Raw genomic sequence first — 72,089 nt, forward strand, 5'->3', positions numbered from 1 at the left:
CACAGCACACCAGCTGTTGCGGCAGATGACAGTTGAGGAAAAGTTGGACATCGCGCTAGTGGCAGACCCATATCGCAGAGCTGCGAATGGCATTAATTGGGCGACTGATGATGCCAAACTGGCCGCGATATGGGTTACAGGTAGTTTCCCCATACAAGAAGTTGTGGCGACGGAATACGAAGGCATGGTGGTGGCCAAAGTTAACGGGATCTACTTCTGTAGCTGCTATGCTCCCCCAAGGTGGTCCTTGGAGAGGTTTGGCACTATGGTTGACAAGATGGTGGATGTGCTAATGGGGAAAAGCCCCATCGTTATTGCTGGCGACTTTAACGCGTGGGCCGTTGAATGGGGTAGCCGCCTCACAAACCCCAGAGGTCAAACTCTTTTAGAAGCCCTGGCGAGGCTTAATGTGGATCTGGCCAACGTAGGGAATACCAGTACCTACCAAAGTTGGAACGGGAGCGAGTCAACCATAGATGTCACCTTCGGTAGCCCGGGGTTGGTAAGCGATTGGATGGTGAGCGAGGCCTACACGAATAGCGATCACTTCGCGATTCGCTATCGGCTAGGCTCAAGTGCGCGGACAGGTAGACGCGAGTCTCGTACAGGAGAACGCCTCTGGAAGACAACGCAGTTCGACCAGAACGTCTTTGTCGAAGCGTTGCACTGGGAGAGGAACCTGGACAACCTGTCCGCGGAAGAACTGACGAGGGTTCTAGCTCGCGCTTGCGATGCTGCGATGCCGAGAAGGGCCAAGCATAAAAGCACTAGGCCACCCGTCTACTGGTGGACGGAGGAAATTGCGGGTCTGCGCGCCGACTGCCATAGGGCAAGGCGCAGGATGCAGAACGCAAGGACCCAAGAAGAGCGAACGGAGCGTAGGCCACTCTTCACAAGCGCGAGATCGGCCCTCCGCAGGGCCATCAACGCAAGCAAGAGGGCACGTTTCAAACAGTTATGCCGTGACGCCAACGACTGTCCATGGGGTGATGCCTATCGGATAGTCATGGGCAGAACTAAAAGTGGGGGCGCACCACCTGAAACGTGCCCCGATAAACTGAGAGTCATCATCAATGAGCTGTTCCCACAGCACGATGTTACCCGCTGGCCTACAGTCCCGTATGACTGGGACACCAGCGCCGAAGAGAGGATAACGGTGGAAGAACTTCGCGAGATCGCCAAGTCTCTCCAACCGAGGAAGGCCCCCGGACCGGACGGCATTCCGAACGTCGCGGTGAAGGCCGCGATTAGGGAATTCCCCGATATGTTCCGAACATCGTTGCAACGATACGTGACGGAACGGGTGTTTCCTGACACGTGGAAACGGCAGAAACTTGTTCTTCTGCCAAAGCCGGGTAAGCGTCCAGGAGACCCATCGGCATATCGGCCGATCTGTCTACTGGATACAGCGGGTAAGGTCCTGGAGAAGGTGATTCAGAACCGACTTCAGAGATACACGGAAAGTGAGGGCGGACTCTCGGGGAAACAGTTTGGTTTCCGTCGAGGTCGCAGCACCGTAGATGCCATCCGCTCGGTCATCGAGGTAGCGGACAGAGCCAGGCTGACCAAGAGGAGAGGGCTCCGCTTTTGTGCGGTTGTCACTCTGGATGTGAAGAACGCCTTCAACAGTGTCAGTTGGACAGCGATTGCGTCGTCGCTCATCCAAATGAGGATCCCGGCATATCTGTATAGGCTTGTGGAAAGTTACTTCCACAATCGCCAACTGCAGTATATGACCGGCGAGGGTTTGCGAACACAAGAGGTTTCGGCGGGTGTTCCACAGGGGTCAATTCTCGGCCCGGTTCTGTGGAACATCACCTACGACGAACTCCTACGAACGAGCCTCCCATCGGGAGCCGAACTCGTAGGATTTGCAGATGATGTAGTCCTCTTGGCGAGGGGCTCCTCAACAGCGGAGGTTGAGCTACTGGCCACGGTAGCTATCCAGGAAGTGGAACGCTGGATGCACTCCAAGTGCCTCCGTCTAGCCCACCACAAAACCGAGATGGTGCTTATCACCAACCTGAAATCACCCCAAACAGGTACCATTGCCGTTGGACCGTGCAACATCGTGTCTAAACGCGCAATTAAGTACCTAGGGGTGATGATTGACGACAGGCTCAGCTTCACGAGCCATGTCGAACACGTGTGCAAGAGAGCGGCAATGGCCACGGCCGCACTCACACGAATGATGCCGAACTCCTCGGCTATCCAAAGCAGCAAAAGGCGGATCATTGCAAGTGTGACCACTTCGATCTTGCGGTACGGAGCAGCGGCCTGGAGGCAGGCCCTGGGAGGAAGCTGTAACCTGCAGCGACTTAGCAGCGTTCAGCGGCTGATGAACCTGCGGGTTATCAGCGGATACCGGACCATGTCGTCCGAAGCCGCCTGTGTAGTAGCGGGTGTTATGCCCATCTCGGTTTTGCTAGAGGAGGATGTCTATTGCTACGACAACAGAGACACGCCCAACGTTCGAGATCTCGCCAATGAGGACTCGATGTCCAACTGGCAGCAGCTGTGGGACAGCTCAACGAGAGGAAGGTGGACCCATCGTCTGATCCCGCACATCGGGAGCTGGATCGGAAGAAGGCACGGTGAAGTGGACTTCTATATGACGCAATTCCTGACTGGTCATGGATGCTTCATGAAGTACCACTACCGGTTTGGACATGTGGCTTCGCCATATTGCCCAGATTGTGGTGACGTAGAGGAAACACCCGAACATGTGGTGTTTGTCTGTCCGAGGTTTGCGGCGGTACGTACTTCCATATTTGCCGCCTGCGGGCCTGACACGACAGCAGACAACGTTGTACAGAGGATGTGTGCGGATTCCAACACTTGGCACGCGGTCAGCGATGGGTTCACCCGGATCATGACTGCCCTGCAGAGGAGCTGGAACCAACGGCAGTCCGCGAACGGTGTAGGATGACTCCATCGGCGGGGAGCATCTGAGTAGTGTGCGTCCGATCCCTTGATCGAAGCTACAAAGATAAGGCATCATCTTCTGCGTAGCGGAGGTCAGGGGTGCGCCGCGAACGTGTGTAGGATACCCCAATGTCGGGGGGTATCCGAGTAGTTCCGCTTCCTAAGAGGGAAACTGCGGGGATAAGACTTTACCTTCCTCGTAGCGGATCTCGAAGGAAGAGGGTTAACCACTGTCGGGGGATACCCACGGGTAGAGAGGCTCTCGACGCCGGGCGAGCCTCTCGAGTCGGTGTAGGATGTCGTCACCGTCGGGAAACATCCGAGTCGTAGCGTTCCAAGTCCCGAATGTGTGCCGTGACAGGCGCGAGTCTAGGATAAGCTGCTCTCGATTTGGCACACAACGGGCAGGAAAATCCGCGGGCCAAAAATCCTAGGGTTGCCAACCAAGGGGGATAAAGAAGACCGGACAACGGTCGGAGTAGACTGACCCCATCGACGGGGGGCTGTCGAGTAGAGTGCGTCCGACCCCACGGTTTGAAGTTACAAAGATAAGACAATACCTTCTGCGTAGCGGATGCCGTGGGTGCGCCGCGTTCGTGTGTAGGATGCTCCACCTTCGGGGAGTATCCGAGTAGAGCGGTTCTCAACGACAGAAGCTGCGGGGATAAGACTTGACCTTCTTCGCAGTGGAAATCGTTGGGAAAGGGTTATTCCACGTTCGGGGAATACCCACGGGTAGAGTGGCTCTCGACGCCGGGCGAGCCATTCGAGTCGGTGTAGGATGACGTCTTCGTCGGGAATCATCCGAGTAGTTGCGTTAAGTCCCGCGCGTGTGCCGTGACAGGCGCGAGTCCAGGATAAGCTGCTCTCGATCTGGCACACGACGGGCAAGGTGGCAAACTTCGAACCCTGAAGATAAGAGGTCGGGCTTCGAGTCGTTAGAGGAGAGGTCAGGCCTCAAACCTTCAGGCGGAGAGGTTTGTGTGGTCAACCCCGAGTCTTTATGATAGGAGGTCGGGTCCCGAGTCGTAAGAGGAGGGATCTGGCCCCTTACCAACAAGAGGAGGGGTACAAGTGGTCACCTCGAGTCATTACGAGGAGAGGTCAGATTTCAAGTCGTTAGAGGAGAGATCGGGCCTTGAATCGTGCAGAGGAGAGGTAAACCTCGAGTCGATGCGAGGAGGGGTCGGATCTCAAGTCGTCAGAGGAGAGATCAGGCCTCAAGTCGCGAAGAGGAGAGGTTTTATGTGGGAATCTCGAGTCATTGCGAGGAGATGTCGGTTCTCAAGTCGTTAGAGGAGAGTTCAGGCGTCGAGTCGTAAGGATGAGAGGTTTTGCTGAAAGTGGTCTCGTTAATGAGTATTGCCTTTGAGCGCATTAGCGCGAATAGACCTCCCACTATTGAAGCATAGTGTACTAAACAGTTCGAGGTGGGAACCAGGTCTGCGGCCCCAGGTGGAGTTTAGGGAGTAGGGGGTATACACGGAGTATATCATGAGTCTGCCCATTGTACCCATGGACCCAGAGTAGCAAACTGGGGGGACGCGGTGGCTCGCCGTGCCTTGGAATACAATCCGTAAACCGGGATTTACCACCTGTGGTTACCAACTAAAAAAAAAAAAGTCATCGCCCTTCGCCTTGCAGATTCGAGTTTGGCCTGACTGTTAGGCAAACTGAACTAACGCCGATTGAAACTTTTGTTCAATGTAATGATACGCCGGAAGGAAACATCATAATCTCTACTGGGTTGACTACACCGGGACGCAACGAATCAGGCATTTTGGAGTCCCCTGAACCCATCGACTCAGTCGCGCTGATTCCAGCCATCGTCAGCAGTCGTCCCGGCCCTGAGATCGATTGCGGCGACGGGGTTCTCCAGCCTGCACGTGTACCACCCTCCGTTGGAATTTGAAATTTCATTTCCGAGTCCTATCGTTTTTGTCGAGGATTTCGATGTGTCAGCTCGTGACTTTAACCGTGCGGATTTTGACACCATGAATCGTGTTCTGTCTGAAGTTGACTGGTCGGACATACAAAGTTGTACTGACGTAGATGTGGCTGTTAGTACATTTGGCGCAATTTTGGATGGCGTTTTCGATGAGTCCGTACCCCTGGTGCGACCTCCTCTTCGACCCCCTTGGTCTGATTCTCACCTGAAGCGGTTGAAACAGACGCGTTCGAAATTGCTACGGAAGTTTAGTAACTCCAGGTGCCCATTCGTGAAAATCAAATTGAACGCTGCTACTAATCGGTACCGGATATACAATCGACTTTGCTATCGCCGTTATGTGGATCGTACCCAGAGTGAGCTTCGTCGCAATCCAAAAAAGTTCTGGAAATTTGTGGACTCGAAACGGAAAGAGTCCGGGCTTCCAGCTATACTTCAATTAAACAACCGTATTGCTATGTCACCTTCTGAAAAATGCCATCTTTTTGCGGCGCACTTCGCCAGTGTTTTTTCAGACGCATCGCCAACTACCGAGCAATTAAACTCCGCCTTATCACGATTACCCCCAGCAAACATTTCAGAAGGTATATCGCAGGAACAACAAAATTATTCAAACAATTATACCAGATGAAAAGATTGTATTAAACTTACCAAAATAGCATAAAGCTACAAAAGTGGAGGCGATATATCTACAATGGCAAGATTCCAACGATTCGATTTTCCACAAAAAATCAAAAAGAAAAAATAATTTCCGCAACCGAGATTTGAACTCCAGTCCTCCGAGTTCGCAGCCCGGTATCTTACCACGATGCCAACTCATCACTTGAAATGATCCACGCTATAGCTCTATAGGTGAGATTTTTTTTTACGACCGCCCCTTTATCGTAAATTAGTTCACTCAAATCGTAATTGTTGTAACAGCATATTCCCTACCTTTTCGAGACATATTTACGAATTTCCTCAACTGCTATCCGACTCAGCTATTTTTGGGCAAAGCTTGTCATAAATGAATGATAGAAAATCCATCCATACCAACTTGTTTACGATGGTTATTGAAAATGTCTCAATATCGGATTTGGATTATCATTTCTATTACGATTTCATGTTAGCTGGGCCCATCGATGTGTTGGATCTGGATGTTTTCATTGTTAGCGAGGAAATGGTTTTAGAGGCCATAATTAATTTGAAGAACTCCACTTCAGCCGGGCAGGATGGAATACCGGCGTGTGTATTGAAAAAGTGTCGCACTTTACTGGTGGAACCTCTTATGCGTATTTTTAATCAGTCTTTAGAGCAGCAAAAATTTCCAACCATCTGGAAAAAATCGTTTATGAGCCCAGTGCACAAAAAAGGTGACAAACAAGATGTTGTTAACTACCGAGGTGTCACATCGCTAGCTGCCTGTTCGAAGGTATTTGAGAGGATTGTCAACGATGTCATCAATACTGATGTTATGAAATCGCTTGGTACATCTTTGTACCTGAAAATGATCACATTTTCATATGTGATGAAAGGAATTAGAGAAACATGAACTATCAAAGAACGAAAGAACATAAGCCGTAAATATCATGAAAATTTCGAAAAAGATACAACGGCTCACCGACAGGACTTGAACCTGCAATCTCCGCTTCGGTACAACGGCGCGTTAGCCAATTCCACCACGGTGAACGTGATGGAACCGGCGAACACGAGCAATCGAGCTCTGCCGATCAACTGCTGGACCTTCTATCGAAACACCATGTATATCCCGCATGTGAACTTTCCCTCTATTGATCTCTCTTGTTTCTCTAACCCCACCCATCGACTCGGGATTTTAGCCGAGCGAGCACATGGTCGATTGCTTCGGGTTTGCCGCAACTTACGGTCAGATGAAGAAGCAATCAGTGCCGCTCAAGGTTCCGAGCAGACCAGTTACACAGGGAGGTGTTGCTCTGTTGAAATCAATACTGATGTTATGAAATCGCTTGGTACATCTTTGTACCTGAAAATGATCACATTTTCATATGTGATGAAAGGAATTAGAGAAACATGAACTATCCAAGAACGAAAGAACATAAGCCGTAAATATCATGAAAATTTCGAAAAAGATACAACGGCTCACCGACAGGACTTGAACCTGCAATCTCCGCTTCGGTACAACGGCGCGTTAGCCAATTCCACCACGGTGAACGTGATGGAACCGGCGAACACGAGCAATCGAGCTCTGCCGATCAACTGGTCTGCTCGGAACCTTGAGCGGCACTGATTGCTTCTTCATCTGACCGTAAGTTGCGGCAAACCCGAAGCAATCGACCATGTGCTCGCTCGGCTAAAATCCCGAGTCGATGGGTGGGGTTAGAGAAACAAGAGAGATCAATAGAGGGAAAGTTCACATGCGGGATATACATGGTGTTTCGATAGAAGGTCCAGCAGTTGATCGGCAGAGCTCGATTGCTCGTGTTCGCCGGTTCCATCACGTTCACCGTGGTGGAATTGGCTAACGCGCCGTTGTACCGAAGCGGAGATTGCAGGTTCAAGTCCTGTCGGTGAGCCGTTGTATCTTTTTCGAAATTTTCATGATATTTACGGCTTATGTTCTTTCGTTCTTTGATAGTTCATGTTTCTCTAATTCCTTTCATCACATATGAAAAAAAAAAAACGATGTCATGTTTTCGGCCTGCCGGAACTGGATTTCTGAGAACCAGCATGGATTTTTTCCTAAACGTTCGGTAACTTCAAACCTGATGCTTTTTACATCCTTATGCATATCAAACATGGATGGCGGCAAGCAAATTGACGCGATTTATACCGATATTTCGGCGGCATTTGATTCTGTAAACCATGACATTCTACTGAAAAAATTGGTTAGATTGGGATTTTCCGAACGATTGTGTGCGTGGATCAGAAGCTACCTAACGGATCGGCGATTGGCTGTAAAAATAGGTTCTGCTGAATCCTCGGACTTTATTCCGAAGTCTGGGGTACCCCAAGGCAGCAATCTGGGTCCTTTATTGTTTACGCTCTTTTGTAACGACATCAACTTGGTGCTGATTGGATGTGGAGTTCTCCTGTACGCGGACGACCTGAAAATATTTTTAGTCATAAACAGCCAAGCTGATTGTTATGAATTGCAACGCTTCTTGGACGCAGTCGTGAATTGGTGCCGTAATAACTTACTTGTTTTGAGCGTTGCGAAGTGCTGTATTATCACGTTTGGGCGTAGGAAAAATCTTTTCATGCATAATTACAATATTCTGGGCGAGCAGTTGCAACGTGTTGAGGAGATAAAGGATCTTGGCGTTTTGTTGGACAGTCATATGACTTTTAAGCGTCATTACTCTGTGGTACTCGAAAAGGCAAACCGAATGCTGGGATTTATCATACGTTTGAGCAAAGAATTTACTGATCCAGTGTGCTTGCGAGCTCTGTATTGCTGCCTGGTGCGATCGATTTTGGAATCTGCGAACCTAGTATGGTGGCCTTTTGAAGCTTCATGGAAAGCGCGTTTTGAAGCCATCCAACGTAGGTTCGTGCGTTACGCTCTTCGTGAGCTACCTTGGGAGAATCCTTTGAATTTACCGCCATACGCTCATCGTTGTGCCCTGCTTGGACTTCATACGCTGTCGGATCGTCGTTCCATCGGTCAATCGCTGTTTGTGGCTAAGATACTTCGTAACGAAATTGACTGCTCCTGGCTACTTTCTCGCTGTAATATTTATGCTCCAGAAAGAACCTTGCGTAATAGAAACTGGCTCTCTCTGGAACCCAGAAACACGAGCTATGGCAGCAACGACCCTCTTCGTTCCGCAAAAATGTGCTTTTTACGTTATTATAATGTCTTCGACTTCAATGTTTCTACTCCAACTTTCAAACGCCGTATTGAATCTTATTTAAGTGACCAATTAAGAAATTAAGAAAAGTATCATGTAATGTGCTAATAATATTAAGTAGATCATTAAGACACCTATGTCAGATGATTTTAATTCAAATAAACAAATAAACAAATAAGCGTGCGCGGCCTTTGGTACACCAACACTTTTTACAAATTCGCGGTTTTTGTGACGTTACAATGAAAAATCTCTCACTTTTAAATTTTTCCCTTAAAGTAAGTTTTACTACGTGTGAGTGCCTTTCTTTTCAGAATCGCACAAAAAACGATTTTTGTACGGCACAGAGAACATTCATCATAGCTTAAATGCGCGGCCATTGGTGCCTTCACGGTAACTATTAAACTTAATTTTATCATTTTACTCGTATTTTATTTACAGTCCATACGCAAATTCCCGCAACTTGGCCTTAACCGCGGCCATAAGACTCTGCACAACCCGTGAATCAACCGTTTTTTGCATGTAAACCCATACTTTCTTCAGTTCCTCGACTGTCTTCACTACCTTAGGTCGTTTAAGAAGGTGCTGCTTCATAATTTCCCAGTACTTCTCGATGGGCAGACTCCAGAATTTTGGGAGGGTTGAAAATTTTTACCACGAAATTGACGTTACTGTCCGCATACCACTTCAGTACGTCCTTGGAGTAGTGGCATGAGGCCAAATCCGGCCAGAAGATTATTGTGACGTTGTGGGCCTTCAGAAGATGAAGCAACCGCTTCTGGAGGCACTCTTTCTTGTACACCTGTCCGTTCATCGTGTCCTGGGTCACGAAAGGTGCACTCCGCTTCCCGTACGTGCAGATGGCTTGCCAAATCTGGAATTTATTCGCAAATTTGGACATCTTCCGAGTGCAGACATGCTCCAGAATGCTGAACTTATCCTTCGCCGTGAAAATCAGGTTGCTGGGGATCTGTTAGAAGTCGGCCTTCACATATGATTCGTCGTCCACGAAGCAGCATTCAACTTTCGTCAGCATGTCGAGGTACAACTTCCTGGCACGGATTTTGGCGGACTTGTTCTGCTTCTCGTCGCGATTAGGGGTCGTTTGTACCTTGAACTTTAGAAGCCCAGCTTTAGTTTTGGCCTTGTGGACAAAACTTAGGCTTAGGTGCAGCTTCTTAGCCACATGCCGAACAGAGGCGTTCGAGTTTCGGTTGAAGGCCCCAACTATACGGTTGTGATTTTTGGTGTTGTACGGAATATTTTTTCCTTCACTTCTGGGCTTCCGATCGGTGGTCAATCGCTTCTCGAACTGCTTAATCATTCGCGAAACCGTGCAATTCGCGATTCTCAACGTTTTAGCGATGGAACGATGCAAGAGATCCTTGTTCTCGTGATGAATGCGTAAGAGCTGTTCTTTTGACTCCATTTCCGCGAGTTTTGATCACAGGACTTCAAACTTTCAGGATGTAAACAATGCACTATGAACTAAATTCACCCAAATTTTGTTTTAATTTTACCCAACGGATAAAAAGTTAGAGCAATATCATGGTTTGGCAATTTAATCGTAAACACCCTTGATTTTAGGATGTATTTCCAAACGTTTCTTATCAATAAACTTTGTTATTAAACATTATTTAGTATTAAAAGTAACTCTTTTTAGTTTTTTATTCATGCATCGCATCGTTGAGCAATAATATCATAGAAAAGCGGACCCCAAACGCCCCTCCCCCTCCATTAGACGGTTTTTCCTACGGCCCTAAGTCAAGTCGCATATTCACCTGAGGGTGTCTTTGTTATCTTTTCAACACTTCCGTTTGATTTTGTCAGACACAGATTTGAAATGAATTCAAGGCCCGAATTTGTAGGTCATATTTAGCTGATAATATTTGATAGCAGGTCAAAAAATATCGGTTGTATTCAGCCTTCAAAATTATTTTGTTTGGTATCTGAATTTGACTTATTCAAAACCGTTCATTCTTTTTTTTGTCACACAAGTGCTAGGTAAAATTCATCAAATAAGTGGATAATTATATGTAATCCAAACATGTTTTTGCAATCTGATTTAATTGGGGTAGGATTTTTTAATCTAATTTTCGAGAAAACGAACAAGAATTTACAGCCCTTTTGATATTGTTTTTTCTGTGAAAACAGAAATAAACCTTAAATTGGGGATCATGAAGGCGATGAATACGCCCGGTCAAGGTGAGTAACGATTATTGCACCCCCACATCAGTACCGAAGACATTCACTTTCTCTAACATTTGCGCGTATCTATGATGATCAACTGTCGTCGCTATTTATTTGCTTAGCGATTAAAAGTAAATATGTACGCTCTTGATATTCCTACGCTAGGGCTGAGCGAAAATAGGAAAAAATATGGTTCGAACTGATAAGCCAGGTGAATTAGAGCTCCCCTTTGAAGTGATTCATTCAGATTACGATGGAATGCTTGATAATTGTTCCTACAAGACAATTTTCACTAATAAGTATTCTTGAGGAGTTTAGTATTCTCGTCCATTTCCTTACGATAAGTTCCGCGGAGCAGTGTGTATTCTTTGGAAAGTTTTGAAACAGGATCTTTCACCAAATTGCGAAAATGTTTCCTATGTGTTGCTGTGGGAAGAATAGCTACGACATGGAAAGTCCTCCGGATCGATTTGCCGGATCAGCGAGGGTAAAAGCTTGGACAGTGAATTTCATAAAGACAGTTTTAACTGATTCTTTTTTCAGCAATCGAATACCAACAAAATTTCTACAGTTTCTACGCAACCTGGGTTCAAAACTACAAATTCGGAAAGTCCAACTGCAGCTGCAACTACCAATGGGAATCAACCATCGAATGAAGTTCAAGTGATCTGAAGAAAATACCATATTGATTTCTGTAGAGAATCTAACCTAACGTGTATCATTGAAAATGTTTAATTCCAAATTTAATCGTTATATTGTTAAGTTTTATCAAATTAGTATTTATTGTAATGCTGAAGTTTACAGCGAGCAAAACTAGTCCTTAGAATGTGAACGACATAATCGGCACGGAACGTATTATATGTTTGCTTGCTCCAATGTTTAAAGAGATGATCAAAAAAGGAATCATAAATCGTATAAATGTTTTTTCAATTCTTGAGACAATTTGTTGGGAGAAATTCCATAAAATATTTTTATATTCCCCACAGATGAGTTTGCCACGTTATTCGGATGCCTTAGAAGAAGCTAACCTAACACCCGTTTCAAATGGCTCGACACGATAACAAACCTCTCGAAGAGATACGGGAACAAATATAGGAATAACGATGAAATAATCTTTCTTGATAGTTTTTTTTTATTAGGTTGGGGACTGGCTTTGTCGAACCGTACTTTCTAATGACAACGCCAGCCGCCATTTTGCACTTGAAGGTTATTTCATTTAGAAATGGGACACTTTCTTTTGCCGATTACTTATTTCCTGTTATCGAACATACAACATTTTGTCAGCATTTTGTTTCCTGTAAAAAGCACTATTCGTTCTATTTTTTTTTTAAATTTTAAAATTCACGCATTTCTGAGATAATTACGATGCAAGAGAATAAGAAAAAAACCCGATTTAATACACTTAACAGTGTATTTGGATGCACATGACACAAAGTAATAAATAAATGATAGATTTATGAATTCTGAGTAATGATTGAAGTATTTCTAACGTAGTAAATCCTAATAAATTTAAGAAATAATGATTCAAAATTTTTTATAGGATAAAAGTATTTTGAAATAATTATAATTTTTACATAAATAATAACATAATTGTAAACTAATTGAAAATTTTTGAATGATTGAATTCTGGAATATCTTGTATGATCCCGTTTCTATTTTTTTTTTGTTTCGATTATAGTCGTTTTAACAACTTTATGTCATTCGCGACTTACATCAACGATGAAGTTGGCGGACAAGTCATTGAAAAACTTATCCGGTACAACTGTTATCGATGTTTACTCTTGGGCTCGAACTCGCGGACATCGGCTCAGAAAGCAACTGACTCGCCAACTGAGCTATATCACAAGCCCATCTCGTTTCTATGACATTATGGTCTTATATCTATAAAATAGAAGAGCTCTAAAAATGAAGAATATAATTTTTTAAAAAAGATGCCCAACCATGTGTTTCAAATAATTAAACCTCTCAAGTAAAGGAAGCGAATAAATTGAAAAAAATGGAAATTTACAACTGCTTGACTAAAATACGATGCTTCAACGAAGGTTCCAATAATCGATCGAATTAACCATAGATATTAAACATTTTGACAACTTTGAAGTGTCAATATTTTCAATTCTGTCATTTTGTCGATTATGTCTATTTGATCATTTTTGTCAATTTTGTCAATTCTGATAGTTTTGTCAATTTTGTTCATTATGTCAATTTTATAAATTTTTTAAATTTTGTAAATTTTGTAAATTTTGTAAATTTTGTAAATTTTGTAAATTTTATAAATTTTGTAAATTTTTTAAATTTTGTCCATTTGGATAGTTTTGTCAATTTTGTGAATTTAGTCAATTTAGGGTTTTTTGTCAATTTAGTAAATTTAGTAAACTTAGTAAGTTTAGTCAATTTTGTCAATTGTCTAAATTTGGACAATTTTGAAATTTTGTCGATTTCGCAAATTTGTCAACATATTTTTTTTCATTTTTGTCGTATAGTTAATTTAGTCAAGTTTGTCAATTGGTTCCAATTTCGTAAATTTTGAAAATTTGGTCGAAATGGTCGATTTGGACTTTTCTCAATTTAGTTATTTTTGTGAATTTTGTCTATTTTGTAAACTTTTTTCATTTTTCTCATTTTTTAATCGATTTTGTCAGTAATAAACTTTATAAGAAATACTTTCAAACGAAAGTAATAAATTTATAGACAAACTAGCAGACCCGGTAAACTTCGTCTTACCGTCTTGGCGTCCATTTTCCATTGATTCTTTGCTGTTTAACTTTTTAAAAACATCAAATTTTAAGTTGTATATCATCTTGCTTTCGTGACATTTCCTAGTTTTAGTTACATTTACTACAGTTTACTAATTGTCCCGTTTAATACTATCGGAATCAAACCTAAGAATTTTAACTTAATTCTACGGGTCTTAACTTAAATTATCAAAGAATAACCTTCAATAAATCTTACATGTATCTTACATGAATAATTTTTTATTTACTTTTCTTTAATTCGGAAGTTTTGAATATTGCCGAATGGTATCAGGTATCCGCTTCCCGTTGACAATTCTTTTTTTTCAGCACTCAACGTAACCATCAAACTGGGCTAGCCTCGTGCAAAAAAATCCACTTTTTGTACCTTGTTGATAATATCTTTGTTTTATTTATTGAATACCATTTAGTTGATTTATTTACTCTAGTTTGCTCAAGTTCACTTTAAGGTAGGGTTGCCATCCGTCCCGCAAAAGTGGGACATGTCCCGCTTTTTTGTTGAGTGTCCCGCCGTCCCGCATTTTCCTCGAAATGTCCCGCTTTTTTTCAAGGAAAACTTTTAAAAAACTCACAGACTAACTCTGTAAAAAATCAAACTTTATCCTCTTTATGATTAGGTCTTTATTCTCAAAATAAGCAACACAGAACAAACAAATCGAAAAGGTCATTTTCCTCTAAATAAGCGTAAATTTTTCAGACTTTACATAAGACAATACTAAAAAGTCCTGACATTACAATAAAATTCGGATCAATGAATTGTTCTTGGAGCACGTTCAACCAATAAAATAACTTTAGTATATATGATGAAAGTATTGTTTAAGTTGCTTCTAGATGATTATAAATCTTAATTTTTCGACAGAATCTAAGTTCAATTGCCTTTTGCACGCCAACTTAATTAGTCAAGTATACAATGATGGAAATTTTCTTGAGTTTCAAATTTTTGAAACAAATTTAAAATATATTTGTTAATGCACAAAGGTTTTTTACACGATATTATTCGCCGTTCACATGTAGGACTTGAAATATTTCTCTCAAATAACGTGTTTATAAAGGTTGCCGAAACCACAGAAAAATCTATAGTTACAAATAATTTTGAGTAAATTTTCATCACAGAATCTTTGTCACAGAATACAGAATTTTAGAAATAGTCACAGATTCCACAAAATTTTGAAATTGCATAGGTTTTTTGAAAATTATTTTTTTTACGTCGTTAGACATTTTGAATTCATTAGTATGAATTGGAAAACATGATAAGATTAGTAATGTTCTTTGATTTTTCTCAAGTAAAATGTAAAAAAGATGCAAATTGACATGACTTTTTAAAGAAATGATTGAAAAAAAGCGACACAGAAAACCATCACAGAAAAACATCACAGATTTTTTTGGATAAAATCTTAGAACGTCAGATTTTATCATCGTCAAAACACAGTTTTCTTTTGACAACCTTGGTGTTAATTTGCGAAAACCGTGAAAATTAACCGTGATTATGGCAAAAAACCGTGTACATAGAAGTCATCTAAGGAAACCTGAGCAAAATTAATCCGTGTTAAAAAAATCTTAGTGTACTTTCTATAAATAATCTTGGCTGATGGTATACGTATAAGTATGGCAAAACAATTAAGCTTTTTTTTAAGAATTTCTTAAATGTCCCGCTTTTTTCTGCTGTGTCCCGCTTTTTTGTCGTGAAATGTCCCGCTTTTTTCTGAAAGTATCTGGCAAGCCTACTTTAAGGTTCTTTAAGGTTTAAATCGGAATCAAAAGTTTCTCATCAATTGTAAATTTATTGCATATGAAACTTTATGGAAATAGAACTTTGAGTATCGGGACAATTTTTGAAATATTTACCCAATATTCTACCTAATATAGCACTTTCAGCTCCTGATTAGCTTTGGGTGGTATATTTGTTAGAACTGAAGAAATAAAAAAATATAAGAGAAGATTTTTCAAATAATGATTTTCAAGATGCTTTTTTTCACCATCCTCGCCCTTCGAAGAAGTTAGAATTAATATCCATATTTGCACCAAAATCATGTCCACTAAAAGGTTTGATGTTTTTAAATATTTATTCAAGGAAAAATTTATATTAATTTCCTTTGAACTTTAACCCAATTAATCAAGCAAGGAAAAACATATGTTTAGATTTTTTATCATTCAACCAAATATATTTTTTTTTTTTATCATTAAGGACATATGTACCAATTTAAGCCATTGTTTATTGAGATTCTATCTGAAGCATTGGGGTGTTCTGAGTTCAAAATTACCTGAGTAGTGTTGGAGGTTATCTGCGATTAAATTTAAGATTATGTGATATTTTCAAGATTCAATAACATTATAAGCAGATTAAAAAAAAAGATCGAAAAGAATAAATTTGTTACGGCTACGATGATTTCATGAGTTCATTCTATTTTCTGGAAATTTTCATGTAAACAAACCTCAAAACCTTAAAAAAATTAACGTGTCTTTTATTATTGTAATTGTACTTTTTAATAAAGAAACACCGGGGCAAGTGCAAACGGATACCATCGTGTGAAATGACGGGAGTGAATATTATTTTCACAACATTCAGGTCATAATAAAAACTTATCTAAAAAATATTGTTCTACTATAAAAAACGCTTCTGGAATATCAATCACAAAAATACACTTGCGCCTTAAAGTAAAGTGTCCATCTGAGCACCGCTATAATTTATCTGTTGATATCTCAAGAATGATTTAGCGGGAAAAGCTGTAATTATAAATGTAGAAAAAATAAAAACTCCCTTTCGTTTTAATTGTTTGCCAAATAAGACGTGCTATTTTCCTCCGAAAATGGTTGACCTAACTTTTCATCAAAAAAGCGGACCGAAATTCTCTTCTATGTAGCCAACATATTCAAAACAAAAACATGTAAGCGAGCAGTGAACCTGTAAACAGTTATTCGGTGAATGATTCAAAAAAAAAATTAGTTTATTTAGTCAGCTAGTTTAAAGGGACAGTTCATGTGTCTGTCCATTTTCATTGGATTTTGTTGTTGTATTAACAGTTTAAAGGCGTTTGATTCATCTCCAGTTAAGGGGGGGTAGGGTCTAACGGGTATAAAAAAACACCATTTTCACGATTTTTTTCTAGAGCTATCGATCAAACAAATGTATTCAATTTTTTTGCATTATACAAAGCATTGTTAAAAGAACATTTAGTAATTTTTTCGTAGAAAAATATTGAAAAATGAGCCGGTAACGGAGCACTTTCGAGGATGCCTTTTAGAAAACAGAATTTGCGGTGGACACTGTATCTCAGCACAGAATCATCTGAAGTCAAAAAATCAGAGCAAAATATTTTTAATAGATGTTTTTCTGAACCACAACGTTTTTATTTAATATAAAAATATTTTTATGAAATTTTTGTGGCTGTTTGAAGTGAAAACTACGATTTTTCACTTAAAAATCCGCCATTTTTCACCTGTAAAATCTCCCCAAAGTAAAAAAAATCAAAAAAGAAAAACGTTGGGGTCTGGTATTTTATATGTAGAAAATATGTTCCAAATTTGAAAAGAATCGGATAAGTAGTTTTCAAATGACGATGTCCACGGACTTTAAAAATGTGCTTTCGAGAAAAACGCGTTTGAAGTTTCTGCTCTTGCTTTCTTGCAGTATTAGATAGCAGGAGATAAATGCCTATAACTTCTACAGTTTTGCTTCAATTGACTTGAAAATTTGACACAACATTCTTGAAATGTTTTACAATAAGAAAATAAAAAAATAAAAAAATCGATTTTTTGAAAGTGTTAGACCCTACCCCCCCCTTAAGTTCCTTTGAAACATGTTAAAAAAATGTTTTCGATCTGTTTCTGTCGAAAACATCTTATTCATTTTTCTGTTATCGATATAAATCAAAACTTGCCTTCTAGGCGTATTGGATTATACAATTGTATGTAAAGCTTCCCACTTTCTTTTTTCAAACAACCGTTAAAAGGTCATACCATTATTTCATATGCATCAGTTCTAAATTCCAAATTTTTCAGACAATAATTGCTCCTTTAATAAACACAAAATCAAAATAGTTTTAATTTTTAAAATCGTTTATATGGTTTTGATTCGATTGGCAATATATGAATTTTGGTCATATCTAGGCGCCATTCATTACCATGTGCTGTACAAATGAGCTAGGAATCAAGAAAAAAAAACATCTAGGCTTCATATCGCCAACACGTGAATTGAAAGTATTGGTTGGAATAGGCGCCCAAATATTCCCACTAATCAGTATGCTATGCTCTGGTTACTATCCTCTAGCGACGTTTGTTCGCGACGCTTCGACCTTGGAAACGAAAAACAAACCGCCCGGCGCCCAAAAGAAAGAAAATCTCGAAAAAATTGAAGGCCATGACTTTAATTTGAATCAATTTATTACAAATTTAATGATTACAGACAATTGATGCGACTTTTTGTTGTTTTTATTCGATATAAACCGATTCGCATGCCCACAGAATATTCTAAAAATAATTTCATTTGAATCGGTTTGGTAATTTTGGAGGAGTAGTACTACAAACAAGAGAATTTTATATAATAGATAGATTAATAATTGTAATGATGATGAAATTATCCAATTGAATTGAAAAACGATTATATGTCAGTTAATTCATACAAAAACTTGTACTCGACAATATTTATAATATTTATTTTTGATTTTTGTCTATAACTTGTCAGGATACATGCTACTGCCAGTTGAGTTGTATCCATTATTTTTTTCCAATAAGATTCTATTTTCCCTACCCAGCATGAGAGCAGCAGTGGTATCAATTTTTTCAAAAGGGCGTGCGGCCAAATGTTAACAAATCGAATTGTCAGCTGGGTGAAAAGGTCCGTTTGAAGACGTACATTTTAAACCTAATTACTTTCAACGCGATTTTCTCGCAACAGCTTTCCCACTTTACTAAAATGAATAAACATAGAAATCGAAGTTCTTAGCATACCTTTCAGGGGCATTCTTACTAGTACCTATACATTTAAAGGACAATTGGGTTCAGCTAGTAACCAAGAAATTTTATGTTTGGCTTGCATAAAAAGTGATCCGTGATTCGAACGGGAATTTCACTGTTATCGAGTGCACACATAATATTTAATGCATTTTGATGATTATTGATTTACATTTTCGTCATTTTTGTCATTTCTGTCATTTTTGTCAATTTTGTTTTTTTTTTTATTTTTTGTAAATTTTGTTTAATCAATTTTTTCAATTTTTTGTTTCATCTTTATTATTTATTTACATAGTATTCCGAGTCACGACATAACTTGACGAACATAATTCCTAAAATTCACTCGGTTCATAGCAACCGTTCTCCAATTTCTCGGGCACCCCACGCTCGCCAGATCACGCTCCACTTGGTCTAACCACCTCGCTCGTTGCGCCCCCGCTCGTCTTGTTCCTACCGGATTCGTAGCGAACACCTGTTTTGCAGAACAGTAGACCGGCATTCTCGCAACATGTCCAGCCCAGCGTATCCGGCCAGCTTTCACCACCTTCTGGATACTGGGTTCGCCGTAGAGTCGCGCGAGCTCGAGCTTTTGTTTCATCAATAAAGACAATATGTTTTATCAATTTTGTTTACTCAATTTTGTCAATCTTGTCAATTTGGCCAAAATGGTCAATTTGGACAGATTTTCTGTTTCATCAATTTGACCTCCATGTTCTGTCAATTTGGTCAATTTTTTCAATTTCCTCAATTTTTTTCCAATTATGCCAATTTTTCAATTTTGTCAACTTTGTCAATTTATTTCAATTTTGTAAATTAGGTCAAATTGATGAAACAGAAAAAAAACTGTCCAAATTGACCATTTTGGCCACATTGACAAAATTGACAAAATTAAATAAACAAAATTGACAAAATTGATAAAAAATATTGTCAATATTGATGAAACAGAAAATTTGAAAAATTGATTATACAAAATTGGAAAAAATACAAAATTGGAAAAAAGACAAAATTGACAAAACTGATAAACATGACAGAAATGACAAAAATAGCGAAAATGTAAATCAATAATCATCAAAATGCATTAGAATATTATGTGTGCACTCGATAACAGTGAAATTTCCGTTTGAATCACGGGTCACTTTTTATGCAAGCCAAACATAAAATTTTTTGGTTACTAGCTGAACCCAATTGTCCTTTAAATGTAGACTAGTAAGAATGCCCCTGAAAGGTATGCTAAGATTTTTTATTTCTATGTTTATTCATTTTAGTAAAGGGCAAAAGCTGTTTCGAGAAAATCGCGTTGAAAATAATTAGGTTTAAAATGTAGGTCTTCAAACGGTACTTTTTCACCCAGCTGACAATTCGATTTGTTAACATTTGGCCGCACGCCCTTTTGAAAAAATTGATACCACTGCTGCTCTCATGCTGGGTAGGGAAAATAGAATCTTATTGAAAAAAATAATGTGATACTGGGATCAACTCATCTAGCAGTAGCAGGTGTTGTAAACGCCATGATTTATGCAACAATAGTACGCAGCTTTTTGACTTGCCTGCAGTTCATATTGAAAAAACACCATTTAACTATTTTATAACAGATTTTTTAGATTTTCTCATAGTTTAACTACAAATTCGATTAAATTTTAGAGGTTTTCATAAAAATGAGAACAATTCAGGACATTTAGGCACCAATTTTGAAATATCTGGACAACTCGAGAGTTTTTAAAAAATTAAAACGTTCTCCCGAAAATCAGGACAAATCCTGATAAAGTTAGCAGTTAGCTCGAAACGAGAAAAACGCGTTTGAAATTTCGACACATCTAATCATTTTAAGAAGAGAAATCACCGTGAGTTTGTTTTATGAAATTAATTTGCGGCTTTATCGGTGAGGGTTAAAGAGCTGAAATGAAAGACTCTTTTCACCACCTTAGAATTTTCTTCTGATATTCTATCCGTCTTTCATTTCAACTCTTTAACCATCACCGATAAAGCCGCAAATTAAATTCATGAAACATCCAATCAAAACCTGTTTGAAAAATCGACAACTTTTCGTTCAACAAAATAAAAAAAATGTGCATTTTATTCACATATTATTCGTTGTTCATCAAAATTTTTAACTTTTTTCACTATTTTTCAAAGATTTTCGAGTTTCGCCTTTTTTCAGTTACGCCTGCAAGTTTCGCCCAATTGATCGGCTCAGTTACGCCTATTGGCCCTACACGAATAGAAAAATTAACCCCATTTTTAATAGGCGTAACTTCACGTCTCAACAAAAATGCATCAACAGGAAGTTTCGCCCAATTGAATTTTATTCATTTTTTGAAATTTTTAAGTGATTTTAAGATGAAACCGCGTTAATTAGGTAAAGTGCAACCGCTTACATCCGGAATCGCGGTTAACTCGATTTTTTTACATTTGGCAGTTTCGCCCTTTTGAAATGTTACGCTAGAATTGTAATGCACGACGAGGTGGCAGGTGTCCTGATTTTTCAGGACTTGTCCTGACTTTCGAGAGGTTGTCCTGATTTTTCTAAAACTTTCGAATTGTCCTGATTTTGGAAAATTTGTTTTCAAAATGAACTGAATTGTCCTGGATGTCAAAAAAAAATCTAAAATCACAATCGAATTTGTAATTGAACTATGAAAACTACGAACAAATCTGTTATGTCCTGATTTATGACAAAACCACCTAGCACCCTTTATGTACGTACAAGTATAACTATGCGACTATGCCAACGAATGACGCGCAACGTAAGATCGATTTTTGAAAAGGGCACATTTTTTGCCATATTTGCATAATTTGTCAGGTTTGTAAAATTTATCAAGTTTGTGAATGTTGTCATTATTGTTTTTTTTTGTATTTTATATCAATTTGGTCAACTATGCAAATTTGGTCCAATTGGTAATTTTTTACGATTTTAACAATGATGTAATTTTTGTAATTATAGACTATTTTGAAATTTTTGTAAATTCTGTCAGTTTTGTGAATTTGTTTAATTTTTTTTTATATTGATTCTGTCAATTTTGCATATTTTGAAAACTTTTTCAGTTATATGATTTATATTCATTTTATCTATCCAGTTTTGCCAATTTTGTAAATGTTATCATTCATGTAAATCCATTGAAAATTGGTCAATTTTGGTAAATTTCTGTCAATTATTGCCATATTTGCGAAATTTGTCAGGTTTGTTAAAACTTGATAAAAGTTTGAGAATGTTGTCAATTTTGTCAATTATGTAAATTTGGTCCACTTTGTAACTTAAGAAAATTTAAACAACTATGTCATTTTTGTAGTAATTGACTATTTTGACATTTGAGTCAATTATGTCGGTTTTGTACATTTGTTTTGTAAATCGTCTAGCGCTGGATTGCATCTGAATTTTTGGATTTTAATCTGAATTCTGAAACTCACTATTGGACTCGATTTTTTCAAATTAAGTTCCAAATCAGAAATACTTTAAAGTCCAGGGAATTCAACATCTTGAAATTCACGCGTCTGTACAAAAAAATCACTTTAATCTTTAAAACAGTTGATAAAATTAAATTAGGTGAAACTTTTTGTTGATGCATTTTCGTTGGAACAGGTTGGAACGTGAAATTACGCCTATTTAGAATTGATTTTTTTTATTCGGGTAGTGCCAATAGATAGCGTCGATTTTTTAAATAGCATTTGATAAGATGTTCCGAAATTTCAAAAGCGTTTTTTTTTGTTCCGAGCTAACTGATAGTTTCGCCCTTATGAAATGTTACGCTAGGTTTGTTTACATTAGGCGCGTTCGCCCTTTTCCAAACTTACTACAAAATTATCTGACAGATTCCCGCTTGCGTCGTAGTATCGAAGCTCGCCATCGCTGCAGAAGAATGCGATGTTGGGCTCTAGGCCCATCGGTTTGATATGGCAAGTTCGGGGTCGTACCGCTTTATGAAAATTCATATTACATACCACAACATGGTTTTGGAGCTTCGGCTCTAAAATTTTTGAAACCGGTTCGGTTAACACAGAGCTGGTACAAAAAAATAAAATTAAAATTAATGCTAGAAATTTTATTAATCTCTACTACTCCTTCTTCCCGCTCGTTTTGTCGTCATTAAGACATCATGAATGGGAGTGGAGCCTGTAAATTTTACCACTACACACAGCGAGCGCGCCCATCGTGTATATGACGTCATGTTTAATTTGACGTCATATATACGATAATCTTGATTAGTGATTGCTGGGTGTGGCTAGCAAGCCAAATTGACACATTTTTTGGAGTGATGATTTGATGATAATTACTATGAAAATTTATTTTTCAAAGCATTTTGTTTTTTTTTCTTTTTTTTTATATATTGAAGAAGAAAAAAAAACAATTTTTTAAATATAAAAATCATTTTTATTGTACTGCCCAGTTTCGCAAAAACGTGGAAAAAAAGTTTTAAAAAAATCACACCAATACACACAAATACACTGACATCGTCTGATAGGTACCTATAAAGGTATATCTAAGACCCATAATTAATTATCTACAAAATCGACCGGTAACTATACCTTTCTGAAAGGAAGGCAAAACATATTCAGCACAGTTTCCTTCAAAATCCATCATTATTAAATCGATGGCTGGAAAACCCGTTGATTGTTCAAAAATTTCTTTGCGTTAGTGTGGAAAAGTATACAAACACTGTCAAAAATGTCTAAAAAGTTCAAATCATGTGTGTTGGAGTGAGGCACCTGATAGGCAACCACGGTTAAGGGTCATCAGAAAAGTCAAGGCGTATACCAGAATTTTTAATTTTTAATAAGCGGAAAACTAAGTGTAGGTAGATCGCTAAAATGTCCCGCAAATTTTTCTCCGATTAGTAAAAAGTGTTGTCTAGCTATGATTCATTATAACTTTATCTCAAACAAAATTTTTTGCTAGTTACAGAGCTCGTTAGTTGTATAGTCGGTACCAAGGCAATGAGACAGATGATATCTAATGGACGACAAAAAAACCCTTGTAAAAAACCCTACTTCTAACAAACTCCAGCTGTTGAATCCTATGATATTTCTGCTCCTGGCAAGGTCCCTAGCAGATTAAAATATGTAAATATTTGCTGTTTTGTTTTAAATTTCAATGTTTTCTCTATTTATCATCAAACCTATCTCGCCGTTTCCGCTCAAAGCGACGCGTTTCGGTGGCCAATTCGTGGGACAGAGCTTCAGGATTGTCCAACAGATGGGTGCTCAAAAACACCTCCATGAGGCAGGCCGACTTGGAGGCAATAAATTGCATAGAATTCCTTCCGGGAAACAGAGCTGGTACGGCCAGATAGGGGCTGATAACGATTCGAATTTCCGTTGGAGTGAGATAACCTCGCAGGGTCAGATGCTGCATCATCTGCAGATAGGCCCGGGCAAATTCCAGCTTCGGTCCCGAAAGTTCGTGATGAACCAAATTAAGAACGTCCAGGGCCACCAGCCGTCGGGGGATTCCTTCGTTTCGGGCTGCTGGAAGGATAAGTCATTGAGATTTTCTTAGAAGACAGAATTCAAGCCAACATTCAAGCCTTACCGCACAGAATATTTAGAGCCCGTTCCGGCAGGATCAAAATTTTGTAGGAACGAATGAACCGATGCGTGGCCATGGCGCACTCCCTCGGGGAAGAAAGTTCATTCAGCATGTCAATCAAATTTGGGTTGCCGGATTCAATTTGTTGATAGATCTTATCCAGACTGGTTAAATTACCGGAGGAAAGAAACAAGCCGAAATAGGAGATATCTATACTTGAAAAAAAAAAAGAAATAACGATTAATTGAGGATAAATTGATATCGCCGTCTTCATTACTTTCTGATAGATAATCCAAACATTGCATCAAAGCCAAATATTGTTTTTGGGAAACAATGCGTCTTCCAAGAGTGGTTAAAGTTGATTTTCTGTAATGAAAGAAAATTATAAGGATAAGATTTTTCAATTATTGCCAGGTATTAAAAGTCCTTATTTAAAATCAACTGCAACTTGAGAATCGATTTTCAATACAAAGAAGAATAATTCTATTTTTTACATATGTTTTTCAGTTCTTTATCATAATTATGTTTTTGAAGTTGTTTGTTTCTTCATAAATTCTTAAACTATGTTAAAATGTTTTACTTGCTTGCATAAAATTACTCCCTGATTTGGTTTTATTTGTTAGTACCCAAATCTCCTCTATGCAAAATTGGATCGATCAATTCTCGAACTATTAAAAAATATATGGATTAGACTGGCCCATATAAAAAATCCTTCACGGAAAATAAAAAAAAGGTAAAATTTACCTTTTTGCGAGGTGAATTTTTTCCACCCCTCTTTCGAGGTAAATTTTACCTTTTTTTCATTCACCTAGCAAAAAGGTAAATTTTACCATTTTTCAATTCACCTAGCAAAAAGGTAGATTTTACCATTTTCTCATTCACCTAGCAAAATAGTAAATAATACCGTTTTCCCATTCACTGATTTAAAAGGTAAATGCTTGTTTGTTTGATTGGTTTCTTCAATAATAATTAATTAAAAAAAAACACAATTCATGAAAAAATTGGCATTTATTTGAAATAAATAGGAACTGTTACCTTATATTTATTTTTGAGATATATCACCGTGTTCTTTAAAAATTGTTGAGGCAAGTCCTTTGTTCGCCAAGCTCGTCAGGTCCGGCTTGTCCGGAATAATATCTGAAGGCTGACGGGAATACAACACGAAGCTCTGTGGGCCGATCTGAAACAAAAGCAAAGTATTATGAAGAGAACCAGCACAACTAAATGAAATCTAAGAAAACACTTACCATTTTGTTCCGATTTTCACATATTGTGCACGAAGCAGAACTTGTTCCTAAACGGCAAAACAGCTTAACCTCAATAAACGGATTCGTCAAATATTTACTTTTTTCGAGATGATTTGTACCGTTTTGTTTAGATCAATCCAGGTCAACTTCACCTCGCTACGAGGTAAGTTTTACCTTATTTGGATTTACCTTTCTTTCTAGGTGGATTATACTTTTTGATTCAGCTCAATTCAGGTGAACTTCACCTCGCTACGAGGTGAAATTTACCTTTTTTGGATTCACATTTTTTCTCGGTGAATTGTACCTTTTTTCATTCTTCGTTTCAGGTATATTTTACCTCGCTGTGAGGTGAGTTTCACCTCGAATAGGTAGAAGTTACCTTTTTGGCTTTTGCGAGCATTCACCTTTGCTGTCTCGGTAAATTTTACCTTTTTATTATTTTCCGTGTTATATTCCACGCGGCACCCCCTAGGTTGATTTAGGTGAAAAAATGACTTTCTGAAGGTTTCAGGTCAGTTGGCAAAAGCACGAGCGATATATTAAAGAAATGGGATCAATTGGGATAACTCATCACAGTCAACTCGTATCGCTTCACAATCTACTACAAACTTGTTTGTTATTGTTTGAACTACAATTCCAGAAATTCTGAGCTTTCTAGCATACTGGAAACATATTTTAGAACACAAAGAGTGAAAGTATGTCGTCTTATATATAAAAATGGAGGCGTTTTCTTTGTGATAACATCACGTATGAATGGTCGGTCGGAATGAAGTGAAATTTGGTATCCGAGGGTTTTTTGGGTCAGAGATGGTTTGTATAATACTTTCAAGAATCTCACTTTTATGAAAGGGGGGTCCCCATACAAAGTTATCTCTTCTTCATATCTTCTTATATATAAAAATGGAGGCGTTTTCTTTGTGATAACATCACGTATGAATGGTCGGTCGGAATGAAGTGAAATTTGGTATCCGAGGGTTTTTTGGGTCAGAGATGGTTTGTATAATACTTTCAAGAATCTCACTTTTTATGAAAGGGGGGTCCCAATACAAATTAAACTTTATTTGTTACGATTTCCATAAGAATCTATTGGCGAGCACAATGCAGTTAAGGACGTGTAGATGAAATTAAACATTTATTACGATTTATACTTTAGAAGGTAAAACGAAGTTTACCGGGTCAACTAGTTTTTTATAAATTTTGCCGAAAATCTCCATACAAATTTCAAGTCCTTTACGCCAGCTCGTGCTTCTACCAAATGACCTGAAACTTTCAGAAAGTCAGTTTTTCACCTAAATGCACCAACCTAGGGGGTGCCGCGTTGAAAAAATTGTTGTAAAAATCATCCCATACAAATTTGGTCCAGTCTAATATGAATGCACCTTTCTCTTGTGTCTATCTCCCCATTGTAGAATGGAAAAATCTCAAATAATCATTTCTTGATTCCATAAACTCTCCAATGCTGCATTTGGCCCAATTGTATGTATATATGTATGTATGAAAACCCACCAGTGACTGATAGGTCTTTCGACCCGAGTCGGTACGGGAAATCTCGATCGCACATTCAAATATTGTTTATGTTTAACTCATCAACAAAAATTGCAGCACAATCAAGTGGTCCGTTACCACACTCTTCAAACTGTTCGAAACAAATATATGATCCTGAAAAGGTACCTTAGTAACCTACTCATGATTCCAAATTTGCCGAGATACTCCGGCTGACTTGAACCCACAATCCATTCTATAGCAGTCTTCCGATCGTTTGATGTCCTGTCCATTCCCCTTACTAAACACCATGATAGAGCTAAGCTATTCAACTGGTAGTTATTTATATCATTGAATATTATTTAATCTTTCCACGGAAATTATCACGGATACTTATCTTTGTGTAGAAAATTTAGTAATCTTCCAAGTAAGTAAGCCGTGACTTATTTAGACGACATTTAAAAACCTCATGCACAGAAAAGGAACTGTTCCCAAGCCATCAAAAATTTCTCTCCTTTGCTGAATTTGGCGCAATTGGCTGAAAAAGTTATCAAGTGCAAGTTATGCAATAAATTGTATGAGAGCCCCCTTTCCATTATCCCCTCCCCCAGTAGAATAAGCAAAGAAACTTTCATATTGAATTTGGTTTCTTTCGTATGATTAGTTCTATAGATATGGAACAAAAAATGTCTTCATCTAACGCCGACGCATTTGTGCCGCGCCCGACGCAAGCTACCTAACCAAGAAACACCAATCCTGCAGCACAACAGCTAGCTCATACACGACACGCAAGCACGAAAATCCAAACCCCCGGTGAGCTAGCCCGGGCGTGTGCTCGTTTGTTTTTTCGCTCGCTCATTTCGCAACTTCGGGGAGCCGGGGAGTTTACGAAACGCGCGCACACCCAATCTCCCTGCTCAATTTTTTTGCTGCTCGTTTTGCTCTCAAATTGCCCGTTAGGATTTTGAGGAATAAAATGAGCGCGTGAACAAAGAACATAAGTGTGAGAAAAACTTTTTCATGCTCTTTGGGGCCGTTCACTAATTACGTAAGCACGATTTTGGAAATTTTCACCCCTCCCTCCCCTCCTGGTAAGACAAAGTAAGATTTTTGGAAAACCCCCCTCCCCCCCCCTAGTTAGATCTTACGTTTTTTATTCTTTGAGAAATCGACACGTTTTTTTTCAAAAATAGTTTGAAAATATTAAAAATGTGACATACATGCTTCAAAGCAAAGCACTTTTGAAGTAAAATTAAAAAAATATTTTCTATACAAAACAACAGATGAAATGTCATAAACGATTGAAGAAAACATTATTCAAGGCGTAGCATGTTTGGGGTAACAATAATTTTCAATAAATTTCCACAATCGAATAAACAATATAAAATCCAAATTCCGATTTAAAAATAAGAGATCAAGTTAGCACAAGGTACCATAAAAAAATTGTTATGTTTTTTACCTGAAAATCTAAAAATCTTTAAAAAATATCATTATATACTATTACAATTATGGCAAATTTTTTTAACGAAATGTAATCACGTTGTCAACTAACCTCAAACCTCAGACTCATTCAGCGGTAAGCGATGATGTTTTAGGATTTTTTTTTGGTAAATCGTTTGTAAAATTTAGAGTTGGTCATCACAGGCTTATCAGTAAAGAAACTGTCTAGAAATTCATTATTAAAGCTGATATTAAAAAAAAATTTCTGGATGAAGTCATTTTCGAAATATGATGGATTCAAATCGGGGTGTCACAACGCGCCATTTTCCTTTTTGTTTATATGAATTTCTCAGCTCATAAGATTGTTATGATGAAAAGCGAAAACCGACGATCTTTTTTAACAATGTGATTTAGTTTTTTTGATGGCATATTGGTTTGAATTGGTTCTCTATAAATTTGATAGAACCTGCAATTTTTTTATTATTTCCAAGACATTCAAAGATAAAAAACATAACATCAAAATTAACCAATAAATCGGTAGTGAGTAAAAACAACCTGAGTAATATGGTTCCGTATGGCTGTGGCTGTGATGAACTTTTAATGTAACATTTCTTACGTAAGATTTTTGGAAACCCCCCCTACCCCCCTTGTAAGAGATCGTAAGCAAACGTGAAACCCCCCCACCCCCCCTATGTGCTTACGTAATTAGTGAACAGCCCCTTTCGACACACTCGCAGCGATGGAAAAAAATCGCTTCAAACGATTGTGAGCAGCGAACGACCAACATTCGGACTCGTTCCAATTGCTACTGGCAGACGACGCCTTGTGTTCTGTTTATGTTGCATGGAGAGATCTCAGAGAGCGACGAGTGACCCGAGATTCGAAGATGCAAGAACAGCAAAAATCCTGTTGCGTGCACTCGCAACGCTATCCCATATCTTTCATTAATCTTGTTGTGCGTGGTTACGACAAGCTACGAATCTCGAAGGATACAACTCCCGAATCTCCCCGATCACGGTGTGTTACAACTTGCGATCGGATCGAATCATGGTGTTCATAATCATGATTTTTTGAATGATCCTGCTTTGTTGTATGTTGCTTGGTCGTTCGTTCGCTAGTCGTTGGATTCGATTCGTTCGCAATTATGTAGAAAGATAGCGACATGGAGTGTTATTGCTGTACTGTTGAAAAAAAAAATCCCTCCGATTGTGGGTGGGAAGGGGGTGGGGCAATTTCTGTTTTATGACCAGAGCAACAGGTAAACATATGACCCATTCCAAGCGCCCCTCAACTGGAGAACCGATTTTTATTTTTCACTAGCTGACCCGGTGTGCATTGCTACACCTTCCAAAAACAAATGTAATTTGTAAAAATTTATTCAAATTTAGATTTTTGTAAGCATTTTTTTTTTAAATCAAACCTCATCATGGTTTAGAACCAACAACTTTGAAATGAGAGCTGCAGCTGGAGTTCCGAATTGCAATTCAAAGATGGTATTAGTTATTTACTGAAGCTTGATCTCTAAATTTGTTTTTCAAGATCTGAAATTTGTACTCTGTTAGCTTCAAAATGACTCAAATAATGTTAAAATTTACGGATTTTTCACCTTTTTTTTCCCAAAGTGGGAAGTTACGAACTTCCATAAAAACATTTTTCACATCAATTTTTGAGTTATGGGGATTTTTTTTTATTATCTGACGGGTTTGCGCCGGGGGTCTTCAGATTTTCCCCAAAATTGAAAATTTGGTTCATTTTTGCGACTTAAAAACACATGTATTTTTTCAGATTTCTAACATTTTTATTTTTTGAGTTAGCTTCGGTTAGATTTTTTTGTAAATAAAAAATAACCATTTTTCAAAGCTACATAACTCTGTTGTTTCTCAACGGAAATTATAAAATAGCACATCAAAATGCATTGAAATTTTATCAGCTTTCCAAATAGAATAGTTGAAAAAAATTAAATAATGACCTTCAACATGAAAAGTTGTAAATAAACTTTAAATGGCGTCTAAAAGTACCGTCTGCACCACCGAATATTTTGCAAAAAATACCATTGTGTAGCTCGATTTATGATGCAACTTTCATCTGAAGACACCAAAGTGGGCCATTAACACCTTGAAGAGTTATGAAAGAAATAATGACAATAAATCCCTTTTTTTGCATCGAAAACAAACAATGGTCGAACAACTGCACTCACATATGGAGATAGCAAGCACTTCTAACAACATGGAAACAAAAGAACTTACCAAAGCAGGTAAAAAACACTATTTTTTCGTCCTTTTCAGACTGCCCTTACTCGCATAACAGTCCCATATGAATTTTCGTCATTATAGGTCAACATAAGGCTTCAACATAAAAGACTAAAAAAAGAGGTTTTGTTCTAGAAATTTCGAAAAAAATATCAATTCGTGGCAGTCCTATATGAAATATACCTGAATAACAGTCCCATATGTGAAATACCACGGATTTGGTTACTTTTCAATGTTTCTTTCGGCGAAATAGTCTTTGGTTTATTGCTTTGAATCATTTAAACATTTTTTTAACTCACTTGATGTCGAATGATGCACACTAGTTTTCGAAGGCAGGTCTGACTTTCTTAGGAATGACTTCCTGAGCAAAAAACTATCGGATGCAATCAAAAATCGTAAAAAGATTCAACTTACAATGTGGAATTCATGATATATTTTTGCAAAAGTATGTTTCTTTTTCTTACAATTGCATTTAGAAGTTCAAAAATGATCAAATTCAAGTCTTAGAAAGTAGCTTGGTGAGAAAAATATATTTTGTATGGGACTGTTATGCTAGTAGATTCGAAAAAGGTTTCAAATATGGTCGATTAACAGTCCCATAATGAATAAAAATGGCGCTCTCGACCTTACCAATAACCCAATTTCGAAAATTTCAGGCCTAACGATTTATTATGACAACCGAGAAACGATTTTCGTTTATGCTGAAAGTGGTGGTCACAAGTTAAAAATATATTCCAAAACAGAAAAAGCTGATTGTCTCGCTTGCTTATTTTTGTATATGGGACTGTTATGAAAGAAGGGGCGGTAGATTGTTGCAGCTTAACTGACTTCATGTTATATCCAAAAATCTATTAACGTATTTGTTTATACCCAGTTTTGCACCAGGTCACAACAAGTTATGCACATTTTACTGTCATTTTTAGAAGTTTATGCGCTAAGTTTTGCATCCGTAATTCCCCTGATTTGATTTAAAATGGACGGTGGAACACTGAAGATTCGTGTGTGAGCGATCGAGGTAGCAAAACGCTGACGACGAATTATGTTTGTTCTAGTATGGTAAACCTCAAAACTGGGCGAATGTAGAAAACGAATACGGTAAAAGTATCATATTTCCATCATTTTACAGCCTGGGCTGGCCATACTGAGCTCTTTGATTATTTCTACAAAATTTGTGCCACTTTCTCAAACTTTTTTGATCAATGGGAAAGAATTGTGGTGTCCAGTGCTTAGCTCCTGATATAAAAACTATGTATAGCACGTCTATATTTAACTTTTTTAATCACATTTTTGTGATCCCAAACACAGGAACTGAACCTTCTACTATTGGCATTGATTATGCTTCACAATGATCTTTGATCGAAAAATTAATAAGTTACATAGTATGTGACCAGGTTGTAAAAGCAACATTCCCATTATTAGTTATATCACTTAAACAATACGATACTCAAAATTTTGGTTAAAATTCAAAGTCAGTTTTGCTGCAAACAATCTACAAAGCACGAAGAAGTAGTGTTTTTTACCTGCTTTGGTAAGTTCTTTTGTTTCCATGTTGTTAGAAGTGCTTGCTATCTCCATATGTGAGTGCAGTTGTTCAACCATTGTTTGTTTTCGATGCAAAAAAAGGGATTTATTGTCATTATTTCTTTCATAACTCTTCAAGGTGTTAATGGCCCACTTTGGTGTCTTCAGATGAAAGTTGCATCATAAATCGAGCTACACAATGGTATTTTTTGCAAAATATTCGGTGGTGCAGACGGTACTTTTAGACGCCATTTAAAGTTTATTTACAACTTTTCATGTTGAAGGTCATTATTTAATTTTTTTCAACTATTCTATTTGGAAAGCTGATAAAATTTCAATGCATTTTGATGTGCTATTTTATAATTTCCGTTGAAAACAACAGAGTTATGTAGCTTTGAAAAATGGTTATTTTTTATTTAAAAAAAAATCTAACCGAAGCTAACTCAAAAAATAAAAATGTTAGAAATCTGAAAAAATACATGTGTTTTTAAGTCGCAAAAATGAACCAAATTTTCAATTTTGGGAAAATCTGAAGACCCCCGGCGCAAATTGTCAGATAATAAAAAAAATCCCCTTATGCCAAATATCAGTACGCTAAAAAATCCTCTTTTAAAATATGGTCCCTTCTTTAAAAAGCTCTTTATCTTAAACTTACATGGGAGCTCCCCCATCTTTTCCAATTTTAGGCCGATTTACCCGGCTTGAGTTTACATAAATTTCTAATTGAAAGAAAAAGATTCGCATATTGGAATTTATTGCACATTGTACTTTATGGAATAGAGTTTTGAAAACCGATCAATAGCGTGAATCGGGACAGTTTTTTGAGAATATTCCTAAAATTCTGTGTTATGAGCACTTCCAGCCCCTGATTAGCTTTAGATGATGTATTTTTGGAGTTAAAAAATAAGCTATAGAAATTTGAAAAAAAAAACCATGAAAAGGACTTTTTTTTAAACATTTTCAAACAGCTTTTTCCACCATTCTCACCCTTCGAAGCAGTTTGAATATCTATCCTTTTTGCGCCAAAATTATGTTAAAAAAATGTTTCGCCATATGCCAAAATCGTTGACATGAGACATTATAGCTTGAAGTTTTCCCAAACAACACTTATCATGGTATGAAAATTATCGATTTTATACAGTGCAATTTTCTTTTTTAAATAAATTTATTAAAGCAAAAAATATCAGTTGCATCACTCAATAATTTCTCCGCGTTTTTAATTTTCTCTTTGAAAGTCAAATATACAAAAATGTTGTCAAAAACAAATTTCTAAGTTAACATTTGTCCCGTATATTGGGGCAAGTGTAAATGCAAAGCTTATTTTCAGATGCGTCAGAGTAATGGCTTCAAAATGGATTTAATACGTATATCTGTTTGTATGTTTTATCAAGTTGCATTGATATATCTGCAGTATTACAGCAGTATAAATTTATGTTTGTTATTCCACTTTTAACGAATGCTGTTCAAAGCAAATGACCTTCATTTACAAAGACATTTAAGAATTTTAAATATCCGCTTCAGTTTCAACATTCGGAATACCCCTCCTGGTCTTTCCAACATATTAAATCGTTTCGAAGATGAATTACTTAAAAGTTTGACGTTTGCCCTTGCCCCACCGTGTAAGTTGACAGGAGGAAATATTGTTTTGAACACTTCAAAAGTATACTAAAAATTTCTCATAAAAATGTTGCTTCCAGTTGAATATCAGTTCTGAAGTCTCACTTTTCAAAAAAGAAGCGGATCAAAAGTCTCTTTTATGCAGCCATGTAACACAAAAACACTTTTCATGTTAAGTTCGTACTTGAATTGGTATGTAAGCAAAAATAATAAGCTCATATTTTCATTTCTAAATTCGTTTCAATTGTGCATTTGGGCCGAAGTAACAATTTCATGAAGAAAACATATTTTTTTTATTTTTTGATAACAGAGAAAAGTTGAACCTTTGAACATGCTGTGACACTCGCGTGTGTTGAATCCTGCTTGTGATATAGCCCAGTTGGCAAGTCAGTTGCCTCCTGAGCTGATGTCCGCGAGTTCGAGCCCAAGAGTAATCATCGAACACTGTTGTACCGGATAAGTTTTTCAATAACTGTTCGCCAACTGCAACGTTGATATAAAGTTGAGAGTGCATTAAAGTCTGCTTCATTTAATATTGGAACACAAACAATTGCGTGTAGTTCAGTCATTTATTAACGAATTCATAATTTGTTTTTCATACAAATGTAGCATTTTCTTTACTCTTTCATAAAAAAAAATTAAAAAAATTATTCATTGCTGTTTCGAAGAAATTCTCGTACTTTTCCCGTAATACGGCACATTAGGCGGCGCACACCCTTTTCGTCCACCGTTTTGGCGATTTGATTCCACCAGTTCTTCATTTGAGTCATGTTCCTAACAAGTTTTCCCTTTGCCTTAAGCCTCCGCTTCGTGATTGCCCAGTATCTCTATCGGCCGGAACTGGGGGCAGTTTGGGGGGTTGAGGTCCTTCGGTATTACGCTGTAATAACCGTTTGCTGTAATGGCAGCTTGCGAGGTCCGGCCAAAACATTACTGGTCGGTCGTAGGCACGAATAAACGGCAGAATCCGTTTCTGTAGGCACTCTTTTTTGTAGACTTCTGATGTCATTGTCTTGTCAGTGAGAAAGACTTTGATTTTCTGTCCACAACTGCATATCCCCTGCCAAATCATGTACTTGCGGGCGAATTTATCCGCAAACACGAACTTAAATTTTGCAGGTACATCCCCCCAAATAAAATTTTTGACCTGGGATTTGCCCAAAGTCCGCCTTCACGTAGGTCTCATCGTCCATCAGAATACATCCGTCGAACTTTGTCAGTACTTGGTCGTACAGCTTTCGAGCACGGATTCTGGCCACATTGTTCTGCTTCAGCGTCCGATTTGGCTGTTTGCTGGCTCGGAATGACCTTATTCCTTCCCGGAGATGAATTCGTCGCACCGTACTGTGAGCGGCCTGGAACTTATTGGCCAAATCGCGGTCTGAAAGATTGGGATTCCTCTTGACGGCCTTGATGACTTTCCCACGCAGTTTCCGGTCGACAGTTCCACTCCGACGCTTCGAATGCGGCTTCCGAGCCGTCGTCAATGTTTCCTTGTACTGCTTGATAACACGCCATACGGTATTTCTGGGCATTTTAAGCTGTTTAGCTAGCTTCGATGCCGACAACAATGGATTTTCAAGAAAACTGTGCACAATTTGATCCCTCCGTTCGGCTTCCATGGCGGTTGTTTACAAAATGCTATCGTTTGGTGTTATGACATAAATACATGGTGAAAGGTAATGAATTTCCCGACACGTGGGTGAAAAAAGTTTCCAAATCCGTCCACTAGGAGCGCCACAATGAGCAAAAGAATTTGTTCCAATATTAAATGAAGCAGACTTTAGATAAAATAGCCCGGATTTGTCAGGCTCGGGTACGTGCTGAAAAAATTCTGCCAACCTTATTTTAAGGCTTGGTTTTAAGTTCAGCTTTGAGGATCTGATGGCGATTTTGAACCGGTGCACACAGGGGTAAAACATGAAAAAGGCGATCAAAACTGTTTTCTGCCGAAACGGTACGTTTTAGACCTATAGTGTCTTCGAGACAAATGGCCAACATCACAAGGGCTATAAAATTAGTTTTTTGAAAAATTGATTAATCCACCTAGTAGTGAGTTAGAAAAACTAACTTTTTTAATATCCATTTAAGAGCTATATTGTCTGAGAAAAGTTTTGAGCTTGTACCAATTCTAGCAACATTGCTAAAGAAGTCATAGCTGTAACATCAATCGTTTCAAAGTTATGACAATTTTTAAAAAAATAGCATAAATTTTCAGTTTTTTCAACAGAACTTTTTTGCGCGTGATTTTTCCTATAAAATATGTTCTAGAGAGTTTTGAAGGCAAAAAAGTTGTACACTTTTGTTGAATATACTTTATAAAAATTTTGATGTTTAAACGAGATATCTTAAAAATACTTGACAAAAATAGTCATTTTGAACTGGTCATATCTCCTGAGTTCGGACGAGTTCGGTTACATGTTTTACAATTTTGCATTTAGAAAAGTATCGCCTTTCAAACAATATACTACTCAAAGTGGCCAATTTTGATCTTCATAGCGTAAATATCAATAGAAGTGAGCCGAAAGTGAAGTTTTTATACTAATTTGAGCATAACTATTACTATTAGACTGCAACATGTAGGATTCCTAATAGTAGGCCTACTTGAACCACTTGGACTTGAGATGGTAGATGGGCTCAAATTAGTATAAAAACTTCATTTTTATCTCACTTCTATTGACATTTACTCTATGAAGATCAAAATTGGCCACTTTGAGTTTATATTGTTTAAAAGGCGATACTTTTCTCAATGCAAAACTGTAAAATATGTTCACGAACTCGTCCGAACTCAGGAGATATGAACAGTTCAAAATGACTATTTTTGTTAAGTATTTTTAAGATATCTCGTTTAAACTTCAAAATTTTTATACAGTATATTCAGCAAAAGTGTACAACTTTTTTGCCTTCAAAACTCTTTAGAACATATTTTATAGGAAAAATCACGCGCAAAAAAGTTATGTTGAAAAAACTGAAAATTTATGTTATTTTTTTAAAAATTGTCATAACTTTGAAACGATTGATGTTACAGCTATGACTTCTTTAGCAATGTTGCTAGAATTGGTACAAGCTCAAAACTTTTCTCAGACAATATAGCTCTAAAATGGATATTAAAAAAGTTAGTTTTTCTAACTCACTACTAGGTGGATTAATCGATTTTTCAAAAAACTAATTTTATAGCCCTTGTGATGTTGGCCATTCGTCTCGAAGACACTATAGGTCTAAAACGTACCGTTTCGGCAGAAAACAGTTTTGATCGCCTTTTTCATGTTTTACCCCTGTGTGCGGTGTATCAAACAAAATCGTTAGCCTATTTAGTGGAACTAAGTCGAGAAATTCTCTCAGGGCGCATCTTTATGATCTTCAATATGGTAGGTGTCGCCATTGTAGTTTGATGGCCCCCAAAATTACGTTTTCTCGTACTTCCGACCTCCAGGTATCTTCCATGCGCAGGGCGAAATAAATCAAATTACACACACGCATATTGGACAGCTTAGGAATTATGTTTTCTGCCGTTTCTCAGTCTAGAACTAGGCAATCAAAGTACTACGTTACGGTTTGAGGCCCATTTTTCCGAAAACACTTGATTACAAAATAAACTAATATATCCTCTGACAGCTTTAACATAATTTGAAAAAGTGATAAGGTATTATCGAATTCAGTGTTGTATGCTTCTTAATAATCACTGTTAAAGTTACATATATAGCAGTTCATTTGCCGAAACATGTATTTTGAAAGGCCGCCGTCCACGAAATTGACAAGCTGATCAAATTTTTGGGTTCCTCAAATGTATCGCTTCTTTAAACAGAAATTCAACTGTTTTATTCTTGGAAGACTTCTTCAAAGTTGCCCAGTGAAGAAAGATAGGGTGAATGAACGAATAGCTCAACATGAGAACTTTCAATTGAATTTATGCTAGAACGAAGTTACCGGCTAGAAGTTTACGAAACTCTTTAATTTCCAGAATCAATTTCGTTTAAATGGGATAGCAATTGGAGCAAAAGCATTGAAGTCTTATTTACATTTCTTACTCAAGGATGCTACATTGTAGTCAGATATGAATGAAAGCCAAGACGTGCCAAAGCGATTGGAAAGTAACAATATGTTGAATATTTACCGTACCGAAAACCACACGGTCATCAACATCTCCGGAATATGTTATGTTGAAGTTTATCACGTTTCGCGCAATCGCGCGCACCATATCAAAAACATGCGAAACGTTCCTATCGTTTCAACTGCGCTCGGTGTAAGGTTTCAACCTTTATAAAGTCAGCACTTTCGACCGAGAGCGCCTAAGATAACGATCGAATGTCCAAGTTGTACAAGTGAGAACATTCTGTGATATGATCATTATGCGCGCACTCGTGGCCACGGTCTTGCTGATAACGCTAGTGTTAGTGTCGATCGTGCTGATAAACGCTAAATCGCGATCGGTTGAGGAATCGTTAGAGATTTTGGGAGCAGGAGATGGAGAAATTGATGGTGATTCATACGCGCAGCCTGATGGGCTGGAAACTGTCGAGGAGATGGAGGAAATTGGTTCCGATGAAGTGACGTTAGATTCTCAAGAGCTCAATACGGATGCCGTCGATACGGAGGATGATGATGGGCTTCTGTTGGATTTGTTAAGTGGTGAAAATGGTGAGGGTGGGATCACAATCGGTGAAGCGGTTAAACTTTTTAGCCATGAGGCGGGGGCAACAGATGATGCCGAGGAACTGACGGAAGAGGAGAAAGAAATTCTGTTCACAGATGGATTCACCGTAGACTATGAAAGTCAGGAAAAATTTGAAAAGGATGTCTCCGATGTCAGTCGTTATCTTACCACGCAACGAATCCCTCTGGAGACCGATTCAATCGAAGAGGTTACGGATGCAGCCCAAAAAGAAGACACTGAATCAACCGTTGATATTCCAAAGGATTCGAAATTTTTGGAATCACGAACCCTGAAGGAGATTAAGAAGCGCGCCAAGACCAAGGATACCAACGGGGGAAGAAAAACTTCACAGAAACCGGAAACTCAACCTTCGATGGTCCCACTCGGATATGAACCGGAAAGCTACCTGATGGTTGATCCGGAAGCTGAAACTGAAAGCACCGTTACTAGCGGTATGTTTATTTCATGTTATTTTATGAAATTTACGTTCAAACGTAAAAGTGTTCATCTAGCTCTCCAACTGTAAATTAAAAGTGAAGTTAAGTGTGCTGCTTTTTTTTAATTAGGTCGTATGGGCCAATGACAATTCAGAGAGTTAAGAGAAAATTTCGGGATCGTTTTTCCTTTAAAGTTGCGTTTATTTCTAGTTTGTAATCACTTCAAAGAAACGCACATAACTTTAAACTTTTTCCAGTGTACATCGGTTCATAGTTTTTTTCTCGGAACAAACTGTAGAGATGGTACATTTTTTCCAGAACATCAATTGAATTTTGTTTGCTTTGAAAAATTTCATTTGAAAATACATTTAGAAGACATACACATGTATTTGGAAATGAGGCCCTCAGGATCAGATGGGTGCTAGTACAAAATCATCAATTTTGAGTTAAGTATAATGACCTATCGATTTTTCATGTTTCAATATACATCTGGTGCAAAACTCGAATAATTGAAAAAAAAAATTTGAACACTTTTTCTATTGAATTTAAACTCTCATACAGGCACTTGCATCCCTTTAATTCCAAGCGCCTCAAATATAAAATCTGAATAATCTTTGTTTATTTAAATTTGAAACATTTTTTAGAATATTTAATTGACTTTGGAAACAAAAGCTTGAGTTTTTTTAAAAATCAGTATTTATGTAGATCATCAGTACGCAAGCTAAATAAAAAAAAAGTTGCATTCTTTCAGTCATTTTAATGCATATCAGTGTTACGATAAAGAGAAAACTATAAGCAGGTCATATGCAACTTCAGTACATTGAATAATCCCTGGTTCAATTGATTGAAAATGCAATAGTTTCTATATTGATTTTCAAATAAATGTGAGTTTTAATTAGACATTCATAAAGAGGTTTTGGAGCAAAAAAAAACTACAGTTCTTTTTTTTTGCCACATAAGAAAACTCAGCTTGACATATTTTGATGATGTATTTTTAAAAAAAAGAAACATTCTTGTCTTAAATTGCATTCGTTCTTCGAGCATAAGAATAGTTGTAGTAGAAGTCAGTTTTCGCATGGACAAAATAAATCCGATAAGATGGTGAAAACCAAGTTCAAGAAGATGTTCGTAAGCTACAAGCTAAAATCCGTTCAGTTTTTTTTAAGCAAATTTGCTTGAAAATACGTTTTAAATAAACAATGAACACGAATCATGTACGAATTATGCTTAAATGTGTAACGATTCCAAATTTTTCCACCAGTCTTTAGGTTATCAAAAATGCTATAATTCATCAGAATAACGTACGTACGTCTGAGTGGTTGAGTTGTTAGCGTTGTAAGACGGTAATCGCTGATCCCTCTAATGGCATGGGTTTGATTCTCGAAACTGGGTATAATATGTTAATCTTTAGTTGTCCACAGCTCACGTCATTTATTCAGTCTTTATGTCTAATTTTCAATATCTCAAGTTGATATTCCTTATGTGACAAAAGACATAGGGATTTGAAAATATTGAATGCAAGCCGTTTTTTATTCAGTACTGTATACTAGCTTAACTTTACAAAAAAGAATATTTTGAATATAGAATTGAAATGAAACATCTATACTAGACTGCCCCAAATGACCCGACTTTTGAAAAAGTTATACGCTGCAGGCTAAAATTGGTCCTGGGCCTAGTACAAGATCTCATGCCAAATTTGGGCCAGATCGGACCACGGGAAGGGGTCGCTCAACGAGCCTGAAGTTTGTATGAGATTTTGAGACATTTTGTTCGAGAGGAACATGAAAAACCAGTTTTTCGTCAATAACTTTTGTCTCCCTCGACCGATTTCTTTCAAAAACAGGTTTTCTTAAAGCCTAAACTATGACAAATATTTCATCTGAAGGTTGCATTTCAATTAAAGTTAAGATAAAAAAGTTATTAAGCTTCAAAAATTGGTTAACTTTTTTAAGGGTGATATTCATCACTTTTTTAATGAGGCGAATAAAGTCCGACCAGAACACTCAATGTGAAATGCATGCCGTTTCGTCAAATATTGACCGATTTTAACCATTGTTGTTGCGCTCGATTGCACTTTTTAATGTTTTTTCTGATATTTGAATTTGGATGATATTCACTTGATAGTTCGGAAAGAAGTAAGGGCGGAAAAATGCTTGACAATTTAAATAAATTGCATAACCACAGGGGCTTAGGAACATGACTGGACGATTTGTGATGCCAATTAAAAGATAAATTTAAATTAAAAGATGTTTAGAGTGTTTTTTATTACAAAAAATAATGAGATTGACACGTGAAGTTATTCAAAATCTTTTTTTTATTCATAGAGTAATTAATAAAGTTCAAATTATACACAATATCGTAGCAATTGCTTCTTTTCGAAGCATGCACGGTAACAGAGTTTTCAAATAAATTTCTTTGAAACTTAATGCGTACATTAAAAAAAAGAAATTTCAAACATAAACACAATTCACTCTAAACCGAATAAAACACTTTGTTGGAATCAATTATCAATATTAACCTTCATTGTGTATCAAAAGAAAGCTACAGCTAATATAATAAAAACGTGAGAAAAATATAAAAGAACCTTTTTCGAAAAATTATCATTTCATTGGCATCATAAAGCGTTGGTCCATGTGTTTTTCGATATAAAAATATGTTGGCGGTTGGTTCTGAGAATAACAACAATTCTGAATAGATTTTTTGAGAAAAAAAAAAAGATTCTGAGTTAGGTAGAAAAGATGAAACATAAACCCCACCCAAAGGCGGATATATGTACAATAGACTGCCCCAAATTTGTGTGGAAAATTTAAAACCTGAGCAATATTATGCGCTTTAGGTTAAAATTGATTCTAGTCCTAGTACAAGATCTCATGCCAAATTCGGGACAGATCGAATTACGGCAAGGGGTCGCTCAACGAAACTGAAGTTTGTATGGCATATTGCTCGGAAGAAACATGAAAAACCTGTTTTTCATCAATAACTTTGGTTTCCATTGGCCGATTTCTTTCAAAAACGGTTTTTCTTAAAGGATGGTATTTATCACTGTTGATGAGTTGGGCCGGTCGAACATATTGACGCCTCATTAACAGTAATGAATACCACCGTAGAAAGTTAGCCTATTTTTGAAGCCTCATAACTTTTTTTTTCTAAACTCTTATCGAAATGCAGTCTTCGGATGAAAATTTTTTCATAATTTAGGCTTTAAGAAAAATTATTTTTGGAAGAAATCGACCGACGGGAACCAAAGTTATTGATGAAAAACTGTTTTTTTTTTATTGACATCACAAATCGTCCAGTCATGTTCCTAAGCCCCTGTGGTTATGCAATTTATTTAAATTGTCAAGCATTTTTCCGCCCTTACTTCTTTCCGAACTATCAAGTGAATATCATCCAAACTCAAATATTAGAAAAACATTAAAAAGTGCAATCGAGCGCAACAACAATGATTAAAATCGGTCATTATTTGACGAAACGGCATGCCTTTCGCATTGAGTGTTCTGGTAGGACTTTATTCGCCTCATTAAAAAAGTGGTGAATATCATCCTTAAAAAAGTTAACCAATTTTTGAAACTTAATAACTTTTTTATCTTAACTTTAATTGAAATGCAACCTTCATATGAAATATTTGTCATAGTTTAGGCTTTAAGAAAACCTGTTTTTGAAAGAAATCGGTCGAGGGAGACAGAAGTTATTGACGAAAAACTGGTTTTTCATGTTCCTCTCGAACAAAATGTCTCAAAATCAAATCCCATACAAACTTCAGGCCCGTTGAGCGACCCCTTCCCGTGGTCCGATCTGGCCCAAATTTGGCATGAGATCTTGTACTAGTCCCAGGACCAATTTTAGCCTGCAGCGTATAACATTTTACAGGTTTTAAATTTCCCATACAAATTTGGGGCAGTCTAATCTATACCCAAAATTATGGTTAAAATTTTTGATTTACATTCGCCGAGACCACACACTCAATAACGGTGAAATGATGCATGTTAAGAGTGTATTCGAAAAAAATGCAATACTTTGTTTTGTAAATAACTTTTGAAGGCGTGAATGAAAATTGATAGTATTCTCAGAGAAGTTACCTAGCAATGTAATATGTAGGGGAAAATCGGGTAAGACGGACACTTTCAATATTTCGAATATTACAATAATGTTTGGCACAAATCTAATGATGGGAATATGTTCACCTAAGTGTTAATAGTATAGTATTAACATATAGTATTAATTTTTCACAAAAAAAGAAATATCCTCATCATCTTTACAGAAATAATAAAAAATACCCAGCTAGGTTCTAGAGTGACGAAAATCTTATAATTTTTGAACACCACTAAATAAGCTTTAATGACCTTAAAATCATCTTGATCTAAAATGTACGCACTGCAACATGATTTAATTTATTTATTTATTTATTAGTCTTCGAAAAAATATTGATTCGCACACACTTATTGTTCTAAGACAGGGGTGAGCAACCTTTTGAACCAACGGGCAAAATTAATTTTGGTATCTTGTCGGCGGGCCGCACTTAATTTTATTTTGTGATAATTGTTAGAACTTCACGTCATTTTTCATAACTACAAATTTTTGGCGAAAAAAAACTGAAATAGAAAAGAAAAAACGAATTCACGTTTACAAAAACAGTAATTCGCGGCAGTTACAACACGGCTTTATAAAAAAAACCCGATATTTAAAAGGTACCTCGCTAAATCTTTGCCATTTTTAAATTCTAGAATTTTTATCCTCATTTTCATCATTTCAAATCTTATTAAGATATCATTCCGATAGGATTTCTAAAGCTATATTTTGACTCTGGTAATGTGGATTACGAATTATAAGTGAAATTACTCAATTAAACGATGTTTGTGATCAATTTTCTATCAAATTTCTGAAAAAAAGCATCACAGATAATCGTCAAAGACATTTTGGGTGGAATCACAAAATTTAAGATATCAATTGTTTTTATCAAGAACTTATAATTTTTGTGGGTTGATTCATGTTGATAAACAATCTAAAATCGTTCACCAAGGCTTTATTATTTAACTTTCGTAATTTTCGTCAATATTCAGAAATAAAAAAAAATATATCAGAAGTTTTAAGTTAAATTTTTTTTTGCCATTGGATAGAATAATTTAAAAAAATAATCTGCTGAGCATATTTTTTATAATTCAAATTTATATTTTTGCTTGAAATGAAAATAGGTTATGACTTCACTAAACCGGCTTCGAAATTCCTTTGACTATGTGTAGGTTCCGATTTTTGGCTGTTATTCCGACTCACGTTAATGGATTTTGCTCTCAAAGTAGAAGGGAAAAAGTATACTAATAAAAGAAAAACACTCCAATGTAACGTTATGGTAATAAACAATATTGCATTTAAGCCTTAAACAGAACATAATAAACGCTTAAATGCCAGAAAAAATTTAACATCCTGAAATTTTCCTAACTATCCATGGTAGAAAAAAGTTGAGGCATAAACATTTGAAAAAGCTTCGCGGGCCGCACACAAGGGTCTCGTGGGCCACATGCGGCCCGCGGGCCGCGGGTTGCTCACCCCTGTTCTAAGAGATGCCTTAACCTATTTTTAAATGATTGCTTAGACATACCAAAATCAAAAATACTAACACACTCATTAAAATAATGATTACATGCGTCTATTGGGTTGTAGTAGCCATACGTGGTTCGATGAGATGGAATCCAAAGAAGCATTTGGTTCCTCAGCGGGCGTGTAGGAGCATACAAATTTATGCAATCCAGGAGATCGTTGTTTTCAATATTGCCGCTCAGTAAGTCGAATGTGAATAAACATTGCAGGAACTTCCTTCTACGGGATAGCGTTTCAAGATGAATCAGGTTACATCGATGTTCATAGGGATGATTTACCCATTGTTTCTCAATTTTCACCGTCATTAAATATTTGATTTTTCACTTTTTTTTTAATAAACACAAACACATACAGGATCTCAATGAAACTTGATGTTTCCTCGAAAAGGTTCCTTTTTCTTAACTCTAAGCGTACATCTTTCGAGGATATGAAGGCTAGCATCTTACAAATGCTAAACCCACCAACCCACAGAAAGTGTACTATGTGTGTCGTGACCGAGATTCTATCTCATGTCCGCTGGCTTAGATGACTTTAAGGCTGTCCTCTACGCCACGGGCTGCGACTTTAATCAATTTTAAAACGCGTTTTCTGCCGAGGAATCTAGCAGCGAATTCAACTCGATGAAGTAAACTGAATAATAGAGCTACAGCTAGACTTGTTTCATCTGACAATTTGGCCTATTGGTAAGGTGTCGGAGAGGTAATCAATAGAGTCGAGTTCTATTCCTGTTCGAGGTGGTTTTTTTTCATATGCCATTCATGATTGTTTTTTTGTTATTGTTGCATTATACGGCAAGAAGCATCATCCGCCAAACAAAGCACAAGAAACATAAAGTATGAGCGTGTGTGAATTGTTTGAATACTACAAACAGATCTAGATTATATTTTTATTGCTTTGTATGATGGATCTACGCCTCACTGTTTAGTGCAAAATGCATCCATCGTGAATGGTAAATGAAAAAAATCACCTCGACCAGGAATCGAATTCAAGTCTACTGATTACCTCTCCGACACCTTACCAATAGGCCAAATCGTCAGATGAAATAAGTCAAGCTGTAGCTCTATTATTCAGTTGACTTCGTCGAGTTGAATTCGCTGCTAGATTCCTCGGCAGAAAACGCTCATCGCGCCCCGATTAATTGTGCTTATACTGACCCAGGGGGGGATCTCATTATGCCCCTACAGTGACTGGTTTTCAGCATTCGCAAATGCAATTTTAAACGATTTTACCTTCTTTTTCAAGTTTCAGCCAATTAGGCAATAGACTATTTGAGTGTCTGAACACGAAACAATGATGTAATTCACATATTATAACTGTTCTCTATGGTAAAATAAGCGTTTTCCTTAAGGTGACCATTATGCCCTCATCTCCCCTATCTGATTTTCCATTGCCATTCTACCCCTAGGTGTTCAAAATTTGGTAACAATATGTCAAGTAGTTTTTTTTAGATAGAGTTCAATACAAAAACTTATTAACAGAATTTTTGGGCAGAATAAAAAAAAAATCATTTGGGAGACCAAAAAAGAGCTCGAAATCAACTATTTTTACCAAATTTCATATGGTAAATCGTTTAAGGAGCCCTAGAAGATAAAACAGTAAGCTAAAGTTATGAAGATTTGATGTGAATGTGATGTGAGATGTGTAGATGATTGATTCCATGAATGTAAGGAATGGGAGAGTTTAAATCAAACGCTATCTGAAAATTTCATTAGGGTAAATGATAAAAGGATACATTTTTTGCCTGGTTCGTCTAGCTGATTAATGAACCGGCCTGACTTCATTTTTACACGATAAAAAGCTCCCACCGCTAAAATAAACAAAATAAAATGGTCAAATCACGCGCAAAGTATTTTGACCGCTAGCGAGGAGACATTTTGAAAAATTTCGTGATGGACAGCAAAACGAAATCTCTGGTGGGCACCTGGAAGGTTTCCAGCCAAGAAATTTTCGTTGACGAGTCTTGCCTGGATGTTTCGGAGCACACACACGATGCCAAATAACTTGAGTCGAAAAATCTCGATATAAGGAGTGTTTTCGAAAAAAGCAATATTTTGATTTGGTTATAACTTTTGAATGCATGGATGTAAATTTGAACAAAATTTTAGCGAAGTAACCTGGTAATATAATGTTCACATATGCACATTTTTGTGATGTTCTGTTTAGTGGTTTTTGAGAAAGCGTCCAATGAAGAAATTTTTCGACATTAATTTTTGGGCAACACGTGCGCTACCTATAGTGCTCACTATGAACCACCTTTTTTTAAATCGATCTTTTTGATTACGTTAGCTGTTTCCCAAAACTTAACCTTCAAAATAACTCCAATTTTTAAATTTGTTCGAAGTCATAACAAGTTTAGCCAATTGTCATCCTTCGGCAAAAAAACAACATGTTTGACTTTTTAACACTCCTCCAAAGTGTTTGCGTAATGACACAATTTCAGATCCATTTTAAACTGAGTATAAACTTTGTATAAACCTATTGAACCCGAATAGACTTGCACCATGAAAAAACCATTAAGTTCATAATCACTATACCATGATTTTGATGGCTTGGACCATGACTTTTACGATCCACGATACCGTGAATACACATTGAAGTTGATAGTTTTCGACTATAATAATCATAGTTTTGACGATAATTATCTTGAAAAAGGGGTATTGTTATGCAGCGTAACCATGGAAAAAATGGTGATTTCCCGTACATTAGAAAGTCCAAAAATGTAAAGTTCATGATAATAACAGCTTCCATTTTTTCATGGTAAAACCATGAAAATTTTATTATTAACATTGTTCACCCACTGAAATAAAAATCTTTGCTCATCCGATCCAGCACAAGTAAATCAAGTAAAATGTTTTCCACTCGCGTGGTACCACTCAAACAAAACAAGGAAAATTTTCACATTGACATAACAAACCGTACACGCTCATCTTGAAGTCCTAGCTATCTAGGTACATACAGTGAAATATTATGTATTAACCATATATTTCATGGTTATCGCCATATTTACGGTAATTTCACAATACAACACAAATTTTACTTTTTAAAGGGATTGAAATTTTACATTGTTTTTCATTGTAAAGACGAAAACCATTGTTATTACAATGTAAAACCATGGTTTTGGTCTATTCGGGAAGTGCTTTGCAGAGAAAACGGACGCATTAGGAGACAGTCTTCATTGTATTTTTAGCCATTTATCGTCTCAATCGTTATGAAAGACTCAATAATTTGCAGTTTCCACAGATCCCTCCTCAAGTACTAGACATCAAATTTTTCAATTTTTTCCTCTTATTGTCTCTGGTTGGAAACCTGCCAGGTGACCGCTAAAAAGTACGTTTTGCTGTCCATCACGAAATTTTTCAAAATATCTCCTCACAAGCAGTCCAAATATTTTGCGCACGATTTGACCACCGTATTCTGTTAGTTTTACCGGACAGCTTTTCTACCTTGTAGAGATGAAGTTAGGCCTATTTTCAAGTCAGCTTGATAAAACAGAATTAATAATCTTCACTTTTATTTAAATTGTTGCTCACTATTGAGTTTTCTAGGACTTCTCTAACGATTTACCATGTGAACGTCGGTCAAATAGTTGATATTCAGCTGTTTTTGAATCTCCCCCTGGGTCTTTTTTGCATTTTTTTTTCCAATCCTGTCCAAAACAATTTGTAAATGAACTTCAGTGTTGGACGCTTTCTCAAAACCACTAGCCTGATTTTCACCAAATTTCGTATCCGTACACATTACATCACTAGGTAGCTTCACTGAAAATTTCATCAATTCCCATCCATGCATTTAAAAGTTATTCACGAAACAAAGTACTGCATTCTTTTCGTATACACTCCTTAGAACGCTATCTCAAAAAATCGTATGACAAATCGCTTTCCGAAAGTCCCAGAAAGTCAATTTTTAACTAAAATTATGTTTCTAGAGGTATCACTAGATCTCATGCATTTTTAAGTCATTTAGCATCAACATTCAAATTTAGATTTTCTCAACTTCCTTTGTACCCCTTTCGTGATTAAAAAAAAATTCCATTCCGATTTAAAAAAAAAAATGAGACAACACCAGATTACGAAGTTTTTAACAGTTTTTAGTCATTTGGTATCAAAACTGAAATTTAAATCTCTCCGATTTCTTTGGTGATTATTGAGAGTCAAAAACGGAACTTTGATCGCTTTGAGACAACTCTAAATCAAGTCCAATTGAGCGGAAATTTTTCACAGGTCAGTTTTTGGCACAATCTACAAAACGTATATGGTCGGTTTCAAAATTCGATGATGAAGTTTGTCAAAAATAACTTGTATGAAAGGCTTCATAGAATGATTGGTTGATGAACTCGTACTCATAAGATCTGTGCGAGTGATTTAAGTCATTTTGCTTAGTTTTTGTGCCATTGGTGACTATTTTGGTGAAAAAATTCGTACTGTCTGGCCATAGACAACAAATTTAGCGATCATAATATTGATACTCTTCAAATCTGTAGAAGAACCAATGATTCCAAACCTATTTTTTTGAAGTTATTGCTAGAAACGTTAAGTGTCCGATAGTAGACAAGTTTCCCCTATGTTCCAAATTTTAATGGTTTAATTTTAAGAAAATTTGACATTTTGTTAAAGAAAGAATCTTCTGATGCTTATATTTTTTTCAGAAGTTTTAAAGAAAGATGTTTTCTACTGAGATCTCTGAGTTAAAAAAATTATAATAAAGTTAGGATTCAGTTAAATTTTAGATTTTTTATCTCATAATCAATGGAAGTTTTTTAAATCTTTTCAGAGTTAGCATTTTAAGCCCGCAGGGTGTTATTATAAACCAGTTATTGAGGAGGATTTCTGGATGTTAAAAAAAAGTGTTCCATTCCAATTCAGAAATGTACTGCACACATATATCATAATAATAATCATTTTTACTGAGCATAGCAGCTCCAATGAAACTACTTCACTAGAAATTGTATGATATTGCTTTCGAGCCAATTTAGATTTATACTAAATTTTTCAGTAAAAATGTTTTTGGAATTTATATTACCATTCAGTTAATTTATAATTCCATTAGAAAATTACCTTGTCGATCATTTTTTATACCAAAACCTTAATAAGCAGAGGCAAATAATTTTATCAAGGCAAATATCTACGTTTGTTTTACGTGCCGAGAATAAGAATGTTTTCAAAGCCATTAAAGTTAGTTGAACCTCAGAAGATAATGTTTAGGACAATTCCATTTGAATTTAAAAAAAAAAATAAAAGTTCTCCGTTTTCTAGAAGAAATTGAATCCGCATTTTTTTTATCTGTTTGCATCCGTTGCAACTCTATCAGCTTGAAATGAACCTCGTGGCATGTTTTAGTCAAATTTCTCTGGTGTTCAAACTTATCTAGAATTCAAACTGTGATAATCACTTATTGTTTGTACCAGACAATTATTAAATACCGATATTTTATTAAATTCCAGATTTGGACCCTCTCACTTCGGAAACCTCTCCAAAAGTTCTCGGTCGAAAGCAGCGGGCTGCCTACGCCAACCCCGAAACGTACATCGTGAACCAAGAACCATTGACGGCAGATTTTGATGCCCCAAGTGATCATGACGATCCCTCTAACTATCACGTGTTATACGCTGAACCCCACGCAGCGGTAAAGCCACATCAATATCTGATGGATAAACCTTCGAAAAACAGAGACGTCCAAGCAGCATTTCGAGATGGCGCAGGAATGCCAACCGTTTTCAATCCACGCTTCTGGAATCCTCATCACATGAACATGCTGCGAAGGCCTCAATGTTCTTCCTGTGCCCAACATTCTGTGCCGCTGTGCAAAACATGCGGCAAATGTAGCCATTGCTGTCAGCACAGTGGCTGCTCCTGCGGCTGTTTGCGAGGACTAGCTTAGTGTGGGAGGGAACATCGATAAACATCACAAACCTTCATCTGATTTCTCCACGCCTATTTTTAAGTCTATCTTTGATAATAAATTAATCCCCTGAATAGTGTACGATCTACTTACCGCTTGTGGAGCCTTCTAAATCGTCTAACCAGCCTGTTCCACGCCGATGACATTGCCCATTGTTTCTGTCGTCAATGCACCGTTAAATTTCGAAAACTGACTAATTTTGAACGCTAGATACTTTCCAGAAGTGTTTTATTTTGATTTGTTTTTAACTCTGAAACCAATGAGCACTTGGATTTTGTTTTTGTTTGAAGAAGTTGAATTTACTTGGTCTCGCAAGGGTTTGTATTTATTATTGATTAATATAAATACCTACATAGGTACAAATACCTACCTAAATCATTCGAAATTAAAAAAAAAAAAATCAATTTTCATTATATACCTAAAAAAATTTATAATCAATTTTAAAAACTATACAAACTGAGCTTCCTAACCCTAGGTTTACAAAACTTTGTATGAATCTACATCTTTTAATTTCATAACTACTATACTAGCTGATCCCGTACGAACTCTGTTTCGCATTAATTTCTACACAGCAAAAATTAATTGCTGTAAAATTAAAGCAGATATCCTGTAACAAAAAGGAGCAGGACATTTACCGTAACTTTACATGTCGAAAAAAAATTACAGGACCACTGTTTTTCAGTGAGCATATCTATAAAAGGCAACTTTAAAATTACAGGCCTGTAAATTTAGGTTTACTTTAGCTCGGTTTCAAATTGGATTTGTTCACAAATAATATTCAGAAACACTTTTTGAAACTGTTGTTTAATTTATTAAATTCATTTAAAAACAAATTTGAAAAAATATAGTTATCACCTAACACTTCTGACACTGGCGAAACACAATCACTGCTCGGAAACGGCTACTTGTGATCCAGATAGTATTCAGTCAAATCAAAGTCTGACGGGGACATCTTGATGCCATTAGGAAAACACTGGCAATTGCATGCGCGGATCTACGGGGGGGGTGATGGGGGTGATCACCCCCCCCCCAAGCGGAAAAAATAAATCATCAGTAAAATGGTCACCATTTTTTTTTAACTCAATTTAGATGAAATATAACTTTTTCATGTGTCAAAATATCTTAACATTGAAATTACCATTTTTACGCCGCGTGCATAAGAATTCAGATGCTGCTTGAAAATATTCTTGAATTATGCGCGTGTATAACTTCGTGTTGGCGTCGGGCGTGCGAAAGGGATAAAGCTTGTACCTCACTCTTTAAGGAATTTCCTTAAGGGGGGGGTAGGGTCTAACAGGTATAAAAAAACACAATTTTCACGATTTTTTTCTAGAGCTATCATTCAAACAAATGTATTCAAATTTTTTACATTATACAAAGCATTGTTAAAAGAACATTTAGTAATTTTTTCGTAGAAAAATATTGAAAAATGAGCCGGTGACGGAGCACTTTCGAGGATGCCTTTTAGAAAACAGGATTTGCGGTGGACACTGTATCTCAGCACAGAATCGTCTGAAGTCAAAAAATCAGAGCAAAATATTTTTAATAGATGTTTTTCTGGACCCCAACGTTTTTATTTAACTAAAAAATATTTTTATGAAATTTTTGTGGCTGTTTGAAGTAAAAACTACGATTTTTCACTTAAAAATCCGCCATTTTTCACCTGTAAAATCTCCCCAAAGTAAAAAAAACAAAAAAGAAAAACGTTGGGGTCTGGTATTTTATATGTAGAAAATATGTTCCAAATTTGAAAAGAATCGGATAAGTAGTTTTCAAATGGCGATGTCCACGGACTTTAAAAATGTGCTTTCGAGAAAAACGCGTTTGATGTTTCTGCTCTTGCTTTCTTGCAGTATTAGATAGAAGGAGATAAAGGCCTATAACTTCTACAGTTTTGATTCAATTGACTTGAAAATTTGACACAACATTCTTGAAATGTTTTACAATAAGATAATAAAAAAATAAAAAAATCGATTTTTTGAAAGTGTTAGACCCTACCCCCCCCTTAAGCATGACATCAGATTTTTGTGCATTTTGGAGTGAAACTTCTCACTCTCATTCTCATCGCTATGAGAATATTCTGATTTGTTTGGTGCATGATTCAAAGAAAGTGTTTCTTAGATGGAAATGAAAAAGAGTATCAAACAAATTTAGGGTCATCATTAAAATTTTCGTATTTCAATTCAGATTCAATTATCGGATTCAGATCAAATAATTGAATTAGTGAGCTCAGATCGAATCCTCAAAATATCAGAATTTGAATTTATGATTGAAGGCTACGAAACAAATTTCAGTTCTTGGTACATTTTTTTTATGAACGTTAAGTAATGCAATTAACTGTTTTAAAAAGTTCTGATCTGGAATCAAGATTTAGAAATCGCGTTTTTACAGTTTAGAAGTAATGTTGAAACTCGGAAACAGATTTATAATTCAAATATTGAATTTAAGTTACAAAATTCAGAGGCAGAATCAACATTCTAAATTCAGATTCATATTCAGGCCGTAAATATTTTTTTAAACCAATATAAAAATATCAAGAAAATATTTCGTTGGAGATGATTAAAATCGTAGAAGATCGCAAAATTGTTGATTCAATTTTACTATTCAATTTTTTGAATCAATGTCACAACTCAGCAAAAAATTTCAAATTTAAAGTAGATTTCGAGTTCATTTTACAATTTTCGTATAATGCAAAATCAAATTATCCACATGATTTCACTTATGGAGCTGTTTTTTTAATAAATAAAATATTAACTGATAAAGAGACTTGAAATTTCAAAATAAAAAATCTGCAGGGAATTCCATATTTTGTTAATGTATTGTATACTATTTATCACAGTCTTCTCAAAAGCCAAATTTCAAACTAAAATTTTCGATTTGGATCAAGCTAGCAACAAATTTTTAATCTCTTATTTTATCTTTTAATGTTTGATTCATTTTTATCGATATGAATTCTTTTGTAAGAAATTAAATATTTTCTTAAAGCAAACTTATTTGATGCTCAAAATCCATATCAATAAATATTTTAACCATATCTAAAAATAAGTTTCTACATTGTAACTGAAGCTTTCATTGTACAAATTATGCATTATTAGTAGGGCATATTTTCATAAATTACTTTTTTACGGCCAATCAGTCCAAGCTTTTAATGACAAACGAATTTTATTCTATGCCTTGTTCTGAGTATCGCATAAAACTCGTTTGTCATTGAAAGCTTGGGTGGATTTGCCGTTAAAAAACAAACACCAATTAAAATACAGTCTACCCAAGATTGTACCCCAGATCAACACATTACTATTTGATATAAGGAACTATAAGTCTAAAACAGGTAATAATTTTTGTAAGTTTTTTTTATTCATGCATTGTTTTCAAATCTGTCGCCAAACTGTTTAAGATTGTTTTTTGATTCACGTCTTTAAATTGATATTTCATTGTAACTTCAAGTGAAAAATAAGAAATACATTGACGGGTTTCGATAAGCAATGAAGCGACATACGGTTTAAAATTGGAACTCAAAAGAGAATATATTTCGAATAAATATAATTGAAACTTATGTAAATGGCTTTTTTACCCGAATATTGTAATACTTTCAAAATTATTAAGACGTTATTTTAACCATGAAACCAGAGATGCTCATTTGAGTGAGTTGAAATCATATCAACAGATTTAATTTTGACTGAAAATAAATAAAGTACGATTTTGAAAATTAAATTGCATATGGATTTCTTATCTGATAAAAATAAACAAATGGTTATTCTATATTCCCAACTAGATAAATAAACGTAAATTTGACTTCATACCAGTGAAAAAAAAAACATTTTTCTGCGTTTTGCCAAAGACTAAGCCAGCCACAAACAGATTTATAGAGTTCTTTGAACAATCTTTTTTTTTTTTTAAATTGTCTTCAACATTGCTGAATTCTTTTCATCTTTAGCATCAAAATTTTTCCTGTCATAGTTCTTATTTTTTCCTGTCACTTAAAAAATTTTGGCCCTTATTTTGGAAAATTTACTAAATCACCCCCCCTAGAAGCAATCTCTAGATCCGCGCCTGGGCAATTGGAGATTATTATCTGGTAGCATTTTCTGGTTATTTCGGCTGCAAATATGTGAAAAAAAAAACACTTTAGTCTTTGGTCACATCAAATTAAAAATAATTACGGATGTTTAATTTTGATGCTTCTGCGTGTTTTTTTTTTGTTTCAAATCTATTTCAGTACAAATTATTTTAACCTATGCATACGAAATTTAACAATCTCTTACTTACCTGGAAAATTTGCGGGTGTTAGATGACAATCCGATACTGCACTAGAGACTACAAGGCTGGTCGGGACCGAATATTGAAAGCGTAATATTTGTGCCAGCTGATATTTCGCAGATCCCTGGTACCCGGGGAAATATTCCCCGTACTTGTGTTAGCTTACTCTCGTCACCTGCTCCATAGTGCGAAATATGCTTCCTCCGTTTCCGTAGACGTTGCTGCATCTAAAGATTAGATGGATAAACAAGATAGAATGATAGTCATTTTTTTGGGGAAAACTGAAAAATTACTTACCGTTTTCAGTTCAGACATGGTAATCTTCTTCGCCTGGTTGGCGGTCGTTTGAATTTGCTGCTTACGCTTCCGGACAGGAACAGCACATCTGGATAATTGCACTGCACTGCTCAGTGTATATCACTATCGCAAGATTAAATAAATTTCCCGAATCGGCGTTTTTTGATGGAAACGAAAAACAGTACACCACTTAAAGGATAGCCACGAAGTTGTTCGCCGGCTTTTCCTGCTGCTGGAATTTCTCTGGCACGAAACGAACAACCGAATCAAAACAAAGTCCGCGCGCTGCTTTTGACGTTTCTTCTTTGGTCGCTTACTGGGATGCCAGTTACAAATTTTTTTCTAATGTGCGATTGAAAATTAATTGAAGACACGTAATTTATCAACACGTTTTTTTTTTCCACCAGTATAATTACAGCAACTGTCATGCTCCTTTTTGTTACAGGACATTTGCTGTAATATTAAACGATAACCTTTTAACTTTCAGTAAAAATGATTCAAAATTACGCGTTTATTAAATTACAGGTTGTTTCTTTTTAAAGGGAATCATTTTCAATGACACGTAATAGTCATTATTTTTTTCTGTGTAATATATGAAATCACGGATGGAAATATCGCTGATGTGTTGTGCAAGTATGATACAGTGAAAAAAATGACCAGAGAAAAATTTCCGTAGAGTTTGGTTTAGACTTGTTTACCGGTGTAAGAGGTATACATATAGAAGTGAAAAAGGAAATTCCAGGCTTTCTCTTCTTTCTTAATAGAAAAGGAAGAGTTTATTATGACGGTTTAAAGAAAAGATGTTTTTTGCAAGCAAGAAGGTCACCTCAAGGCCAATTGCCCGCAAAAACAAGATGGAAGCACAGATAAGCACGATAAAATGCAACAAGCTCTCTCAGCTAGCTCTGCTAGTTGTGTTGAGCAGCTTGCTGATAAAAGTTGCTCCGGAATCGTTCAGATGCCCACGACCAGCTCACCACAAACTACAAAGGTAAAAAGGGATAGCAATTTCGCAGAAGTTCTCAAGGGTTTTGCTGAACAGGAACGAATGATGATTGAAGAACCCAGAAACCAGCAAAGTGCCAGTAAACGGAATCGATTTCCAACGCTGGAAACTTCCACTGACGCTACAGACGAAGATGGATTCACGCAGGAAAGTTCACGGCGTACTCGCAATGCCAAAAAAGGGACTCTGGAAATTATGTCAACAGTACCAAAACAAAAACCGGTCGAAACCCGTCGCTCATCAAGCAAATAATTTGAACAATGTATTACGTGACCTTTCAGTTTTTTTAAAGAAATGCTTTTATCGAAAAAAAATTATTGAACATGTTAAATGGTAAAAAGATAAATATGTAAATATGTATTTATATTTTTTTATATTTTTATTTCAAATTAGGTGAATAAAGATTTTAATGAAAAAAAAGTCATGAAGATTTGTAGAAAAAGTTCTCGGATTGGCCGCTGTGTGGCGCTACAAGCACCCCAGCAAACATAACATCGCATTAGAAATGTCAGCTCAACTCGTTAACAATGTTAATGCGAATCGTAATTCCTACCAAACCAAGTAAATGATCGTAAAAATGGTTAGTTAAAGTCTACCGACTCGTATATGACAAAATTGCGCCATGTTTGCAAATTTGTCTCCCGCGTGCGGGATTCAAGTGAGAAAACAACCTTGTTGTTCTCTCTGCGATTAGCAGTGCAACCAGATTTCTAAAAATCAGAGGGTCCGTTTGGTTAAACTGGTAAAAAGGTAAAAAGATAAATATGTAAATATGTATGTATTTATATTTTTTTTATATTTTTATTTCAAATTAGGTGAATAAAGATTTTAATGAAAAAAAAGTCATGAAGATTTGTAGAAAAAGTTCTCGGATTGGCCGCTGTGTGGCGCTACAAGCAACCCAGCAAACATAACATCGCATTAGAAATGTCAGCTCAACTCGTTAACAATGTTAATGCGAATCGTAATTCCTACCAAACCAAGTAAATGATCGTAAAAATGGTTAGTTAAAGTCTACCGACTCGTATATGACAAAATTGCGCCATGTTTGCAAATTTTCTCCCGCGTGCGGGATTCAAGTGAGAAAACAACCTTGTTGTTCTCTCTGCGATTAGCAGTGCAACCAGATTTCTAAAAATCAGAGGGTCCGTTTGGTTAAACTGTCCAATGAGAGAAGCAGCAAATATTGTCGCTGGCAACGGTTTGCATGCATTGAGAGCAAAACTTGCGCTCTCTCGCATGCTGTCAGGATGTACGGTAAAAGGTGTTGTATATCGTCCAATTTTTGCAACACTTATCGCATAAGCCAGAAGTTAAAAATATGTATGCATATTGCCTCCACTTTAGTACGTAAATGCTGTTTTTTCGAGTTATATAAGATGATTTTATAATGTATATGAAGCGTATAGCAAAGTTGGTTGAGAAATGTACCTACAAAAATGTTTGCTGGGACTTGACTCCCAATTTTTTTGTCTGTTTTGTTGCTAAACTATAATCTAACTTTTTGTCAAAATTTGGCGAAATTTCATCAAGATTTGTAAAAGTTATGTAAGATTTAATAATGTCCATTCGAGTAATCGAGTAGTTTTATGTGATAAATACGTTTTATACTAAACTAGAATGAGTAAAATAATTATGAATTGTGTACTCATTTATTCAAATTTGAAGACATCAGCTATGAAACTGAATAATTTAAATGATATTTCAACATGCGCGCACGGAATATTTTTTATATGTTGGTTGGTGCAGGATTCACCGCAGTTTCTGCCCAAGTATGTATTCACATGCATTCTTAGATTATTAGGTTCGAAAAATTTCCAATGCAAGTTCACTTACAGGTACTCCGGCACCCGTGTATACCTGGTGTGCTGGCAACCGGGTTTTCCTGGTGTGATTAAACCCTCTTATTGAACATTGAACAGAAGAAACACATCTTACCTGTCGGCAACTTATGGGGCTTGAACCCAAGAGTTTTCTTTGCCGATACCGGGAATCGAACCCAGTACGCCTGGCATATCTAGACCAGACTCGCGCCAGCCTTTTTGATAGACCACATCGGCGCTAAAATATTTCAACTTGGGTGCACGGAATGGCTGTAAATTCGCTGTTGAATATTATATAGAAAAAAATTGTTTTCAACTTGCTTCAGAACATAAAATATTTTTGAGTTAGATATGAGAGGTATTTGAAATGCAATATTGGTCAATCGAAAAACTTTTAAGGAAAAACAAATCAACGTGTAAATTTGGCAATGTTGATTCATTATTTTTATTTTCACTGTTTTCCGTCTTACGACTTAACTTGATGCACATGGTTTCGACTTTGGTTTAGTTAAGATTTGCAAAAATGCTTTTTAAAAATTTGCAAAAAGTCCAATATTTGATTAAAAAGCGGTGAATCCGTGCACCCATAGTGAAAAACCATGTAAATAACATAAATTTTCATTTGAATCTATAAAAGTCTTTATTCTTCACCTTTAACATGCAAAAAAATTGATTTTGGATGAATGGCGGTGAATCCGTACACCCATGATAAATTGCTCTACTTATAGAAAAAATATGCTTCAAAACCTGCAATACCAGGTTTAATTTATAGGCAACGTGTTGAAAAATTTCAGAGCGATGGATACTATAAAATATCTACTAAAACAAAATTGAAGTGAAACCGGGCACCCATGGTCAATAAACCTTCTATGGGTACCCGGACATAAGGGAATTTTTGGAAACGAATGCGCCGACGAACTCGCTAGAGCTGGATCGGAAAAGGAATTTTACGGACCAGAGCCGGCTGTCCCAATATCACCATGTTGGTTCAGACACCAAATTCAAACTTGGTCCTCTAACCAGCATGAACGATACTGGGAAGAGTTGGACACTTGTCGTCAAACTAAATTATTTTTAGAAAAACCCTCTCCAATCGTATCGAGTTACTTATTAACTTTAAATAAATCTCATTGCAGCATCTTGATCAGAGCACTCTCCGGTCATTGTAAACTCAACTATCACATGCACAACATTCAGCGTGCTGAATCTCCAGTATGTGGTAGTTGTGAATCAGATGTGGAAGATCCCTTCCATCTTATATGTAACTGTCCCTCATTTGCCAGACTACGTTTTCGTACTCTGGGATCTTACGCTTTAAGCGAATCTGAGTTTAAGAAATTAAACTTAAAAAACATTCTATCATTCCTTACCGAATGTAGAAAAGAGCTTTAATGCTAATAATCCCTAGTGGAAAGGCTTTATGCCATCTTAAATAGATTGAATTTATTTCTTCCTTTTATAGGTTTTTCAGTTTTCTCAGGTAAATGATGAAATCTTGGATAAAAAAAAGGCTAGGCACAATTTTCCCGTATATTTGGATAACGTGCCGCTATTAAGCCTACCCCTATTCTGATACCTGATACCTGAATACCAGGTTTAATTTATTGGCAACGTGTTGAAAAATTTCAGAGCGATGGATACTATAAAATATCTACTAAAACAAAATTGAAGTGAAACCGGGCACCCATGGTCAATACCCATAGCCATCTAACATGATTTTATAATGTGTTTTAACTTTTTGATAATTATTTGAAATATTCATTTTATGACATACACGCATTCGTCAACTATGCCAAAATGAGGTGATTCCGTGCACCCATGGTGAAAAAATATTTCCATTTTATAACAAAAATGTTATCGTATAAATAACAAAATGATTTAAAAAGAAAAAAGTTAAAAATATTATGATATAAAAAATTTCCTCTTTACCAGTCATTTTGACTGGTCACGGTCCAAATAGGTATATCAATTTGCCGGTCCTTCTAGTGTTAATGGCATATTGAGAATAAAACTTTTATACCGAAGTTGCAAACAAGAATTCAAAACATTATCTGAAATCATTCAATAGGTTAAATAAACCTATATTCCTGCAGCCAGTCAAAGTTGGGAGAAAGTCGCACGTGATTTCATTTTTTTAACGCAACTGTTTACGTGTACGTATAAACGTTTGTACGTTCCCATCGTTTCGATTCGTATTGGATCTTCTTCAGGGACGGCCATTTTCTCATGGAGAAAAAAACGACAGTTGTTCCAATTATTTCAGCTTGTTATACCAATAATCAAGATGCAGTTGATTTTTTCGCATTCAACTACTTTTATAATAGATTCAACTACAAACTTCTAATTGTCCTTACGCAATCAACTATCAGTATAATGCATTCAACTGTATGATTTATTTTTTGCATTCAACTATAAATACAATAGATTCAACTACAAACTGCTGATTGTACTTATGTAATCAACGATGAATATAATAGATTCAATTGTAATGGTATAATTGATTCAATTGTAATAGTATAATTGATTCAGCTGTAGATATGATAGATTCAACTACAATTGTATGATTGATTATAGGCATTCAACTATAAATATAAAAGATTTAACTGTAGTGGTATAATTGATTCAACTGTAAATATGATAGATTCAACTGTAGAGGTTATAATTGATTCAATTGTTAATATGATAGATTAAACTTCAAATGTATGATAGATTCTAGGTATTGAACCATAAATATAGTAAATAAAAATATATTGTTACGATAGATTCTGTTTTACTTGAATACTATAGTTTCATCAGCAAAAACAAAAAAAAGTAAGTGTTGGACCCAATATCGGTGGACATCGGTGGCAAAACGCAAGCGCTCTCCGGTGATGGTGAAACATTTTCCTCTACCAGTTCGTGGCAGCGGTCGTGTAGAAGGCCGACAGTTCCTGGAATTGGGAAAAGTACAACTACTCTGGCTGCCCGGGAAATCAACGTGGGTCTCGACGTTCTTTTACACAATCCTGACAGGATCCCATAGGAAACTAGCATTATGGTAAGTCGGCGTATGATAGATTTATTTCATGGTATTGAGTAAATTCCTCCCCCCACAAGGTCAATCTTCGCTGGGTGCAGAGGCACGGACGTCTTCCGGGACCGATTAGTTTAGACGCACAATTTCCTGGGCAACCATGCATCAAGATCCAAAAAGAACGAGAGCGAAGGAATCAGGATCCACGTCGCGAATTCAGGTCAGGTTTTCAAATATCTAATAATCTAATAAATTGAAAGAAAACAAAACGTAGCCATAAAATTATTCCGAAAAAGTGCTTCAGATATGATAACTTCCAATATAAACAAAAATTAAATGCACAATATTTATAGTTAACCTCAGTGAATCAATCATAGAAATAAAATTGAATCTATCATATTTATAATTAAATCAATCATATTATTATAATTGAAACTATCATATTTATAATTAAATCAATTATATTATTATAGTAGAATCTATCATATTTATAATTAAATCAATCATATAATTATAATTGATTCTACTATAATTATTGTTGAATGTATAACATCAATCGTGCATTATAGTTGAATCAATTATATTTAAAGATGGCTAGTGAAGTAGACAATGTGCAACTCCGATTCTCTACCTCCCCGTGGTGGTAGCTGGGGTGCGAGCAACCTTAGCGGAGATCGGGTACCCAACCCCGGTGGATGCTTTGGTCGCATGCAGAATGAGTTAGGGGGCTTCGTACGCGTCTGTTCTCCATGTCAGGGGCGGCGTGCGGAGTGCAACAACGTCCTGGTGATGTTCGGGACCCAAAACAGCAACATCACGACGGTCCTCCTGCGAGATAGTGGGGTTAGCTGCGGGCCTTGCGAGCCTGTGACTACTAAAAAACATAAGCAACGAATAACGAACAACAAATTTCGGATGGAAATCGGCAAAGACCCACGCGACGAAAAGGGACTAGCGATTGGAAACTTGGAACATGGAACTGCCGATCTCTAAATTTTGTGGGCAGTACCCACGTGCTCTCCAACGAATTGAAGAGCCGCAAATTCGACATCGTAGCGCTGTAGGAGGAATGCTGGAAGGGCTCCACGGTACGAACGTATCCAGATGGTCGTGCCATCTACCAGAGCTGCGGCAACACACACGAGCTTGGAACAGCTTTTATAGTGATGGGAAAGATGCAAAAGCGCGTGATCGGGTGGTGGCCGATCAACTCACGAATGTGCCGGTTGAGAATCAAGGGCCGGTTCTTCAACATCAGCATCATCAACGTGCACAGCCCTCACCTCGGAAGTACCGGTGACGACAAAGACGAATTCTACGCGCAGCTGGAGCGTGAATACGACCGTTGCCCAAAACATGATATCAAGATCGTCATCGGGGATTTCAATGCTCAGGTCGGCCAGGAGGAGGAATTTAAACCGACAATTGGAAGGTTCAGCGCGCACCAGCTGACCAACGAAAACGGCCTCAGACTTATTGTTTTCGCCGCCTCCAAACGAATGGCCGTACGTAGTACTTTTTTCAGCACCGCCTCCCACACAAGTACACCTGGAGATCACCGTACCAAACGCAATCACAGATCGACCACGTTTTGATCGACAGCCGGTACTTTTCGGACATCATCGACGTCAGATCCTGTCGGGGCGCCAACATCGAGTCGGACCATTATCTGGTGATGGTGAAGATGCGCCCAAAACTCTCCGTAGTGAACAACAAGCGAAACCGGCGCCCGCCTCGGTTAAACATCGCGCGACTGAAGCAACCTGAGGTCGCGGCAGACTACGCGCAATCGGTCGAAGCAGCGCTGCCGGCAGAGGGCGAGCTTGACGAAGCCCCTCTCGAGGACTGTTGGGATACCATCAAAACAGCCATCAACAGTGCGGCGGAGAACGTCATCGGTTATGTGGAGCGAACTCTACGGAACGACTGGTTCGACGAGGAGTGTAGGAGGGTGATGGACGAAGAAAATGCCGCGCGGGCGGCAGTAGTGCAAAGAGGCACCCGTCGAAATGTGGAAAATCACCGACAGCGGAAGAGGCAGCGAGTCCGACTTTTCCAGGAGAAAAAGCGCCGCCTGGAGGAGGAGGAGCTCCAGGAGCTGGAGCAGCTGCATCGTTCCCAAGAAACACGAAAGTTCTATCAGAAACTCAACGCATCCCGCAAAGGCTTCGTGCTGCAAGCCGAAATGTGCCGGGATAAGGACGGGGGTATCCTGACGGACAATCGTGAGGTGATCAAAAGGTGGAAGCAGCACTTCGATGAACACCTGAACGGCGCACATGCAGGAGATCAAGACGGTGGGGGAAGGTACATCGCCGGCGTAGCCAACGACGAAGAGGAGCCACTCCCAACGATGAGTGAAGTTAAGGAAGCCATTCGCCAGCTGAATAGAAATAAGTCGGCTGGGAAGGATGGCATCGCAGCTGAACTCATCAAAATGGGCCCGGACAGGTTGGTCGATTGCCTACATCGGTTGATAACCCGGATCTGGGACATAGAACAGCTACCGGAGGAGTGGAAGGAGGGGGTAATATGCCCCATCTACAAGAAGGGCGAAAAATTGGACTGTGAGAACTACCGAGCGATCACTGTCCTCAATGCCGCCTACAAAGTGTTGTCCCGAATCCTACTCCGCCGCCTAACGCCACAAGCAAACAGATTCGTGGGAAGTCATCAGGCCGGCTTCATGGAGGGACGGTCAACGACGGACCAGATATTCACATTGCGGCAAATCCTCCAAAAATGCCGTGAACACCAAGTCCCTACGCATCATCTATTCATCGACTTCAAAGCCGCATACGACACGATCGACCGTAACGAGCTATGGAAAATCATGGACGAGAACGGCTTTTCCGGGAAGCTGATCAGACTGATCAAGGCGACGATGGATGGAACGCAGTGCTGTGTGCGGATTTCGGGTGAATTGTCGAGTTCATTCGAATCGCGCAGGGGGTTTCGACAAGGTGATGGTCTATCCTGCATGATGTTCAACGTGGCGCTAGAAGGTGTTATTCGACGAGCGGTGGGCGAAATGCGGGGCACGATTTTCAACAGATCCAGTCAACTTATCTGTTTTGCCGATGACATTGATATAGTCGGCAGATCATCTGCGGCGGTAGAGGAGATCTACCGCAAACTGAAACGCGAAGCAGGAAGGATTGGGTTGATGATTAATACGTCCAAGACGAAGTACATGCTGGCCTGCGGATCCGAGACCGACCGAACCCGCTTGTCCAGTAATAACAAGGTCACGATCGACGGCGACGAGCTGGAGATAGTCGAAGACTTTGTCTATCTCGGCTCACTGGTGACCGCAGACAATGACACCAGCCGTGAGATCCGGAGGCGAATTATCAGCGGAAGTCGTGCCTACTATGGACTCCACAAGCAACTGCGGTCGAGAAGACTTAGCCCTCGCACGAAGTGTAACCTGTATATGACGCTCATTAGACCGGTTGTTCTCTACGGGCACGAGACATGGATATTGCTCGAGGAGGACCTGCGTACACTCGGAGTATTCGAGCGACGAGTGTTAAGAACCATCTTTGGCGGCGTACAGGAGAACGGAGTGTGGAGGCGAAGGATGAACCACGAGCTCGCGCGCCTCTACGGCGAACCCAGTATCCAGAAGGTGGTGAAGGCTGGCCGGATACGCTGGGTGGGACATGTTGCGAGAATGCCGGACGACTGTCCTGCAAAACAGGTGTTCGCTACGAATCCGGTAGGAACAAGACGAGCGGGGGCGCAACGAGCGAGGTGGTTAGACCAAGTGGAGCGTGATCTGGCGAACGTGGGGTGTCCGAGAAATTGGAGAACGGTTGCTATGAACCGAGTGAATTTTAGGAATTATGTTCGTCAAGTTATGTCGTGAGACGGAATACTATGTAAATAAAAAATAAAATATTTAAAGTTGAATGCACAAAATTAATCATACAACTATAGTCGTTTGTATTATATACATTGTTGACTGTACGAAATCAATCAGATTGTCTATTATATGTATTGTTGAAATTTTAATAATTTTATTATAGTTAGCCGAGAAGCAATCAGATATATGATTGAATATAGGTGGATTATTGTTGGAAATACTATACTTTTTTCTCCGTGCTGTCTCCGAGAAACGCGAATTTTCACTTAATTAATAAGTGTGATAATCTTTATGACAAAAGCTTAAAAATTGCTAATGCTGATAATACCTTTTTGAGCTTTCATCTCCAGTGCAATCAAGTAAAAAACAACCATAAATCTTATAGAAAAAAGCTTAAAAGCGAGATTCACTAACACTTTAAAAACGATGTTGATTTTACGTTTTATAAAGTAATCATGTAACGTTGCGTACTCGTGTATAAAACGTATGACCAACCAAGGGCATGCTACGTTATACGATTACCGTAATACGGGGTAATATTGATCAATTTTTTTAATATATTTCGAATACTTTTTCTGTTAAGGGAAATGTGGCATGTTTTATATTTATAAAACCAGTACTGGACTCCTATGGAAACATGGATGCAGAAATTTATTAGACTACTTTAAATTGGATTAAAAAATCGTTTTCGTCTCTGTTCAGAATTTAATGCTTTGAGGTAACATTGATCAGTCTCTATTCTGACGGTTTAAACAAGTTTTCTTGATCATAAAGGGTACAAAACACCTTCATAATATTTACATAAACAAGTTTATAAATTTAACTTTGAGTTTTAACGATTTATTTTAAAAATATTTATAATAGAGAAAAGAACTGTGATGCTGCCTACATTTAGGGGCAAAAATTACAATGCTTGCTAAATAGTTCAAGCTGCAAAATACAAATGAAATTTTACCTTCACATATTCTCCTAAGCCCTCCCACTATTTCCATTTTAATTTTTTCTTCAAAGTTAAAGAATTGATAGGGTTCTTATCCATTTGTCCAATACGGGCTTACTCTTGGAAAATGTTCTTATTTTTTAAATAACAAAAATTTATCATAAAAAGACTATAAAAATAGCACTATAACTGTTCATATACAAAGAAAAAAAGTTGTTCTTTCACATTCAACAGCCCATTTGCTTCTAAATGCTTTTTGGTTTCATCAGGAGAGCTGTTTGTTTGCGAGCCTTGGAAAAATAGATATTTTAAGATTTGAAATTAGAGTTTTTACTAACAGAAAAAAATTTCAAATACAAACCAAATTGTGCCTATTTGATACTCAATTCATAGGCTTTCGAACGTAGAAAATAGTTTTCAAAAATTCAAACTATAGACTGAGTTATTGATGATTATGTGGAAAAGTTTAATGTTGGTCAAATTTACCCTGGTGATCAATATTACCCCGTTTACGGTACTCTGCAATACGTGTGACCAACAGCTATTTGCTAAGTGCAAGTGAATCTCGTTTTTAAGATTTTTTCAGATTTAAGCTTTTTTTGCCTTGATAGCATTGGAGATGAAAGCTTAAAAGCATCTGAAAAGTTTAAATCTATTCAATAAAGCTTAAATCTGACCAAAAAACTTAAATCTGAGAGATGTTTGTCACTCGTGATGAAAAAAAACACACACACGCACATAGAGGATCTCAGTGAAATTTCATGTTTCCTTGAAAAGATTTCAATGCTACTTAACACTAAGGCTCACATCTTTCGAAGATATGATACCAAAAGCCAGTGTCCGGCACAAAAACGCTTATCCGCTTATCGCTAATTAGTCCGCTAACTTTAGGTTAGCGAATTAATTTTCGCGCTATATTTTTCTTCAGCTAGCGGATAAGAAAGTTCCGCTAATTTTTAGTTCCGCTAACCTAACTGAAGAACGCTAACTCTTTGAAGTGTAAATTTGGCCATAGATTTATAGATCATAAATTCGGCATCATTCAGATTTAAAATTTTGAATCCGGTATTGAATCAGGTATTTAAATTTTCGCTAAAGATTTATTTCAGAAGATGACTGAAATGAGCGTGTTTTTTTAATTGTCTTCACTTGAATTTATGTCTTAAGCATAAGTTTTTTTTGAATATTAAAAAAAAAAGTTGTGAAAAATTGAAATTTCTAGAACAAAATAAGTGTATTAATGTCAAAAAAGATGAAAAACTATTTCGGACAAAACAAAACATCTACCTAAAGAGAATCTTTGAAATAACTGATGTAAAAAAATTAATAAGCGGGTAAATATTTTGAAAAATTTGATTCTATATTTTTTCCTTTTACTTTCCACCAAATACACTAACTAAAACTAAACTGGACTGACGCAACTGATATGTACAGAAATATTACAAAATAAGTTCAAAAACTGCTCTTCGCTTTGATATCATTTATCACTTTTCTAGTCAATATTATAATTAAAGATGGCTGAAAAATTTGTGTTTTGCTTATTTTTTTCAAAACTTTCTACTATCGATTAGCGATTAGCGCTTTATTATAGATCGATAACTTTTACGCAACATTTAGCGGCTTTAATTAGCGATCGCTAACTTTGACCGAGATAGCGATCTAATAAGCGCCGCTAACTTTTAAGTTAGCGATGCCGAACACTGCCAAAAGCTATTTCAAACGACCAGCTCACATATATCCACATGTATTTTTCATGTCTTTAATAATTTCGGAAATGGATAAATTATATTTTTTTTTTCAAATATGTCAATCGTTGATATAATAGTATAAAAGTATGTATACTATTAAGATATTGATTTTAACTATTCTTAAGCTTCATTTTTTAAGCTTCATGAGAAGAAGCAAAGTATTTCACGAAAAAAAGTTATAACCATTCAAAAATAAAATATCCGAATCCATTGAAAATTGTTGTAAAATTCCATGCTTTGCTTGCTGTGGCTTTCAATAATTTCATGACATGGTTTTGCGAAGATTTTATAAATCGACAAACTCATTGGCTACTAAAATCAGTTAATTGCGATTTTTAATTTTCATCCTACGATTGAACAGCTTTCAAATTATCAAACTCGATAATAATAATATAAAGAAACTCGATTCGAAAAATTTATAGTTTTGACGTAAAACTTTATTTTCCGTAGAAGGAGTGTTAAGGTTTAGTTTAACAATAAGCACAAAAATCGCGCGAATAAACAGGAAAAATCAAAACTGTGTTTAGAGATGCATATTTTACAGCAGAAAATATCGTAAAAAGCCTCAATTCATCAGCAAGCATTTCAATTAACATGATTCAGTATTATTTTCGGGAAAAAGTTTAAAAATACACTGAAAAGTTGACAATTTAAGTCATTCTGTGCAACAATGGGTAAGGGGACAACGATTGGCAAATCACCAATAATGACTTTAAACATGAAATCTCTTAAAGAAGCTTTAAATGGTGTCTAAAAGTCTCGTCTGCATCGCTAAATATTCTGCAAAAAATACCTTTGTTTAGCCTATCCTTTGATGCAACTTTCATCCGAAGATACTAAAGTTGGTCAGTAAGTCGGTGTTCTATAAATTTGAATATTTTAAACGAATTTGCATAGAACATTATTCAGCATCTATAAGTTAATGGAAAAGTTGTCCGGTCCAAATTCATTTCGACAAGTAATACGAAAAATATTGGGAAATTTTTCTATTTTAAAATGAAAGCCAACGGTGTTTTTCCATTCACTTATTAAATTTATATCGAACGTCGCCAATGTTTGGATACACAGAAACGAAGTGCCCCAATTCCGGCTAATTATTATGACTCAATTGCCAACTTTCCTTGTAAATGACACCAAATTCATTTCTGGCGCGCAGCAATCGCAAAACATCGAGCGAATCATTTTCGGAAGGGGCTCACCAAACAAAAGTCGGTTTTAAGGGCCAGAAAGCGATTCGTGATATTACAGTTTTTTGTCACACAATTTTCTAGCTTATTTCAGCAAACACTTTGTCGCGCTCATTTCAACAATATGATTTGGTAGAAAAAAACTGAAGACATAGGCGAAACTGGAATGGGAAACTTTCGAACAACTAAAAAACATATGGTGGTTTAAGCACTTTCGTAACCTTTACGCAACAATCTCCACACTTTTTATTCGTAGTTAGTTATTTTTGACGGACATTTAAAGGTTTGTTTTCACATTCCAACCACGTGTTATGCGTTTAGATTATTTTTCGTGGTTTGAGATCCTTGCTACGCTGGGGTTGTCGGTTGCGGTTGGGATTCATTGTCCGCTGGCGGTGATTGTTGACGATCGTTTTGGTCCGATGTTACTGCCACTGCTGGTTCCGGGGTGCTGCTGGGGATGGCTGGTTGATCGGGATAATCGCCGGATGATTCTTTGGGGGGAGTATCATCGAAGAGATCTACCACTGGCGGTGGATTTGTGGCACTCGGAACAACGAGTGGTTGTAGATTTTGATCGGGATTGTTGGCAGCTGGGATTTTGTCTGGTGGCGGTTGATTGGGTGATGAAGTGGGAACTTTTGGAGTTGTACTAATGGGTTGAGGAGCAGCAGGAGTTGGGAAGGCAGATATTACAGGGGGTTGTTGGGCAGAAGGTTCTTGACCGTCCTCGCTGACCGGTGGAGAGAATTGGGGGAATTGGGGCTGGTTGCTTTGTCGAAGGATGGGTTGATACGCTGCTGGGGGCGAATGTTGAGGGTTTGTGGGTTTAATATGGATGAAGGAGTTGATTTGTGTGTGATGTACCTTGGATGGGCGGGTAGGAGTTGAGGTTGGCTTGTACTGAGCTTGGTAATCGTTGTATCCGGACGGTGGCGGAGGTTGATAGAACGCTTTTGGAGGTTGATCATATGGTGCTGGAGCAATACCTTGATTAGAATCGTACAGCGATGGAGGGCTCTGTACTGGTGGTTGGAAGTAGGACTGGCTTTCTAATGGCCCCTGGTTGAAGGGTTCAGCTTGGAAAGATGGATTCGGTGATCCCAGAACGTAGTCTTGTTGAGAGTACGCCGCTTGACCAAATCCGCAAGGCACTCTGGAAACCGTTGGAGCACATCCGATCAAAAGTTTTTGCTGACAGGCTGGTTTCGGCAAAACAGGCCGGTATGTTGGATTTAGCGGAATAGATGCTGATGGACGGTGGAAATACGGGGGCTGTTCATACCGAGGTGCAGATCGATGCTCCTTTCTTCGATCACCGAATTCGGCTTCAAAATTTGGCGTCGGTCTAGTGAAACTCCGTTCTGCCGACTTGCCATAAGTCAAGTATTTACCACGGCTCTTATTAGGAACATATTTGGATTTCTTCTGCTTTTTCAAATCACCATCACCATTGAACTTTCGCTTGTAACTTTTAGTGAATCCGTAGCTAGGTTGATAAACCGATGCTCTCAGTGTCCTTTCACGTTGTGTATTCCGCTCCTCATAAATATCCTCCGGGCTTGAATATTCCGTAGAAATAAGCTCCTCGTAAGATTCTTCCCACATTTCACGATCACGACTGGGTCTTCGATATTCCACTATTCGGCCATCGCATAAAACTAGGCTTAAAGCCAACACCATAAGCAACTCTAACCTCATCGTTAAACTTTTTCAACTTCCTTCTTTACTATCACTCAAACTACTAATCGATCGTCACCGGATATACTTTTCTTATAAGCGCCCCTTCAAACACTGATCAGCAACTGTCCTCAGCCACCTACTAGGAACCCAAACAGTAACACCCACACCCCGGCAACCGGCACAAAATAGTAAACAACAAAAAAACCGCCACAATTAAGGTCACCCGACGTCGACTGAAGATCAATTCCCACGGTGTACCCAAAGCTTCCGGAAACAGTTCCAAAGAAAAAAGAACACTCCCAACAGACGTCTTCAGTGTGAAAAGTCTACACCAATCGGACTCTCCTGTGCGATTGCGGTTCCGCGTATCGATGGATGAGCCACACTCAGTAATTGATGGAAGAACGTCGACCATTGACAGAGTCTTGTTGAGTTGAGTTGATTTCTTGGCTTATTTTCGATTGGCAAAAAGTTCGTGGTATGCGAACGCAAAATAATGATTGCTTTAAGCGGGCATGTTGGTTGATCCATGGAGGAAAATTCTGCTAGATGTGCAATTTTTTTCACAGGCAGTATAATGGCATGGTTAAAATGAAGTTCGGTTTTTTAATAAATATCAAGTGCAGGCAAAGGGTGCAGAGGTGTAAGAAGTACTTAATTATGGAATAAAATAAAAATTATCCAATTTTTTTTCATGGAAAAAAATTGAAGACCTGCTTTTTTTAAATAATCATTTAAAGTTTTATTGAAAAGTTAATTTTATCACTTAAAAACAACAAAACATGAGGAATATTTACCGGGGTCCAGAATCAACTTCAGAAATATGGCTCCGGGATCAAAGTCAAGGGTCTGATCAGGATCACATTTCGGTATAACAAAACAATATTTGAATCAGGATCCAAAATGTAAATCAAGGATCCAGTATCAATATCTGAGATTAGGATCCAGGATCAGCATCAGGATCCACGTTAATGATAAAGGTAGGAGAGAGTGAAAATACTTGATTTTTTTGCTCTAAACTTGAAATTAGGGGAGATGGGGGCATAATGGCCACCTTAAGGAAAAAGCTTATTTAACCATAGAGAACAGCTGTAATCTGTGAATTACACCATTGTTTCGTGTTCAGACACTCAAATAGACTATTGCCTAATTGGATGAAATTTGAAAAAGTAGATAAAAACGTTTAAAAATGCATTTTAAAAATTTTTGCCGAAAGCTGAAAACCAGTCACTGTAGAGGCATAATGAGAAACCCCCCGAGGCAGTATGAGCACCATAAATGAAGGCATAATGAGCGTTTTCTGCCGGGGATTCTAGCAGCAAATTCGACTCGATGCAGTCAACTGAGTAATAGAGTTACAGCTTAACTTGTATCGTCTGACGATTTGGCCTATTGGTAAGATGTCGAAGAGGTAATCAGAAGGCTCGAGTTCGATTCCTGGTCTAGGTGATTTTTTTTTCATTTATCATTCGTGATCATGATTGCACTAAACGGCGCCGCGTAGATTCATCAAACAAAGCAATAACAAAATAATCTAGGTCTGTTTGTAGAATTCAAAGAATTAACACATGCTCATACATTATATTTCTGGTGTTTTGTTTGACGGATGATGCAATGATGCTATTAGCCGTATAATGTAACAATAAACAAAAATCAATCATGAATGGTATGTGCAAAAAAAATCCCCTCGAACAGGAATCGAACTCGAGTCTACTGATTACCTCTCCGACACCTTACCAATAGGCCAAATCGACAGACGAAACAAGCCAAGCTGTAGCTCTATTGTTCAGTTGACTTCAGCGAGTTGAATTCGCTGCTAGATTCCCCGACAGAAAATGCTCATTATGCCTTCATTGATAGTGCTCTGTTCGCCTCTAGTGAACAAATTAAAATAAAAAAGCGTTTTAAAATTGATTAATGTGAAAAATCAAAAATTTTATGATGTCGAAAATTGAGAAACAATGTAGATCATGTTACAGTGCGTAAATTTCAGATCAGGATGATTTAAAGGTCATAAAAGGTTATTTGCTTATTTGC

The 72,089-nt window shown here is 37.2% G+C and overlaps 3 protein-coding genes and 1 long non-coding RNA gene across 6 annotated transcripts; 1 reads left to right on the forward strand and 3 right to left on the reverse strand.

The window, feature by feature from the left end:
* Positions 1-23,431: 23,431 nt before the first annotated feature.
* On the reverse strand, positions 23,432-50,473 carry LOC129747395 (uncharacterized). Of its 3 annotated transcripts, none has more exons than XM_055741595.1 (4): positions 50,324-50,473; positions 24,368-24,456; positions 24,094-24,305; positions 23,432-24,029 (listed from the first exon to the last, which is right to left on the reverse strand). In XM_055741595.1, exons 2-4 carry the CDS (start codon positions 24,388-24,390, stop codon positions 23,665-23,667), a joined length of 600 nt encoding a protein of 199 aa, XP_055597570.1. In that variant the 5' UTR covers positions 24,391-24,456; positions 50,324-50,473; the 3' UTR covers positions 23,432-23,664. The 3 variants fall into 3 exon arrangements, with proteins under 3 accessions (XP_055597570.1, XP_055597569.1, XP_055597568.1); XM_055741594.1 differs by having other exon boundaries at positions 23,435-24,026; positions 24,094-24,300; XM_055741593.1 differs by having other exon boundaries at positions 23,438-24,029; positions 24,094-24,300.
* Positions 37,954-50,252, forward strand: LOC129747394 (uncharacterized). The gene is made up of 2 exons (XM_055741592.1): positions 37,954-38,752; positions 49,773-50,252. Exons 1-2 carry the CDS (start codon positions 37,987-37,989, stop codon positions 50,207-50,209), a joined length of 1,203 nt encoding a protein of 400 aa, XP_055597567.1. The 5' UTR covers positions 37,954-37,986; the 3' UTR covers positions 50,210-50,252.
* Positions 50,474-54,221: 3,748 nt separating the features above from the next.
* Positions 54,222-55,332, reverse strand: LOC129749914 (uncharacterized). The gene is made up of 3 exons (XR_008738215.1): positions 54,785-55,332; positions 54,497-54,714; positions 54,222-54,328 (listed from the first exon to the last, which is right to left on the reverse strand). It is a non-coding gene; the product is annotated as an uncharacterized LOC129749914 (long non-coding RNA).
* A 13,385-nt stretch (positions 55,333-68,717) lies between these two features.
* Positions 68,718-70,070, reverse strand: LOC129742148 (uncharacterized). Its single transcript, XM_055733991.1, has one exon. The coding sequence runs from the start codon at positions 70,068-70,070 to the stop codon at positions 68,718-68,720; it is 1,353 nt and encodes a 450-aa protein (XP_055589966.1).
* Positions 70,071-72,089: the final 2,019 nt, after the last annotated feature.

Source organism: Uranotaenia lowii, chromosome 2 (genome assembly GCF_029784155.1).
Source record: "Uranotaenia lowii strain MFRU-FL chromosome 2, ASM2978415v1, whole genome shotgun sequence".
Classification (NCBI taxonomy): domain Eukaryota; kingdom Metazoa; phylum Arthropoda; class Insecta; order Diptera; family Culicidae; genus Uranotaenia; species Uranotaenia lowii.

Bases quoted from the DNA above. Each gene is read 5' to 3' on its own strand.
- LOC129747394 (XM_055741592.1), top strand. From the start codon at position 37,987: ATGATCATTATGCGCGCACTCGTGGCCACGGTCTTGCTGATAACGCTA. The intron at 38,753-49,772 runs GTATGTTTATTT...ATTAAATTCCAG, and splicing joins TGAAAGCACCGTTACTAGCG to ATTTGGACCCTCTCACTTCG.
- LOC129747395 (XM_055741593.1), bottom strand. From the start codon at position 50,376: ATGTCATCGGCGTGGAACAGGCTGGTTAGACGATTTAGAAGGCTCCAC. The intron at 24,457-50,323 runs GTAAGTAGATCG...CTTTCATTACAG, and splicing joins TTTAGAAGGCTCCACAAGCG to AAAATCAACTTTAACCACTC. The intron at 24,301-24,367 runs GTAATGAAGACG...TTTCAAGTATAG, and splicing joins TTTGGATTATCTATCAGAAA to ATATCTCCTATTTCGGCTTG.
- LOC129742148 (XM_055733991.1), bottom strand. From the start codon at position 70,070: ATGAGGTTAGAGTTGCTTATGGTGTTGGCTTTAAGCCTAGTTTTATGC.